Source organism: Zootermopsis nevadensis, unplaced genomic scaffold (genome assembly GCF_977971745.1).
Source record: "Zootermopsis nevadensis isolate Lab colony 2312 unplaced genomic scaffold, Znev_1.0 Znev_ptg000016l, whole genome shotgun sequence".
Lineage (NCBI taxonomy): Eukaryota > Metazoa > Arthropoda > Insecta > Blattodea > Termopsidae > Zootermopsis > Zootermopsis nevadensis.
Window position 1 is genome coordinate 11,802,176 of NW_028259148.1, and position 51,680 is coordinate 11,853,855.

At 36.6% G+C, this 51,680-nt stretch overlaps 2 protein-coding genes across 10 annotated transcripts; both read left to right on the forward strand.

Moving 5' to 3' along the window:
- Nucleotides 1-1,696: 1,696 nt before the first annotated feature.
- Nucleotides 1,697-34,371, forward strand: ThrRS (threonine--tRNA ligase). 9 transcript variants are annotated; one of them, XM_022075434.2, is made up of 17 exons: nt 1,885-2,007; nt 6,884-7,259; nt 11,313-11,393; nt 12,458-12,612; nt 15,286-15,401; nt 16,434-16,567; nt 18,494-18,607; nt 19,757-19,900; nt 21,008-21,154; nt 21,482-21,676; nt 23,717-23,787; nt 25,663-25,825; nt 26,501-26,638; nt 26,724-26,902; nt 30,917-31,091; nt 32,360-32,474; nt 33,902-34,371. In XM_022075434.2, exons 2-17 carry the CDS (start codon nt 6,960-6,962, stop codon nt 34,048-34,050), a joined length of 2,376 nt encoding a protein of 791 aa, XP_021931126.1. In that variant the 5' UTR covers nt 1,885-2,007; nt 6,884-6,959; the 3' UTR covers nt 34,051-34,371. The 9 variants fall into 9 exon arrangements, with proteins under 9 accessions (XP_021931129.2, XP_021931131.1, XP_021931126.1 ...); XM_022075433.2 differs by having other exon boundaries at nt 1,909-2,115; XM_022075432.2 differs by lacking the exon at nt 1,885-2,007 and adding an exon at nt 6,675-6,787.
- Nucleotides 34,372-40,719: 6,348 nt separating this feature from the next.
- On the forward strand, nt 40,720-44,768 carry LOC110835336 (peptidyl-prolyl cis-trans isomerase B). Its single transcript, XM_022075461.2, has 4 exons — nt 40,720-41,201; nt 41,322-41,529; nt 43,613-43,797; nt 43,930-44,768. The coding sequence occupies exons 1-4, from the start codon at nt 41,103-41,105 to the stop codon at nt 44,062-44,064; spliced, it is 627 nt and encodes a 208-aa protein (XP_021931153.1). The 5' UTR covers nt 40,720-41,102; the 3' UTR covers nt 44,065-44,768.
- Nucleotides 44,769-51,680: the final 6,912 nt, after the last annotated feature.

Here is a 51,680-nt window from a genome sequence, read left to right on the forward strand (position 1 = left end):
CTACTTTCTACCAGACTACATAGTGCAAATCCTGGAAGACAGCCATTTTTATACTTGCCACTGGGAGGACCTTAAATATCAACCTTTACAAATCTGGTGCCTGGTACTGCAGAGGAAATTCCTCCACTTTTAAAAATTTATGTTTCTGAACTTGAGAATGTTTGTTTGCAGTTCATTTAAAAAGTACAAATTTTTCACCTAAATCAATCAATACAAAAGTCCCTTATTGAAATGTACTGGACCATTTTTTGAGTAAACTATACCACAGGTTGAAAATCTTGTTATTTATAAGCATTTTTGACAACTCCGGTTCAGTACACAGTATTAAAAATAACTCTGAGCATGATCTACATCACAATAAAAGTAGAAGGGTAGATTAAAAGGGCAACATGTATAATATAAGTGAATAAATGTTTTCCACTCAATTTCAACACAGTGGCATATTCAAATACCGACTCTTACACTACACTATATTTTGTGAATCAAAGGAACTATAAAACATGAACACTGCACATGCCGCTTCTACAGCCTAAATATAAAAACATATCCAACAGCACAAGGAATTACAGAACTCTCACTTTCTATGTGCATTCACTTAGTTGTCTTCCTCCCATATGAGTATCTCTAACAGTCAATGAAGGTCAGAGTTATCTGGAGTCAACTGTGGACTTATGAAAAATGTTTTTTATTACAGATATTATGTTCAAGAAATTTAACATGGACAAAGCTAAATTTCATTACATTTTCGGATTATAGATTTTCAATATATAAATATGATAGCAAAACCAAAATATGTGTAGGACCTGCAGTCTAAAAAAGGTAAGCTGGATTTATATGTTGTACACAATATTTCATTAGTGCTCTCTTGTTTTGGCTGATTAATGTTGGGAAACTGGGACTAAATTACTACAATCATCACAGGAATTGAATTTCATACATAATTATTATGCAACATTACTTTCGTTGTGAATAACAGAAAAAACAATAGGCATGCTGCACCAGATTCCTGGGAAAACTGAAGAATGAAAGTTCTGTTTTCCTGTGGCTTGATATGGGCCTACAAGCAAAGCATTTCTGAAACTGTGCCGGGTACTTATAAGCAATCCACGAATCAGAAAACATTTTATTCCTTACAGTAGACTAGAAACTCACGATATAAAATTAACCTGAATTATCAGCTTATAACATGTTTCCACCTGTTGTACGTAACTACATTATGTTTGCTACACGATTGTACTTCGTTCAAATAACTACACTTTCATGTACAAGGGTATGGTGAATGCATGTTCTCCCTCCCGATACATCATTTACAGTTTTCTGATGTAAGTATTTATTGTGCTGTGTATTCTTGTAGACGTTTCTATCTCCCACTCAATCTCCAAACGGGATTTTAAAATAACATTGGCTTGAACCCATGTATACATATTAATGGCACCGAGGCGGTAGATGGCGCTGCCAGAGATGCCACAATTCGGGGTAGTTTATAGTGTCGGCGTCAGCTAGGACTTTAACACTGCACTCTATTAGCGCATCCTAGCAAAATGGAAGCAGGACTGGGACTACACAAGGGAACAAATTACGAGAAAAACCAGTGACACTCCCGTGGAGGTATTCTAGTTGCCTCAATCGCTGTGATGAGGTTATGGTAACCCATCTCGAAGATTGCTCTCTTGGATGCCCTGCTGTCATCGCCCGTAACATAGCATTTCTTATGATTGATGTACTGAGTTTTTTGTGTCTAGCATATATTTAAACTATCCCTGTTTTCCTCCAATGAGGAAGACAAAAGCATTAAAATGTTGTCTATGGCACTGTCTAACGTCCATGAATCTTGTAGGTTTTATACTCTGTGACTTTGTACGATTGATTTTTTTTATCTGTGAAAATCCTCCGGTATTTTTATGAATCTGTAGTCGCTGTGGGTGGTGTGAAGTGTAGTACTTTTTAATTGCAATGGAAGTAAACGTGATTGATGGTATCAAGGAAATCAACTTAAGTAACGAAAAGGCATGGAAGTTCTTCATGTAATTTGTAATTCATCGCAGTATGTTTGAAGTTTCTGTGATTAAGTATTCCAGAATACTGGGGTCCGGTCTATACAGGACCTATGCCTCGGTTGGTAGGCCAGATCCTGGTTCTCGACACGTTGCATGCAATGAGTTAATAGTAAACACATGGTTGTCCTGAATAAGTATTATTTTAAGTGTTTTGTACGCTTCTTTCTTTTTACAACAAGCAGTTGTGCTTTTTAGATCGACGGACGTTTAAATTAAATTTGAACTTCTGTGTAATGCAGCAGAAATTAGCATGTTTGTGTATATTGCGTCATACACTTTGGCTCAGAGAAACATTTTTGATCATTTTTATTCGAGTTCAATTTATTTACATTTCTTAGATCTTCCACCAACACTGTCAGTTCAAAAATGAATATATAATTGTTACAGCAGTTTACACAAATGCAGGATATAAGTTTTTTCTATTGAAGTAAATTATTCTGCATTTTATTTTATAATTTTAAGTTTTAGCCTTATATGGAAGAGTATTGAATAATTTGATTCTTGTATAGTGAACAAATTTCTGACAGCTGCTAAGGTTAGCATTCAACATATGGAGGTCAAGTTTATGCCTTGTGTTACATACTGTGTATGTTAGAATTTGAAAGTCCTTGCTGTCTATACTGAATGACAGTAATGAAAGTAAGATTTCACTCTTTTGCTGTCTGTTGAATTTTCCGTATGACACAATGTGATGAAATCAAAATAAGAGGTATAATTTTGTCATAAGTTTGTTTTGTCAAAATTTAGTGTATGTCGATGCCTTTAAATCATTTGTTCAGACTAGTAAAGACATCTTTAATGGAATTTTGAAAGTTGTCACTTTCAGCTTGATAAACAATAGTACTGGTATCATCATTGAATTGTTCAGGCTTGGATTGAGAATTAATGATTCAGGGTAGACCATTTATGTATAAGAGGAGAAGCAGAGGACAGTATTGAACCATGAGGATTGCCATGTTTTACAGTGCTCCAATTTGAATTGGAAATTTAATTTCTATTCTTTTTTCTGACATTAAGGTATGATTTCAACCGTTGTTCAGCTTTACCTTGAATTCCTTAAAAAAAATAGTTTTGATGGTAATGTGACATGAGTCACAATCAAATTCTGTAGAGCAAGGCCACAAAATGTTCCACTGATGTGGATTTTATTATTAAGGGCACATAAGATTTCGTTTTGAAATTGTACAGGACTTTATCTTTTCAGAGACTTTTTCTAGATTCAGGCTGTTAGAGTTTAAGAAATTAGTTACTGTCTTGTATAAAACTCTCAAAAATTATTTAGAATGATATCAATGATGACAATGGCTTGTAGTTGGAGATTCAACGTTTTTACCCCTTTTTAACTTGAATATTGAGATCATTTTGGACAAGCTCCATTGATAAGTGATTGATCAGAGAGGTAACTTTGAGGATCACACATAAGAGAATAAATTATATTTGTTTAATTTGCTGTTGTAGGAATATATGTTTGGGAAGGTTGTAGGGATTGCTTCTGTCACATCCTCTATTTCCTTTTTCTTTGTTGGGCATCTAGGACTGTCATTCATTGTTTCTGAATCATGAAGAAATAAGTACTGAGTAAGTTTAGGAGTTTTATATTATTGTTTATCTTTATTGATGGGTTTTCTTCTACTGTGGAATGTTTACCGGTTGTGCCTTCTACAATTTTCCAGTGAATATTATCAGACTTTAATCTCTGTTCATTATAATGCATACATTTGACCTCTTTAATGACATGAGTGAAATCTTTCAGTATTTTGTGTGATAAATCTTCATTATATTGTAAAAGAAATATCCTACATCTTATTACATTTTTTAATCATTACTTTGTTTTAACTATATTCTTTTTCAATTCTCTGACTGTGTAAGATTTGAAACTTTTATGGTGACTGAATGCAGTGAAGTGTTCTTGGGCAATGAGGCATGTGGTGATGAAGGTAGGAACAGTCTCCAAAATATCAAATTACAGCTCCATTCTCACACAGCTGAATGCCCAAAGAGACTTCATTGTAACAGTGTATTATAAAAATAGATGGAATATGCTAGGATTAAGCTTATATGTGGTATAGTTATAACTGTACATATCATTCAGTTTTGACATTTTAAATGGTCCGAGTAGCTTTGATTTTAATGTACCAATTCTTCCTCTTAGAAAATCTTACTGTTTTCTTAAATTAGCAGAGTTTAGGATTGCTAACAAGTTAATATGGGTTGTGTGTTAATACTGGTTTAGATTTTAAGCTCTCATGGTATCAAATCTGAAGAAGACTTTCCACTTGGTACTGGTGTTTCATTGCATAATTTGACAAATTACAGTGCACAGGTTTATTTAGACAACTGAAACACTGGTATATCAGTTTTAATGTGATATGTTCTATATTGTTGATCATGGACGTAAAAGGAAACATAGATAACAAGCAAGCACAGATAATCCAAAATTATTACCATTAACTTACATGTAGCTGCCATGCTTGCGTAAACAAAATGGTAGTGGGCTGGTTTTAGCAAGCCCACTGGTGGCTTCTTTTGTATGGGGCTGTATAAGCTGTATAATTTCCATCCTGTTGGCTCTGTCCCAGCCCCTGCTTTGCATAGTCTACGAGACTGACATGATTAATGTTTTTGTAGCAATTTTAAATGGTTTTAGGGTTTGTAGTGGTTTTAATTGGTTTGTGGTCTTTTAGAATAATGCAGTTAACACCAAACATGAATTTCTGATATCCCTGAACTAAAATATTTGCACAAATATTAAATGTTTAAGTTGATTCTCTTATCAGTTACTCTCCAAAATATTGGTCTTTTTTCAGAAATACCTGATCTTGACAAGCATCTTCTGCATTTTATGTGCAGAATAAAGGGTGGCATGTGCACTTGTAGAATATGTCCTATTTCTAATTAACTTGCTACTTGAGCAGTTGACACCAATAAATCTAGCAATGGACAATTTGAGTTTGCACTGTGATTGTGCTACATACATAATATGTTGTTTCATACGTCTTTATTGTTATTTGACATAAAGTTTTTTTTATTACCATATTCCTGGCCAGAACCTTCCACCCAGTCACTAATTTTAGTCCTTGGGTCATTATTGGCACAAATTTACCTATGCTGTTGTTTAAAGAACATCATCATAAACCATTGTTTGTAATTATCAGCCAGTTATATGTCTCAGTTTTTTTCTGCTATTGATTCTTTATCCAGAAATTTGAAAAAAAAAGTTCTTTCTCTATTTTAGATTGATTTGAGATGTACTTAAACTCTGTTGGCCCGCTGGTTTATGGTCTGCTTAAAATTAAAAATTAAACTGTACTATTTATTTGACTGTTCACAAATATTCCATATTTGGTGGGTCCCTGTCACTACGGCATGGCACATCCTTAGGTTGTGGATTGAGGAATAGCCTCCATTTATGAGGTTAGTTGTGAATATATTGAATAAGCAGTCGCAGACAGCCAAAGGCAATTGGATTAGTTAGTTAGTTCACAAACATGAGCTGTAGGCACTGTGCAGCTAGTGATAGATACTGCAAGACTAGAAGCAGGCAATGGAAGATGTATAGGAGGTACAAATGGATTTGAGGTTTTCACGGTTGTGAGTCTGAAGATGGCTGTCTTCTGGGTCGTTGCGCCATGTAGTCTGGCAGATGTGTATCGACGTTTCAGAAACCCTTGCTGCCCTGATGATGGAGGCAGCAAGGACCTCTGAAACGTTGGTAAACGTCTACCAGACTACATGGCTCAATAACCCAGAATACAGCCATTTTCAGGTACAAATGGCAGTGATAAAATTTGCAAGAGTGGGAGTCAATTTCAGCATTACACTCAAAGTGAATTTAACGCCCTGCTGTTGAGCAGTGGCATGTGCACATTCAGCTCTCAACAGTTTTCTTGTTTTATTTTCTTGCTTCAAACAGTGGGCCACATCTGGTGCACTTTGAAATATAATTTAAGTATTATATTTTAGGGGAATGCATTACACAGTACCAAATTTAGTGGATGTTTTTATAAAATTCTTAAAGTATTTCAATGCAGAGGGTGATATTGTACTTTTCTCAGCTAGTTTGCATTATCTTTCCAGTGCCTTTAGCTTCTTCTGTCTTGGAGTGACTTTCTTAGTGAAGTGCCTTTCTGTTGGGTATGGAGGCTATATTGTTGACCTGATTGTTGTGCTTCATAAGACTGATACCTACTGGAATGACTTTGTGCTTAGGTGGAGGTTTGACTTTACATACTGTAGTTACCATAGTTTAGTTTTGTTCTCTCAGTTGTAAGCTAGTTCATTTTCGGTATTATATGCTGCAGTTTTAAACTCCACTTCTTGGAACACGTCTTCATCAGACAGTAATGTAGATCGTTATGTGATTATTAGAAAGTTACTAGATGGATTTTAAGAAAAATTTTGAATTTTATACAGTAGCATGGAATTCAAACTTAATGAGCTGACAGTTCTCTTATGTATTAGATTAAATATTTGGATGGTAAGGGTGTTAAAAAATGTACTGTTCTTCACTATAATATCTGAAAAAATAAAATATGTATATATGTATGTGAAAGCTGAGCTAACTCAGTATAATTACTGACTACAGACTGGACATCAATCAGTGTTTGAATAGTTTGTCTATAGATCACCAATCTCCAAATTACATATCAGAGCTGTGCCAAAGTGGCATGTGTGTGTGTAAAAATACTTTTAAATTGGGCAAATCAAAGGAAGTCTCTCATGAAACAGAGGTGAGCAGAATTTGTGCTGTTCAAAAGTTAGGAAATGGTAAATATTGGAATAATGTATGTTGAGGAAACTGTACTGTAATTGCATTCTTGTTCCAGATTGAACTTTTAGTCAAAATGCATTCAAGTGAATATTATTAATGTTATTGTTTCTACATCTGAGAATCACTGTAAAATGTTCAGTGGTAATCTTCAGACACCAGAAGGCCTTGAAGACCTCAACAATTTCTTGTCAGATCAAAGCTATGTGAACGGGTTTAGACCAAGCCAGACTGATACATATTTATTTGAAACACTTGACAGTTGCCCATCAAACATCTTTCCTCATGTGTGTCGTTGGTATCGACATATAGCAAGTTTTGGAATGGAGCGGAAGAATTTTCCTTTACAAATTAATACCATACAGGATATAAATAGAAATATCAAAGAAAGTTTGGTGCCCCTGATGGCGAATAACAGAATTGTTCCATCAAAGGTGAGAATTTAACCAGATGACAGTTATATTCAGGTCAGAACACAGTAATGAATCATGGGTTCCATAAAGACAAGGGGATTTCTAGCCTCTCAGAAAAGGTCCTGCCTGCATGAAGTTTGTTAATATAAAAGAAAATCTGCTAAACCATTTAGATCCTATAAGAATGTACAAAGACTTGTACATGGCAGTCTGTCAGACCAAGTACACCTGTTATTTGTTGCACATATTTCTTTCTTTAGATTGTATTTTATTAAATAAATTCACAACAAGTAACTTCCCACTCTTTCCAATTTGCTGTCATCATCATTGTGTCTGCTTATTTCTCACTGTTGGCAGTGTGCTTTATCATCATTGCATCGTCCTTTCACCTTGTCATTTCTAGCTTAGTGTATTGGAGTTTATCATTGCTTCATCTGCTCATTTATGGCTGGTTGTAGCAGATTTAATAATTTCTTTGTTTGCTCATAACTCTGTAGCTGCAGTGGAATCTGTGACAGTGCATGATTATTTTATCTGTAAAGCTGCCCGCTTGTTCTCTTCTAATGCTGAGATTAATAATGCATGGCCATGACTTGAAGCTTTTGAATAAAGCTAGCTTTGTTTTGCTGTAGAGGAATACATTGTGTCAGCCTGTACACTTAAATGTAGCTTGTAGTTATGGTTTGTTTTTCAAGTTCTCTGGTGATGTTGGCACAGTAAGAGAGTATGATTTGAGGTTTTCATGGCAGTGAGTCAGAAGATGGCTGTCTTCTTGGTTGTTATGCATTGAAGTCTGGAGGTCCTTGCTGCCTCCATTATCAGGGCGATAAGTAGGAGACTTTAGCAGTAGCAAGGGCAAGAGAGATTTTCCCTTACATTTTAGGAATATGTGATGAAAGAATTACATGTAAGATTTGAGGTTCTCACAGCGGTGAGTATGAAGATTTCCGTCTTCTGGGTTGTTGCGCTGTGTAGTCGGGTCGATGTTAACCAACGTTTTCTTGTAGTATTCATCGCCCTGATGACGGAGGCAGTATGACCTCTGAAACGTTGGTTAACATCGACCAGACTACACAGCGCAACAACCCAGAAGACGGAAATCTTCAAAGAATTACATATTTGTTTGCGGGTGTATCAACATTCATAGTGTCTTGCAGCCATGCTGTAAATTTTAGTCATTGGCAGTAGTTAACAAAACAACTAATTAATTAACACTATGTATATACATGTATTTATTATTTTTATTTTTGTTGTTTTGACAGCACTGTCAGTACCTCAGATTACGTAGTATAGCAAATGATGGGATAATTAGTGAACAATTAATTTTGAATGATGCTAAAGGAAGTGACCATTACCTTACTTAAGGTGCTGTCTTGGAATTGCCTGGAGGGACTGCAGAAAACCATGAAAATCTTTGGGCTGAGATTTGAACCTGGAACTTCCTGAATACGCAGCAGGAAGGCTAGCCACTTGGCTTTGTTGTTCAATCTGTGTGTGTGTGCGCATGCAGAACACACGCACACAAGGATCTCTAGCTTTAGAATACCTGGTAGCTGCAATTTAAATCAAGTGCCACCAAATTGTGAGGGTTGAAGCTAAGGTAGTATCTTTTGTAACTAGTCGGAAAATGAAAAAAGCAATTGCTGTCTGCATATTATTAACTTTGTGCAGCCTCGTAGAAGTTGACCAAGATTTAGAGGTCTGTTGCTGCCAAGCCTGATTCACGGTACAGTATTCCAGAAGGCTGTCATCTGTAATATGCATGGCTACAAAGACTCATTTTCTTACCATTATACCTCACAGTTCCCTTCCTTCACATGGAGTTCCTTTATGCTGGAAAGACGGAAAAGTTGTCCTGCTAGACTCATGATTTAAAGTAACCACTGCTCATATCAGGTCTGATACTACTGTGTGGGATTGTTATGAGATCAAGAATAGAGCAGTCTAAATAAATTTGTTTCTAAATTTATGAAACAAGCAAGTAATATACTTTCTCTCTTATGATTGTACAAAATGAGCCATGTTCAAAGATATCAACAACACCGATATAAGATTCATGGAAATGTTCATTCATAGATACCATGAAAGCTGATACAATATTGACTTGTGCCCAAAATGAATTAATTTAGTGGGCCACTACTGTGAAGGAAGGCAATAATTTATTAATATTGTTAAGCCATGTGAACTTTAAAAGGAGTAAATGGGTGATTGCATTGTTTTCAGGAGTGTTGAGGGACAAGTTAGAATGGTGTAATGCGGTGATAAAGCATTTCCCTCTCCTGATGGAGGCATGTGTTTGTGCAGAAGTGAGATATTGCAGTAGAATATTCCAGAGATGCTGTTATATATTTCAGTACCATAGGGTATTTCACAGACTGGACATTTGTGATAGTGGTAGAAGAGGGTTTTTTTTCCCGTTAGTAACTGATGGATGGAGACAATGGCACAGTGCTGACTGGAATTTTAATTTTACTTAATTTCTCAAAAGTTCTTATGCATGATATAAAATGGGTCTGATTTAAGGTCTGTAACTTTTACAACATTGTAAGGTTTGGTATGACTTACATACCAGAAAATCTTTATTTATAGCTCTTCATAAAAAGGGAGGTCTTAAAGAACTAATCTGAACCAAATGAAATATGACTTACAACATACAGTGTAAATCCTGCATACCATACATAATTGAAATTCATTAAGTGGTTTGAGGGGTTGAATATATGGAGAGACAGTTAATAACATCCTGTTCATCATCTCAGAGCCATGCCACCCTATGGGTCCAGCGGGTTTATTGCGCCCAGGCGGCAGCATATTAGTGGCAGCAACATTAGAGTGGCGGCTACTTGCTATGGGGGAACAGAATTTTGAAGCACTGCATTTGAACAGTTAAAAATGCACAATGCCAATTTCACTTTTCTGTGTGATATCTTATCTAGAAAAGATTATGATATAAAATTAAAGTTTGCAAAAATTTGCAGGAAAAACTAACGGATAGTGCTAGAGGAGAAAGGGATATTTGTGCAGTAGATTTATTTGAGAAATTGGAATCAAAGATTTTCTGGAACCAAGAATGACCCCTTTTCAGGTTTTAGAATATATATTCACTAGAGATTTGATAGGAGTTTTTCCAAATGTTTGTATAGCTTTGCGCATTTTATTGACACTTCTGATAATGGTTGCTGCTGGAGAATGATCATTCTCGAAACCCAAATTGATAAAGAGCCATTTGCTTTCATTGATGAGCCAAGACAGGTTAAACAGTCTGGCTTTTATCAGCATAGAGAATTACATTTCTGATGAACTTGCTTTAGATATTATGAATGAGTTTTTAATTATGAAATCTCACAAAGTAAATTTATCAAATTAAAAGATTTTTTTTATTACGTCCTTTCCCTTAAAATTCCAATTATTATTATGTAACATGATTCCCAGTAGAAACTTTTTCCTTAAGTTATGAAAATTTAGATAATATATATCATATTAAAATTTTGTAAATTACAATGATAAGGATACTTTGTAAAAGATATGTGAACAATTAACTCATAATGACGATTTAAAATGTCAGCATATGGAATATTTATAATTAACTATCTGTAATATTTAGTAACAAATCTAAGTTGGTGAAGGTAGTCGCAAACTCCTGGTTTTTCAAGGCCTTCTAAAATTAATTAAACTTGGTAATCTAAAAATATAAAAATTTAGTACTTATACATAGGGGTGGCAGAATGTGCTTGCACCCGGGCGGCAGATATAATCGGCTCAGCTCTGCATCATCTTACTCATCCCATATAAAAGTGCATGTCGTATGCAAATGCGGTATGTGTAGACAGTATGTTTTTAAATGTATTCTGGTTTCTGCAGATATATATTTAAATAAATATTTGAGAACCTATAAAGTGCATTCTGTATTGTGTTGTACATATATCCCATGAATATATCCTTTAAATTGGCTAGGTGTACGTATTTTTATCAATTTCATTTATAGTCATAAGTTTAAAATTTGTGTAAGTTTTTCAGTGCCACTCTTGTTTTCTGATAATCAGAATTTATTGTACAATTTGCTGTTGTTTATTTCAGGTGGCAAAAATGAAGGATAAAAAGGGGCCGGGTGATAAAACTGGTATTTCAGAGCTCAATCCTTGGCCAACATACATTGAGGTATGCATATTAAATTATAGTGGGATGTTAACACACAGTATGATAATTATTTTTGTGCTATATTATTGGCATTACACACTTTGGTATTGGGTCAAATGGTATATATGAGCTGGTTATTAAATCTGACTTATATTTAGAAGATGCCAATTGCAATTCTCAGTCCAATTTTCCTTACTTAAAACTTTTATGATTTTCTTCAGTTTCTACAAACAAATACTGGGGCTGTGCCTTAAAAGGAACCGCACATGCTTGCTTCACATCCTTCCCCTTTTTAATTTACAGTTGATTGAATTGTTGCTCATTGCTGTGTTAACATATGAGATCTGTAGGATTTGAGTTCTTTGCAGCAGTGTGAATGTTGATGTTGGTCTTCCTTGTTGTTACACTATAGTATTTCAACATTTTGGAGGAACGTCCTGCATCTGTCAGGAGGGTAGTGAGTAATTTCATTAAAGATAGAGGCAGCAAGCACCTCTGAAATGCCAGTAAACTTTTACCAGACTGCATGGTACAACAACCCATAAGACAGTTATCTTCATACTCGCTGCTGCGAGAATCTCAAAACTCAGATGATCACTTTCCGCGTGAGACCTGAATGAAGGTATTGAGACTGAATTTATGAAAACTAATTTTATGATATTACAGGGATGGGAGATTATCCACTTCAGAGTAGGTGCTTTCAGTATGTAAAAGTGTTACGCTGTTTCTGCAAGTGCTAAAGAGATCTGTCAGGTCCACTTTTTGTAGCTTTTAATAGCTGCTCTATTGTATTATGTTAAGTTGACTGTGCATCACCTTTGAATGCATTTTAATTGAAAGGAAAGTCACAAAGGTCCATATTTGATGAGCTCAGAATGAATATTACTTGGGGAATATTGTGTTTGGGTAAAAGTTGGCTGCTTGGGTAGATACATTCTTATGGTGAGTTTTCCATTGTCCAGATTCCCACTTCTGCAGGCATTGTGACACAATGAATCATGGAAGTATATCAGTGCTTTTTTTCCCCCAAGTCTTCTTTTTAAATGTAACCATAAATGTCATATCTATTTTTCTTATGCCTTCAGGAGAGGATTAATTTATGGGATAAGTTAAAGTTGCAGTATGAAACAGAACTGGCAGCTAAAACATCAGTTCCTATAAAGATTACATTGCCAGATGGAAAAGTGACTGAAGGACAGTCATGGCGCACAACTCCTTATGAGGTTGCTAGAGGAATCAGGTATGGCAAAGATTGAATATTTTAAAATACTTTTCTGTGTGCGCTCATATATCCCGATCAAATTTTGTTCCTCTCAACACATTTACTGCCAGAATTGAAATTTACATTTTTTTGGAGGCAGTTAAAACTGCCAGCTTTGAAGTTCCTTGACTAATAATTAATTCTTCACTATCAGGTTTAGTGTCTATTTCTGTAATTTGCATGCATCCCTCCAAGTGTTCATCAGCAATATGCTTCCTACTTTGTGATTTGTTGTTCTTAACAGTTGCTCACAGCTGTGGTTACTCTGCGAAGGACTGACACCAACAGTATGTGTTGTTTTATATCATTTAACTATTGTCATGATACAAAATGTCACATATTACAAAAAAAAATTGGGTTGCACAAGACAAATTAGGAGGCAATGGGATGAAAACCCTGTTCATGGGAGTATATCATTGTATACAGGTCAGCTCCTGCGGTGGAGAAGCTTTGATTTGCCTAGTGTTATTTTGTTATGGGACCAAATAATTCTGGAAGTGATCAGTTGTAAATACTCTTAAGCAGCGATTTAAGCTGGGCTGATCAAGTAAATTATACGGTTAAGAAAGCCTGGAAGGCACTTTATTTTACAATGCGTGTTCTCAAAAAGCGGAATAGTAGCACTAAAAGTCTAGCCTACACATCACTTGTGCGTCCGATTCTGGAATATGGGGCGGTGTGCTGGGATTCATACAGGGAGGGGCAGATAAATGCGTTAGAACGGGTGCAAAAGAAAGCATGTAAATTTGCATATCATAGGAGCGACTCAAACTGGGAAACCCTGGCACAGCGTAGAAAGATAATATGTGCTCTCTTCAAAGCGTACACGGGAGAACGGGCATGGAAGACTATAGGTGACAGATTGCAAAGGCCATACTATCTGAGCAGGGTCGATCATATTCAGAAAATTAGGAGCAGAAAGCAAAGAACAGATATCGGGAAATATTCCTTTGTAAATAGGACCATCCAACTCTGGAACCAGCTACCTGCTCATGTTTTAGGGACTCTCTCATGTAAACCAAGTGCTTTTAGGAAGAAGGTTAGAAAAGTGATAAATGAGGTGAAGTGAAGGGAATACATGGGTGGGTGCAGTGAAGGGGGGTAAATTGGGGTGAGGATGGAAAAGTTTCATAAGTGTAGTGAAGTGTAGAGAAGGTCCTGATGAAATGTGAGTGCAACAGTTCATGACGTATGTAATTCATTACTGTTACTGTCTTATGTCTAGTTGGTATTAATTTTTAAGTTATGTACTTTAGGTTATATGGTTTTGTAATATTATTAGTTGTTTTATTTTGAGTATGGTGTGTTGTTTTGTTGTGTCTCATTGTTTTGTTGTGTCTTATTGTTTTGTTCTGGCTCATTGTTTTGTTGTGTCTCATTGTTCTGTTGTGTCTTATTGTTTTGTTCTGGCTCATTGTTTTGTTGTGTCTTATTGTTTTTGTTGTGTCTTATTGTTTTGTTGTGTCTCATTGTTCTGTTGTGTCTTATTGTAGGACCACTGCCACCGGGTAAAAACCCATTTGCAGTCAAAATAAATAGTAATAAATAATAAAAATAGGTAGTGATCGGTGTAACAGGGTGTACAATGCGGTATAAAGCTTCTTCTGTTGCTGACTTTTATTTACCAGCCCTTTTTCTGTTCGAATATTTTAATTGTAACATGTAATACCTGTCATTAAAAAGACCATTATGTGGCACATGATTTTCCTTATATGAGTCAAGTATTATTGCTCCATAAAAATAAAAAATCAACATAACTTTTTCTCAAGAGATGCAGAAAATGCTATTCCTATACACACACCCTCTATATCTGGGATAACATTTAAACATGTTGGCCTTAAACCACAATTTTCAATCACCAAACCCCTTCCAAAGCCATCCGAGAAATGTGTGTGATGTAGGCACTTCCTGAATCCTGCTGAAACTGTGCATGTGATTGTTCCTCTTCTTTGAGCTGCACAAAAAATCCCATCAATATCAGTCTCACATAGGTGTCAGAATTAATTGTTTATGTGCTGAATATGGGCCCATTAATTTGTTTAGAATTTATTATACACCACATGCTGAATTTTATGTCATGAAGGGGAACTTAAGTTCAGAAATAATCCTGCTACCCAAGTCACATGGTTATAAAGTATGAGCTACAAGTCTCCTTGTGTGGCTAAGTTTAAGCAGTTTCATTGTTTTGGCTGCTGACGATTTTGAGATCCTGGTTTCTTGTGCTAGGCATCTCATTGATTTCTGGTGTGTTCTAATGTAGCCCGTTTTATCTTTTCTTTTTTATACGCACAGTATTTTTTAGGTTTCTTGTGCAGAAGTGGCCAGGTAAACCTGATCTTCTTAATAAGTTTTTGAATGTCTGTTGTGCTTGGAACTGTGATCCCAGGAAATTTATGACCAAATTTCCTCAGACACTTTCTAGCATAACCACATTTCACATACAGTTCATACAGATAAACATGCTGTTCAGCGGTTCATCAAACCATATCCACACACCATAATGAGTACTTTATGCAATGTTAGATACAGTTGTACTGTTGTGTGAATAATTTTAGCGGCAATTGACTACACTTACACACACTGAAGGTGGCCAAAGTCTGAGAATCAGAATATCATGAGTTACACCAGTCATTAAAAGCTGTTGTGTTGCAGCCAGGGACTGGCAGATAATTCAGTGGTCGCCAAAGTAAATGGAGAACTATGGGATTTAGGCAGACCTTTAGAAAAGGATTCTGAACTTCAGTTACTGAAATTTGATGATAATGAAGGTAAGTGTCAATGAAATTTAGATATATAAACATTTGTTGTAAGGGTATTTTTGTTACTACCTTGTGCTTTGAGTGTGTTCTTATGTGAGACCAAAAACCACAAGTCCTTCAGATTGGAAGTAAATGAGAAGAAATTAATCTAATGTTTACACTGCTGATGAGCATTGTATTTATCTGTTGTCTGAAGAAATATTTTCAAAAATCAAGATAAAATCTGTCATTATTTCTGAGGAAAAATTGTTGCTATATTGCAATGGTTTTAGAGTGGTAACAGAAAATGAACGGTCAGATAATAGAACCACCATATTGGTATTTCCCAGTATATAATAAAAAGTTTATGCGTCTTGAATTTTAACATGTTACAGCCTTCCATTATACCATATTTATATTCCTGAACCATATAATTAAAAGAAATTTGCCGGTGATGTTAGAAAGTCAGACACTGCCTTGAAATACAGTGAAACCAACATGACACCTCTAGAGCAGCTAAAGGAAGTTATAAAACCAACTATGGAAGTTTATAAAAATAATAATTAAAATTCTGTGATGCTGTGTACAGAATGTTAACACATTGCATTATAATATTGTTAAATGTAGGTGCAAGTTGGGTCTTTCTTGATAGTCTGACATCTTATTTGCCACTTACCTCTGTTTTTCACATGTGAATCGAACATGTTAAGCAACATTTTAAATTTGAGATTCAAATTATGCAAAAAGGAGGAAGATTTGTCCTTGCTGTGGTAGAGTGTCATTCAAGTAGTAGTTTTTGAGAAAGTGTAATTACAGTGTCTGTTTTTAGTAATATGGCTGTGTGTGCAGAAATTTATTTTAAGATTTGAAGGTTAGCAGAAAAGTAGGGTACTTTTTTATATATATATAACAATAATGAAATTTTTGTATTTCAAAACAGATTTTGTAGTTGAGTACATTAAAAGGGCACATTATGTATTTGTGCTTTCAGTTCAAATGTTTTATAAATTCAAGTAAATATTCTAACTTCTCGTTACTGATGGTAAGTTTTATTTCTATCAGGGCAGCAAGTATTCTGGCATTCAACAGCGCATATACTGGGTGAAGCTATGGAGAGAGTGTATGGAGGCTGCTTGTGCTATGGACCCCCGATAGAGAATGGATTTTACTATGATATGTTCATAGATGATAAACAAGTAAGGTTATCTTGATACCTTCAGCCTCTTGATTCCAAGGACTGTGTTTAATGTTGTGATGTAATCAGTTATTACACAGTGGGTTCTTTATATGAGATGGCTTTATTACACCCTTTTATGAGTACATTTTATTAATTCCATGGTTTAATACCTGATACTATGCAAATCACAATCCTGATTATGTGGATAGAAAAGTTCTGTGCTCAGGTTCTGTCACTCAGCTCTCCACTTACTTCTTGCGCCTTGCTGCATCACTTATCATTTAAACACTGGGCCCTCGGCACCACACGACTCCATGCTTTTATGACCCACAACTGTTCCAGCATGGCATAGAGGACTGGAGTTGCTTCTAGAACAGTCTGCCATGTTCTGTAAGCTGCGGACCAACGCTTTCTGGTGATGCAATTCTGAAGCTTGGAGAACACTGCATATTGATGTCACTGTAAGGGGGTTCTGCCAAGGCTCTTGTCACAATATGTTTGATTTTTTGGCATGAGATTATGTCTGTGCAGCATGGATTTTCTTATAATTTTTAAGTGGGGGCAGGTTCTGAAGTACAGTGATTCCCAAACATAACTATCTTCTGACCTGTGTCAATTCAGAATTAATTCTGAAACAATGAATCTATAAGGCATTTGGTAGGATTGTTTGCATAGAAACTGTACCATTGCAAGACCTCTCCTTACACAGGGCAACACAGCATATACAAATATATCTCCTGAGTGGGATTTGAAAACACAATGCTGTAATGTGCACAGTATGCAGAAAGCAAACTCTCACGATTCTACAGAAAGCAACAGTTGTTCACCAGTTCCAGGTACACAATATATATAGAGACGTAACCCAGTCCTGACAGGTAGTCGGTGCCATGATGTATTCTGGCAGTGTTTTAATTTTGTAACCTGGAAAGTCTGACCAAGAAATTAATTGTTATTTCGTACTCACTCATTTTTGTGCATTTGAAAACCAAGTTTTTGTCTTGTCAACAGAATGCAGTTTAAAATCATAAATGTGTTTTAATAAAGATGATGACAAATTCTTCAATTTTGTAGGAAAGTTTAAATATTTCTGAAGAACAAGAGCAAATCAAAGAGCTTAGGAATATATTTAGTGTAGGAATATATTTTGCCATTTTGTTTAGAATCTTTGGTGTTCTCATTTCCAGTCTAACATTATAAATTGTAAATATACAAACTTTAAATTTATCAAGGAGGATGAAATTGACTGGTTGTGTAGCATGCATAGGAGAGGTAATAAATGCATACAAAATTTATTGGAAAAGCTGATGGGAGGAAACCATTTGGGAGACCTAATCATAGGTGGGAGGATAATATTAAAAGTAGGTTTTAAATAAATTTGATATATGGATTGAATTTATCTGGTGTATGGTAGGCTCTGGTGACAGGCTCTTGTGAACACAGTAATCACTGGTGATTAACATGACTGATCATTGGTTTCTCGAAGATGCTGCTGCTTGGAAGTATTTATTTATTTTTTGCAAGAATTGAATAGTAGGATTTGAGGTTTCATGGTGGTGAGTCTGAAGATGGCCGTCTTGTGTAACGTTGGTAAACTTCTGCCAGACTACACAGTGAAACATCCCAGAAGACAGCCATCTTAAGAGTCGAATATTTCATTACAGCCAGTCCTTAGAAATTTTTTATAAATACTTGTATATTTTTACCATGAACTCCTTTCCCTTATTCAGTGTCTGATATTCTGTAGCTACTATCAGTAAGTAGAATTGATATCTATCTGCTCTAATTTGGAAACAGGTCTGAATTCTGAAGGAAACTTTTGATGATCATGATGATAAACATGTTAGAATTGATTTGTGTGTGTGTGCATGTGCACACACTTTTATATAATATAAACATAAGTTGTTTTATTGACTTGTCATTGTTTGTGTATTTTTGCTGTTTTTAGGTATCTAACTTAGACTTCCCAGTTGTGGAAAATATAATGAAGCTCATTGTTAAAGAGAAGCAAAATTTTGAACGTCTTGAACTGAGAAAGGAGGATTTGCTAGAGATGTTCAAGGTAAATTATAAAGCTAGAAATTTCCTTTATGTAAATTAAATGTAATAGGTGATGGATGAAGTTAGCGTATTTAGACCAAATATTTGTTGTGTCTTTGAAAAACTGGGCTCCATGATTTGTAAGCAGAGGCTGTGAGGATGGTGCCTCTTATCTTTATGTGAACTTCACCTTATCACAAGGGAGGTTCTTGCAGCTGCCATGCACTATAACCATTATTTCTGGTGCAAAGGAAATTCCACTACCTAAAGTTAGGTTACTTTGGATTTAATTATACTTCGAAGGTTTTCAATTTTATTTGGTATTTGGTGTGTTGGTGGTCATGTATAACTTTTGTGGCTGAGTCAACAAACTCTCTAACTTGAAATCATGTTCTAAAAGTGTTAATCATATAATGTGATTAAATAATTACATGTAATCAGAAGTGCTCAGCAAATGATTACCGTGTCTTTCAGTTTTGGTTTGTAGTTGTCATTTTTGGAGGCCAAACAGTTTCTTCATACAAAAGAGTTTTGGAAACACTATCATATATTTGAATTTACATGTTATTTCCTTAAAAATCTAATTCCTCTTTTGACATCAGATATTTCCTTGCTGAATAAAGTCCTGCTTGATGTACTACACAACTTTGTGATTAATGTAGTTCTTGCAGCATACTGTAGCACCTCTACTGATTTGTAATATACTTTCTTTTAAACTAACAATAGTGTATGGCCTGTCAAAGTTGGCAATAACAAAAACTTTTTTGTGTTGAACTGTAATACGATTTATTGCAACATTATTTTTGCAAATTACTTTGAAACTACAAGATTTATAATATTTCATTTTAAATTAAATTAAATTAAATGTTAAAACATTTCACAATTACTGAAGCCAGATTCCTGCGAAATGCACCAACACAACAGTGCCTGCTTGTCTCTTAGACTCAAAGTCCCCTTCCAAATGCAGGTTCTGCTGGACCCCACCATAGCCTCTTTTGCATTTCTTGCTACCAAAGTCACCACCATCAGAACATAATTTTAATATTTTCCTCATCATGCAAATAGTGCACTTTTGCAGTGATGACACTGGCTATTATATGAGTAGAAGATTGATTTAATTTTGGGTGAAAAGAAAAAAATTATTGCTCTTATTTTCTGTGCATGTTTTCAGTACAATCAATTCAAAGTACGCATACTCAATGAGAAAGTGAACACTCCGACAACAACTGTATATCGGTGTGGGCCACTTATTGATCTCTGCAGAGGGCCACATGTGCGGCACACTGGGAGAGTTAAGTCCTTTAAAATTACCAAGGTGAGCAATTTATGTCCCCAGCTTCCATGCTACTTTAGCTGTACGAGGTGTTTCAGTTCAGTGTCATTGTATTCCCCTCAAACTCTTTCATTCCATTTTTCTCCCTCATTTTTTTTAAAATTCATTCTCTTTTATTTATATGATATAATTTCTTAACGTTATCTTGCATATTTATTTACTATCTGTCCATATTTGAAATCTGATCATATCTCATATTTTTTGTTACCCGTTATGTATCTGGGTTACTGAGTTTTTGGACTTGTCCATCATCTGATATTAAAATAAATACAAAACATTTAGAGAACCAGCTCTGTACTTGTCCTCAGATCTAGGGAAGAGGAGCACCTATTCTGTTGGGTCCATTAGAAAGATCTAACCTCAGTGACTAGACCAAGAACCCAGTAATCCAGATTTCAATATACCATTGTCAAAACCCTTTGGAATCGATTTGCCAGTAATGAAGTTTAACTTTCATACCGATTTACAAAGGATAGAGTTTTCTGTGTGTTTTTTAGTGTATGAAACACATATTCTTTAAGCAAATTGCAGCAGCACTGCCAGTTTTGTTGGGGCAGACTGATGGAGCCTTGCGTGTGGATGCTACAATACACAATTTAAAAAGTATTTTACTTTTAAAATATTGCATTGTCTCAGAATTGGTCATATTCTTTGTTATAACCAAAGTAATGAAGGAGTGGAATGTTAGAACTGGATTAAACTTGCCCAAGATAGTTTGCAGGGGAAACTTCTGTGATGGTTATGAACTTTCATGTTCCATAATAAACTATTTCTTAGTGTGCTGTTTAACTGTTTACTGTTCAGGAAAGACTGTCCGCCATGCTATTGGTGAGTAGTTATGTACAATGATCAAATTTAACCCAGAACTTTGATCATAGCATGTCGGTAACATTTCTTGCCTATTTCATATTGAACATTTTTCTCAGGGTACTCTCCCTGTACATGTACATACTTGTTATTGGCCTGTGTCAAGTTTGAACATCCCTTATAATTGGATTTACTACACTTTAATTTGTATTCTGAATTTTTAATCTTCAGTACCTTATGGTATAAGAATACTTGAGTTGTAATAGGCAATTTTTATTACAGAATTCTGCTACATATTGGGAAGGTAAGAGTGATGCTGAGTCTCTCCAGCGAGTTTATGGGATATCATTTCCAGATAACAAGCAATTAAAGGAATGGGAGAAATTCCAGGAGGAGGCTGCAAAGCGGGACCATCGGAAAATTGGCAGGGTTAGTAGATGTGTTCTTGATTTGAAACAATGAGTTCTAAACTTTGGTAGTTTTACAAATTGTAGTAAAAGTCTTTCATGATACAAGTTTCTAAAATCCAAAAATATGCTTTGTTAATGAAGTATGGAGTTCGTGAAAGTGTATAATATGGGTTGTATTGAGTATTAAATCATAGATTTTTTTTATTCGTGTTACTTCACTGCTGTTCAGCATGGCAGCTGCCTGTAACTGTTGACTTTGTCGTGGATGAATTTGACTCTGTAGTCACTTGTTTTTCAGAACTATTTTATAAATATTACTGGTGTTTTGAGCATGCTTTTTTTACAGGAACAAGAATTGTTCTTCTTTCATGAATTGAGTCCTGGATCGTGTTTCTTCTTACCTCGTGGTGCACATGTGTACAACGCCCTTGTGGATTTCATTAAGTCTGAATATCGGAAACGGGGTTTCCAAGAAGTTGTCTCACCCAATATCTACAATTCCAAATTATGGCAGACTTCAGGACATTGGGCACATTATGCAGTGAGTTTTAGAGATCATGCTATAAGATTTAATTTGTAAACGTTTTTATAGTTGATCTTCTGGTTTCTTTAGCCAAATGTTTATTCCAAAAATAGGAATGTTTATCTTTTTACTACTCCCATCTGTAAAGTGTATAATGCATACACATACTTTTTCACACACTTTATCTGTTAATTTGTATGATCATTACTAGAACTATAATCAGTATTTTGGAAATTTGATGGTTAAATAAAAATATGAACTTTCAGATTGTAATGTTTTTTAAAGTGTGTAAATTAAGTAATTAATTCAAGTGCAATTTATTTTAAGAACAAACCATTTCACGTATACATGCAACTAGTAAAAGGTAATTGACACAATAAACTGTCTTGAAATAGATATAAGAAACTAAATACAGTATTATTTTTCTAAGACATTCCTGCCTCATTGTCAAACATTTTAAAGATAAATAGTTTTATTACTTCTTCAGATAAAATTCATAGATACAGTTATTCAACTCAGACATAAACTTTTCCCAATCCTTCATATTGGCCCAGTTTAGGTCCACACAATGCATTTATGATAAAACTTGCATTGTTAATCTTTGTCTTTCCTCCATCTTGGAACATTGAGACCAGAAACTTAACTGTCGAAGTGCGTAAAATCAGTTACATGTAACTGTTCAATATTAACAGTAATGCTGTATGCCATACCTTACATTACTTACTAATAATCGCTGGCAAAGTTTCATCGTGCTAAGGAAATGTGACACCTGTGGCATACTTCTTACTTACACTTCAGGCAAAACTTTCTTTGCTTGATTGGTACCAGCAATGTTGGACTTAGATTCATTCTTGATCGATATATTGTCATTACTAAATGAGCATTAAAAGCAGAGCTGTGTGCAAGTACAGCAGTAAAGGCAAGCGAAATTTGATCCGACTTGCTTTCAGAATATTTTGAAAACATTGTGGTGCTCTGTGGATTTACAAGTTTCTAGATGCAGGACTTCTCAAATACATCTGTTTTCATAAATATTTTCCTGTTTATTATTGTTATTTAATTTCACTGATGAAATCTTTTGTGGTCTAGTGGTAAATAACTTGTCCATGAATTTGGTGTTTCATTTTGTTGTAAACTTATGTTTGTACAACACTCAATGAAGGTTTTTTACAAAATAGAACAAATTAATAAATTTTAGAGTGTAAATAGAACATTCTGCCTTTTGCTAACAATATGGTCCCTTTAGGGCCTTCCCATTCTGTTGGAAATAAAAAAAAAGCTTCAATTAATGTTGAAATCTCTTGAGGAACAGTAGTATGAAGGAAAAGAAGTTCATTGTTGTGCCATCTCATCTTCTAAGAAGCAGCTTTAGTGTATAAGTGAAATATTTGTGTGCCTTTTGTGCCTCTATGAGTTCTGTTTTAGTAAGTTTGTGATTTTTTACATAAAGTACTGTGACGCGGCACCGTAAGAGCTGAAGGCTCGCACTGGAGGGGAGGGGCCGCCTGATTCCCCATCCTGGCTAGTGGACACAGACTGTAGGTGTGGCCGCCGCATAATGTTCCAGACAGTGCATTCCCGTCCTTACCAGAACCTTCCAGTAACCTAATCTGCTAGATCCTTGATCTGGAATATTCTGCGACTGGGCTGGCGAATATAAGGATAATTGCCTGTATGTGTATTACGAAATAAATCAGGGTTGACATAATGCCCATAGCAATAGTCGAGGCGTCGACATCACAGTATTTTAGAGAAGAAGGGCAGTTATGTCAAAATTAAGATCATACCATCTGGAAGTATGTGACTGTATCATCTCTTTGTCTACTGAACAACTATTTCCTATGTTGATTTAAAACTGCAGAACCATCACTGTTGTAAAATGTTTATATTACATTATTTATTTGACAAAATAATTTTAATTCTTAATAATAAAACAAGTTTATGTATATCAGTGTTTTGTTTTGGTCACATGAGCAGTTTCTTCATTGCTGCATCCAGCCATTGCAGAAATTTGATATTACACTTGCATACCAAAAATGAAAATGTTTTTGCTTGCAGGACAACATGTTCTTATTTGATGTGGAGAAAGAAACATTTGCTTTGAAACCTATGAACTGCCCAGGTCACTGGTAAGTGCAGTCAGGTGTTCTTGACACTAGTCAAACAATTAATTTGAATTACTTTTATGAAACTCTCATTAACCATTTGATATTTGAGGTTCTCCTGACAGTAAAGGTGTCCATCGTGGTCTCCTGGGATCGGATGGTGCTTGGCTGTGGTTCCTCCTATAATAACAAATGGCATCAACCCAGAAAACCGTAGTCGATGTTTACTGCTTGAACTGCAATGTTGCCTCTCACTCTGTGAGAATATAACTGATAAGTGTTTATAGATAAAGTGCTTGCAAAACTCTTTTACCTAAGAGGGTTGAGGTGATTGGATAATTAATGAGGAATTTCCGTATTTTTGCAAATCACCTTGTATTAGGATATCCGTCTTCTGGGTTATTGCGCTGTGTAGTCTGGTCGATGTTAACCAACGTTTCAGAGGTCATACTGCCTCCGTCATCAGGGCGATGAATATGCCAATAGGGTGTGAGGAGCTGGATTTATAGGCCGGGAAGTGAAAGGTGTAGCCTGCCCCGCCCTGATGACGGAGGCAGTATGACCTCTGAAACGTTGGTTAACATCGACCAGACTACACAGCGCAATAACCCAGAAGACGGATATCTTCATACTCACCGCTGTGAGAACCTCAAGTCTTACACCTTGTATTAATGTAGCAGATTCCTTTCCTCATGAAGGTTAGGTAAAAACTAGTGAGAAGAAGTGGGTTGACAGTATTTGTGTTCTTCTTACCTGCTTTAGTTGGGTTGCTCAGTACAGAGCAAAACTTAACAATTGTTGCCAAGTATAGCTTACAGCTGAGTGAGCTGGTTTAGGTTATACAATGACTAACTTGTAGTATGTGACAACACTGAATTGCTGCTGGCAGTACAAACATCTCACGCTGCTACCAAGCTGCAACGGAAGGCTGTTCCCACCTTGCTGTTTTGATTGACTTCATGTCCAAGTGAAGGTCAAGCTTCATAAGAAAAGAATCAAAGTGTAACATGGTGAAATCAATGTTATATTGGGTTGAGTAGGAAGGTTAAATGGGGATTTGCCTCAAAGCTGTAGGCACTTGGGAGTAGAGGAGGTATAGCTCCGACTCATTCTTAACCTCAACACTAAATGGGGGTGAGTGATCAGCATCATGCCCTGGCTGCACTTTACCCTCGGGATTGGGCCCCGGTACCCATTGGATAGGAGGCCGGTGGTCCCCAGAACTGGTCTGGATGCAGAGGCTAAAGGAAAAATCCTCTGCACCCGTCGGGGATTGAATCCCGTTCGTCCAGTCACTATACTGATTGAGCTACCCCAGCTCCAATAGGCTTTGTTAGTAGCAGAGTTGAATTTTCAGGTTATATACCAATGGATTGTTATACTTTTAATGTAATAAACACTTCGTACATGGAGTTGTGTCATATTCAGTAAATTAAAATGTTTAATTATAGTCACATAGGTCTTTTATTGTTCTTAAATGTACAGGTAAACAGTGTCGTAGAGATGGGCTGCAAAATATGAACCTTAAGTGCCTCTCCTTGTGGAACATCAAAGTGACAGAAGGAAGTCTGTATTGTGGTTTTCTTGGTTTTGACACCATGAAGTCTTGTAAGTGGTTACCAGTGTTTCAGATGAAGACTGTGGTAAGTTCTTCTGAGATGCTGGTGATAACCTGCAAGACTATACGTGACAACCAGAAGATTGCAGTTGACATTTTCACTGCTGTGAGAAGCTAAAATCTCTAAGAATACTGTTTCTGTTGTGGATTGTATGAACATTAAGATTTTAGAGGAACCAAAATATATTTAATATTTGTGTGTTGTGTTACATAAAGTGCTCCTTAGGGTTAAATTTTTATTTCTTTGGTTATGAAACAATTTCGGTTAATTTTGTTTTTAGTTTGATATTTGATCAGGGAATTCGCTCTTGGCGAGAGCTTCCACTGCGCCTGGCAGATTTTGGTGTGTTGCACCGTAATGAACTCTCAGGAGCATTGACTGGGCTGACAAGGGTTCGTCGATTTCAGCAAGACGACGCGCACATCTTTTGTGCTGTGGAGCAGGTAATAAAACTAATACATGGACATTAGTCCTTCAAGGACTACAAGATTCTGTGGAAGTGTACCCACTTGTGTGCGACATTGTTATTTACTAATATTGTTGTGATGGGATGCGATTGTGTGTCTGTGTAACTGTGGCTGCTAATGGGCCCCATTGCCCATCTCCCAGAAGATACATGAGCAAATGTGGATCATCATCGGAATGATATTGGTGGGAAAAATGGACTGGTAGATAAACCTGTCCCAGTGCTACTGTGTCTGGCATGATTGAGTAAACCAAATACCATGCAAGGGAGTTGAAAAATGTTTATCCTTGTGAACTTTATACAGTATGCGTATTTGAAATGTATACAATTTTTCTGTAATGTTGCTTGTGAATCGAAAGGCAAAGGAATGAAAACTTAGGTTATATTGGTTTATTCACTGTACCCAATGCTTCATCTCTGCCTTACAGACATCTTCGAGGGTTCAGGCAACATGTCTACCAACGTAATCAAGATAACTATTGTCAAGATGTTTTAAAAAGCTTCTGAATATTTGTGCATTTAAAACATTTATGATAAAGTGAATAAATTATAATTTTTGAACATTTAGTATGTAAGTCATATTTGGCAGTGTATATTTTTGAATTGAATTTGTGTGCTGGTGAATATGAAAAAATACTATTCTTCCTTTCAGATCCGACAAGAGATGCTAGGTGCTCTGAACTTTTTGAAGCATGTGTACTCTGTGTTTGGGTTTAGCTTCCAGTTGGTGTTGTCTACAAGACCAGAGAAATTCCTGGGTGAGGTAAACATGTGGAATGAAGCTGAAAAGGTAAATGTACTGATCCAGAAACACTGCAACAATTTTAAGTGTATAGATGGCTTGAATGTAATTTTTAACAAAAATGTTTTTATAGCAACTTGAAGATAGTTTGAATGAATTTGGAGACCCATGGAAAGAAAACCCTGGAGATGGTGCTTTTTATGGGCCAAAAATTGACATCACAATATTGGATGCACTTAAGAGACCTCACCAGTGTGCAACAATTCAGCTGGATTTTCAGCTGCCCATTCGGTTTAATCTGGGATATGTGAGGTATGTTAAATCCAGACAATAATTTTACATTAATCAACAATGTGTACCGTGTATGACTTTCTGGGAGTACCGGTATTCTGTTTGTTAATCATTTAATTTGTAAGTTTACTATATGATATACAGTGAAACCTCGATGCATCGTTTTCGGCGGGGGTGGGAAATAAAAACGATGAATGCGGGAAAACGATAGATGCGGGAAAGCATTAAAAATTTTAAAAAAAAAACAATGTTTCTCTTTCAAAGTTACTTCTTTTTACCAAAAAAGTCTTTAATGGACAACTGGTTTGTCGAAACTTTACGCTTTAGACCAAACAGAGCACTTTCCACGTTCAAAATGTTTTCCTCGTCACGTTCACTAATATTAAGCGCATAAAAGAACGTCTTCACTTTTGCCAATGCAGGGTGTGCTTCGGCAAAACTCGGCAAAGCTTCGGGCTCGCATTCGTCGTCTTACTCTTCCTCACCACTCCCACCCTCTTCGCGAACAACAACAGGAAGAATGGAAATACTATTACTGCCGAACTCAACGAAACGTAGCTGTAGAAGACCCTGAACCGCTGGAAACGAGATGAACCAGAAGAATGAAAAGTGCCGCCAGCCTTTCCTTTGTACTTGTAATAAAAGCATTTGTGAAGAAATTCACACTGCACATGCCATCTGGCATCGCTGGAACGAAATATGAGTGCACCCTAATTAAAATCGTAAAATTTCTGACAATGAGCACCGCCATTCACTCCAACTATCACCCCTGCACCGCTGACCCCTCATTCCAAAAGAATCTGTGCTGGTTGGGCGACATGACAGGTTACCGCTACTGTGTATTCCAAAAACATTATGCGTCTTTCGGTATTAATTTATCTCTAAACCCAGCATTTTAAATTCTCAGAAACGATCATTGCAGGAAAATTGTGGGCCGGGACTAAGATTTTTGAACGATCGATGCGATAAAACGATAGTTCGAGGAACGATAGAAGCGGGAAAATGTAACATTATTTTATATGGGATGTATTCGGGAACGAACAAAACGGACGATGCATCCGGGAAAACGATAGTTCCGGGAACGATGGATAGAGGTTTCACTGTATCTAGTTTTCCATCAGTTACAAAGCATCTCCATTACATGATTTGATGCTACAGTATACATAAGCATGCTGTGGACATGATAGAATCTTTTCAGATCATCCAATGTGTCAGTTTGCAGCAGGTGTCCAGTGCTTTGGAGACCATCGATGTTTCCATTGTTAAGGAATTGTGACATTATTTTCTGATGATGAAGGCAGATGGTTTCCTGAATGTTTGACTGCTGCTCTGAAATAATGTGACTTGTAGCTGTGGCGATGGCTTCAAATCTTATGTGATGTACACATGTTTCAATGCCATTAGTTTTATGGTCTCTTTTAAGTATCCATTCACAAGGTGTTAAACTTCATGCACTGAGCAAATTGGTGCAGTGGTAACATCCTTAGACTTGTTATGTGGATGAACTCCCTGTCTTTGGGACTTTTTTTATGAATTCCTTCAGCCTCACTAGGTGAAAGGCCACAAGAATATCTCCAAAATTCTTAGCAACTCATCTTTTGTGGGAAGGTGGTCATGAATTGTGCATACGAGGTGCGATCAAAAGGTTTCCAGACTGCGCGTATAAAAACCCGTACACTTATCTCACGTATTAAATTCATCCATCACCCTCGAAGTAGTTCCCCTGGGAGTGAACACGACGATCCCAGCGCCGCTGCCAAGCCTGGAAGCATCCCTGGAAATCTTTCTTTGTCAGCCTGTCAAGCACCAACTGCGATTCTGCCTGAATCTCTTCTACCGTCTCAAATCTCCTTCCCTTTAGCTGAATTTTCATCTTTGGGAAGAGGAAGAAGTCACACGGCGAATAAGGAGGGTGCAGGATGACGGCCATGGTGTTTGAGGCCAAAAACTGCCGAACTTTGAGGGCGGTGTGCGCTGGCGCGTTGTCATGATGCAGCAGCCAGTTGTGGTTGCGCCACTTTGCCGGCCGCTTCCATCCTTTAGAATCAGCTGACAGGTCCCATAGCCTATCCCAACAATGTCGCACAAGTCGTTGATGGTACGACGTCGATCTTCGTTAATGGCCTGCCGAATCTTCGTAACATGTTCGGGCGTTGTGCTCGAAGATGGTCGTCCAGAACGCTCGTCATCATCGACAGAGGTTCGGCCATTTTTAAAACGTGAATGCCACACAAAAGTTTGTGCACGACCCATTGCGGACTCCCCAAATGCTTGCTTTAGCATTTCATAGGTTTCCGTAGCCGTTTTGGCAAAATTTGATGCACACGCCATTCCGAAATCGCAGGAGGGTCGGTGTAATGCACTACCAAAACGCCCGTAACTAAGAAACAAATGCCAATTCGATGATGCCGGCTGGCACACTGATTCACTATGAATGTAGGCCGCACCCCCTAGCGGCAGAAGCTCGTACTACATCCGGTTCGCCCTCTATTGACACAGTCTGGAAACTTTCCGATCGCACCTCGTAGATAAGAATTTAGTTGACACTTGTTACCTGTTTTGAAGGCGCAGTTACGAAATTTTTTGGAGGTGCTGAGTAAAACCATTAAAAATCTTAGTTGGGATAGGTGATAGTCCTTATACCGAATTTTATCAAAGTTCTTAGTAGTTATGGACTCACAAAATACAGGCAGATGAACACAGCCTCCCTTGTATGAATTCATTTCATGCACTTTATTCAAAATACACAGAAAGTGGTGTAATGAATGTTTTTCCGAATGTTAGCTGCCGGTCATGCATTGAAAATTTTCAGTTCTGTGAAAGATAGAATAAGTCACACTGTACAGTTCCAAGCAAACTTGGTCGTAAATATTATAAAGGATTAGCACTTGCAACTAACTACATGTGCATATCACTCTTTGTGATCTCCGACCCTTTCTCTCTTGTTTCTGTAGGGGTTCAGCTGGGTCATGTGATCAGTATTCTGTTGGTAATTTAACAGGAAGTTACATTCTGTGGTTGCTCTTATCAGCTGTCATCTGGTCTTACCAGCTGTAAATTTTAGTATAATGCAGTGGAACCTCCTTATTTACATGTATCCAGGGATTGGTGGATGGTGTAAATTGCAGGAAATGCAAGTCATAAGCTTTAATCCTTACATTAACCTTTTCCCTATATTGAAATATAAGTCAATTACTAAGCATTATATGAACTTTCTGGTACATATAACTGCTAAAAACTAAAAATGTACAAAGATGGCTGTCTTCTAGGTTGTAGCATCATGTAGGCTGGTAGTAGTTTACCACTGTTTCAGAGATCATTGCTGCCTCCAACATCAGTTATTGCCCTGATGATGGATGCAGGGACATCTGTAATGTTGGTAAACTTGTATGGGGCTACATGGTACTACAACCTAGAAGACAGCAATCTTCTTACTCACCACTGTGAGAACCTCAAATCCTACTTAAAAATATACATCAAGTCAAAATAATTTGTAAAATGATATGAAAGTTTTTGCACAGAATAATCATTGTATTGTACTTCATAAAAAAATAATTGGACATCTTCTGCGCTAATTTACATTTTCTTCAAAGACCTGATGATTTTTGATTATTAAGTTCAGAGATGATCCAAGCTGTTTTATGAAGGAAATACGAGTTCCTGTACGTTATGAACATATTGAGATGTCTCACACACACAGAGTATGTCAAGACATTCTCAAGTGCCCAGTGTAATTATAGTGAAATGAATGAACCATTATTATGTGTATATAAAAGTTGCTCAGATCCCAGAAATGTACTTCAGCTAAGATGCAGTGAACAGCAAGCATAATCATATTGTGTGCTGTGGTTGATGTTGAAAGGATAACTGAACATTTTAATTTACAAGAGCCTCTTGTGACACAAGTAGTATGTTTTAGTTCATTGTGTGTTTGCGTGCATGCGTGTAATTTTGTTCAGAATGCTGGCTACTCAGCAGTACAGACTGAATATAATTTACATGTGCATAAGATCAATGACTGTTCTGTAATTTCAGTGAGAGTGGAGAAAAGAAAAGACCAGTGATTATTCATCGAGCTATTTTGGGCTCAGTTGAGAGAATGATAGCAATTCTCACGGAATCTTACGCTGGAAAATGGCCATTTTGGCTGTCTCCTAGACAGTGCATTGTAATTCCTGTTGGGGCTCCATTTCATGACTATGCCTTCAAGGTATGTAAAGGCAGAAATATGAAGTAAACTTTAGCCTTTAGTTTTATTTGTGTGTACAATACGATTTTTCACTCTAAGGTAAGAATTACATAGAAGATATTTGAGAACAGAGTTCTGAGTAGAATATTTGGCATACAATATAAACCTTTCACAGCAATGAACATTAATAAAATCTTCTCAGGCTATTAGTCATTTGTCACTTGGTTAAATATCACAAATATTTAAGGGACTGTAAAATAAGCAAACAAACAAACAAACAAACTATTAACAATATAAAAAATCACTAGTGCCATACGCATTTCAACCTCAAGAGGTCATCATCAGTGGCAACAGGGAAATTAATTAATTTAATCAAAATGGTTTAAAATTTGTCTAAATATGGTTTAGGAAACAAATCATGAAGTGGAGTTATTTTACAAAAGCATATCAAGCAATACCACACTAGATGTTGGTTTCACGGGAGTTTAACTCAAGTGTTTTTCCATACATCATACAGAGAAGAAATACCGTTAGGTGTGTAGCTATCATATTTACTTAGAATAGAAATATTTTATATCTGATAAAGTTATGAAATGAATATCCCATCTTTCTAATAGGAAATTCTATTTTTCAATTATTTTTGACGCATAGAGCAATCGACCACTGATACATGCACATTCATTCATCTCCTTATCAAGCATTCTTTATGTGTGGTGACTTCATCATTTACACTTTGCCTTCTGTTTCGCTTTTATGTTGCTGAACTTGGTCTTGAAGTTACAAACACAAACATCTCGAAAGGACGCATAGCTCTAATACTATGAAATCCAGTGCTTATACATCATATATCTGCATGTAATATGAGGTGTTTAGTTGTTGCCAAAGTCATATCTGTCAACTTGGTGTTGCTTTATTATCTACTGAACGACAGCATCCAGAAAGGCACCATTTAATAATACACATCTTACTAGCGACAGTAGTACAGTCCGTGAAAAATATTTCACATAGTCAGTATTCAAACAGTATGAACTGTGATCCTTTTTTCACCATATTTAGCAAAGTTTCTTCCATTTTATGCAAGTTATAAAAGAAAATCAAACCAGTTCATAAGAGTAGTTGAATTTATACAGCTTATTTGTATTTAAATAGACCAGCAGAGAGTTGCAGTGGTATTAAAAGGGGCCGCAAAGGGTTAAAAGAACTATTTTACATATATTTTTTTACACCTGGTTTCAAAAAAATGTCTTCCGATGTTATCAAATTGTAATTTTTCTATTGCTTTATTGCAGGTGAAAGATCAGTTGTATTCTGCTGGTTTTATGTGTGATGTAGATGTTGATCCAGGAGACACAATGAATAAGAAGATTCGCAATGCTCAGTTAGATCAGTACAATTTTATTTTGGGTAAGTTGAGGCATATAATATGAACTGTGTGGTATGACATTTCAACATTCACTACTAAGTTTGAACCTTTGAACTCTTCATTAATTAACTACCAGAGCTACAAATAAAGAAAATATCTAAATAATATTTATGAATTCAGTTTATACTTCAAATAAAATGCAACACTTCTCCATTACTTACATCAAGTGATTAATACTGTTTGAGAAATTAGTTGACTCGATGTCCAGCCTAAACAGTCAGTGATATTCAAGTTCTAATCAGATTTTTTAGTCAGTAATTTGAAGAGCTGAAGTATTTCATCATGTATTGGTGATGTGATACTTTTATTTTCAGTCGTATTTAGTCGAGCGTCATTTTTAGGGATGTAGTAGGGGCTTGGAGAGGTTCATTTATATTATTACTAATTTTGTGTAACTTCATTTATCTTAAGCTTTTGAAATGTGTGATCCCAGAAGTGCGGATGAACCACGTAGATGGTGAGACAGACAGACGTATCATTATATTGCACTCCTGTACCTGATTTGATAGTGTTTGAGAGACAAAGTAAACAATACAACAATATGGAGGATCACTCAGTGGAGTAGGAAAGGGTAGTTACTGGAACAGAACCCATACACTGTGCTTTCATTATCTTCAATATATTATAGTAAGGAATCTGTTTTTATATAGGTTGTTTCGGTGAGGTATGGAACTAACAGCTTCTAACCACAGCCGTTAGTCTTGAGCTTAGTAGTATTCATTTTGGGGTGTGTCTGTATTTTGAAGTATCTGGCGGTGCAGTTGTTTGTTGGAATGGTGAAGGCTCCCGCTGATTGAGTCACATCTGTGGTATTCACTCTTCCATGCACATTGGTTTGAATCATTCCGACCAAAATGTGTTGTGTGCTGTGGTGTTAACACATTGTTCTCCTGTTAATTTTTTTATAAGTTTGGAAGTCAGAATTTAATACGTTCACTCTCTGGTACTCTTCTGCTGGCTTAGCTCTTAGCTCAGCCCAGCCATGTTTCATCAGTACATTCATTTTGCAATATTACTTGGTAAAGAAATGAATGGAGGACTGGCTGTATATGCCATCTAGCAATCGAAGATAAGACCACATGCTCAGACTGCTTTCTGAAAGAGATTGGTTTTTCTCCACTCAGAGCGTTGCAATCTGACCAAGATGAGATTGGTAGTCTGGACAAAGCGCCATTTAATGACCAAATTCATACAATGAAATAAAATATCTCCAGTTTCCCTCTGAAAAGCTAGGTGCCAGTTCTTGCAAGAATCTAGTTTTTTTGTGCACAGAACAAAACTTCAAACTGTTCCCTTTGTAGAATTGTAGTTGTTGTTGTTCCTGTTCTGGGTATTATGAAATAATGGAGATAATTCACAAAAGCTGACATATATTGCCAGCATCCATACTAATAATGTTTATTTGCAGTGGTCGGTGAAAAGGAACAGAGCGGAGGAACGGTGAATGTGCGTACGAGAGACAATATTGTTCATGGAGAGTTCTCAATTGAAGCAGTGACGCAGAAGTTTCAAGCCCTGAAAGACAAGCGGTCACTGGACAGTGAAGTGGACTTCTGAGCACAGTAAATAAGAAAACATGTAAAGCTGTTTTGCCTATATAAATTCAGAGTGAAGGACCATCTATTTGATAGCATTACTGATACATTTTTCAAGTAATAATTTCACATTATGCTAATTTATCTTTTATATGGCGAAGAAATTATGCTTCAGAGCAGTTAAAAATGTAAAAATTGTAAATACATCATAGCAGTGCTGATGTACAGTTGACTCACAGACGTGATGATGCACAGACGAGTGTTTGGATTATAATATTTTGGGTGTTGTAGAAATTTACATTTAGTCACAAAAGAATAAAATAAAAATTCGCTTCACCATTTATGTAATGTGGTTTTTTATTTGTAGTAATAATTGATGGCTCCATTGTGCAACTGAATGCAAAGGTGAAGTTCAGTTTTGAAATAGTAAATGTGCTTAATACTGGAAAGAAGTCTGAAATTTGGTGTAGCAGATCTGTGTGAATGTATTTAAACAGTTGTATGGCAGTTCTAGAACAGCTTCTTTAGATTTCATTGAATACATTTCTGTGGTGTTCTTTCATATCAGTTACTGCCGTGTATTACCATCAACACTTCATCACTAATTTATATTTTGTTTTATGTACATGGTTCAACTTGTAAACTATGTTTAGTGCTTCCCTTGTATATTAGTGTTGTGCAAATCAGCCTCTACTATACATGCATGTGCACCTTTCCATAGTATATATAATTACTAGAAATTTTAAGTTAAAATTTAGAACTTAATTTCATATAACATTGGTTGGTATCTAATATTTCTGTCCACCTAGGCAGTAGTGTAGATCTTCCATTCCAGAGGTGGGAGCATGTGTACGGCGGATTCTGTGATCATGAGAGTGATGATCAGCAGCGGGGCCTACAGCTTAATATGCACTGAAACACGTCACATTTAGTTTGAATATTATGTAAAGGTTGCAGTTAATTTTCATGTATTTTTTAAGTTGTCAAATGTGTGAATGTTAATGCTGTCTTGGCTACCAATTAAAATGAAGGCTCATGGTTTCCTTTAAATTATGGATATTTTATCCTGAAATTATTCTATCTATTGCCCTCTTTCTTTCCATTATTCCACAGTTTTAAATATCTTATATTCTTACAACCCAAGTGAAGTAATTATAGTTTTTACAGATGCTATGTTCACCAGCTGTCGCCCTCGGTGGACTAGTTAGCTTACTCGCTACTGGACACAAGGTTCACGGGTTCAATCCCGGCCGAGGTCGGTGGATTTTTAAGGGTGATAAAAATCCGTAGCATAACTTTCTTCAGAGGGGAAGTAAAGCCGGCGGTCCCACGTCATAGATTTATGGCATGTAAAAGAACCTTGCGAGCATGATACGAGATGTTTCGTAAGCAAAATTCAGCTGCCCTTTCTCACCCAAGTATCTCCTGATTCACTGCTAGGTGGCTCTGGCAGTCAAATAAGGAGTGAGTAGAAATTGTGCAGAGTCAGTGGGCTGGTCACTCACTACTCGTAATGCACGCTTTAAAGACTATGAAACCTCCGAAAGGAGGCCATGTGCTCCATTTAGGAGTTACAGGAACTAAGTTAAGTTATGTTCACCAGCTATCATAATACTGCTGTTAGGATGTGTATTTCAGTATGGTGGAGCAGATAAAGATGCATAACTTTTTTTATGAAGTATGTAGGTACCAGCATGGAATAGAATGGTCACTCCAGCCAGCAAAATTTTGCTCATCCAAGCGCAATTGCCAAACATTCATTTACTAAATCAAAGGAAGAACTATGCCATGCAGCAATCTGTATCCTCTAAATCTGTCACTGAATTTGAGTTTTTACCTTATACAGGGAAGTTTCTTAACCAGTTGAGACATTTTGTAAGATTCCTTGGAAAGTGATGAGCCCTTCCAACACAGGACAGCACAATGGAGAAAGATGCAGTCAAACATTTGTGCCTCAGTGGGATTTTAACCCACAGTCCCCATGTCGGAGCAATCACAGCCCATGCCTCCCTCAATCTGCATGTCCACTGTGACCAGCCAGCCAGCCATTACTTTACCTAACATAAATACAGAGAAACTTTTGGATGGGAAACATAGTTATCGGAGAGGGATAGTCCTCCTGTCTGCCATTACTTCTAAACATGGATTCCATGATAAAAATCTAGGGGTACTGACAGTTCTGCATGAAGTCTTTTCATTGTGACTTCTACACACCAGCCTTTATCATCATGCGATTTGAAACACAATGAGGTAGTAGAGAGTGAGAATGGGGAAGAAGAAATTATTAATGGAGAAAACTCCAGAAGTGAGGTCATTTTAGTGATGGCAGTACTGCTAGTGAGAAAGTAGTGAGCTTATGACGAGGCCTGTCAAGGATATTCCACACTTTCTAGCTCCCTGTTTTGTCAGAAACTGTCCTGAAACCTACTTCAAGCAAAGTTATATTTACAATTCCTGCTATCTTTGTTGCCGGAAATTTGGGTGTTACATATTGTACATGTGACTGCGTGGATCATGGTGGTGATCCCAGTGTAGTATATGAATTGTCCTTGGTCACACTGATCCATTTCAAGATATTGTTCCTTGTACGTGCAAGAGAAAGACATTGAAAAGATCTGAAGAGAAGAATTCCATGTATCAAGGAAAATGTTTGTAGGATTTCAGGTTTTCACAGAACTAGTTTGACGATGGCTGCACTTCAACAACGCAGAAGACAGTGATGTCTGGATGTATGCTGTTTATCAAACTTGGTATACGGCACATATTACAACATGGTTTTAAAAACAGGGTTTTAATTTCCTGCATTAGAATATTTCTATCTATTTTTTATTATAAATATGATACCCCTCCATGATACTGATAAATTGGCCTTTCTTCGTGGTTCACAGTACATTCGTTGTATCTTGTATGGGTCCATATGCATGTTTGCTATCTAATATGTGCTGGGCAAATTTTGAATTAGGTTTTTTATACGTAATTGCCTTCATGCATTCATATCTTCCTTTAAATGTGCACCCAGCCTGAACTATACATTCTATTTGCAATCTGTGCATATTAACTGGTATATTCTACTATTTTTGGTATAGTCTGTTTGATGATACTGTTTTGTGTGTATTACAAGCTGTTTTTACTTGGTTATTTTAAACATTTTAGTTATAACTCTCATTTAATTGCTTATGAATAAATGTGTCCCATGTTTTAGACCCTTTTCAGTAATATTTTTGTTCCATGGTTTTTGCTTTTGAAATATTTGTTCTCTGTGTACTGATTTGCCTTGCATTTAAGATATAAATGTTGGTGAGTTATACTTGTTAAGATATAGGTTGGCCTGAGGACAGTACATAAAAGAATGAGATGGGCAGGGCATGTGGCACACATGTATCACCGGGTTTTGGTTGGGAAGCCTGAAGGTAAGAGACTGCTGGGGAGATCTAGACCGTATTTTAGCAATTGTATCGGTTCCTCTTGTTTTATATTCATGGGTTTCATACAATACAATACTTTATTTTTCCTGTAGATCAAAAATACATTGATATATGATATGTCAATCTATATTATACATTATCAAAATATAATAATGATTATGATATAATCCCATTGGAGATATAGCATTATATACATTAGATTATCAGTAGGCAATATTCGAAAATTCTTCATTAAGATAGTCTTCTAGTGAATAGTAACACCCCTTAATAAGAAAGTCCTTCAATACCTTCTTAAACTTATTGTTATTTTGTATTTGTTTTATTATGGTAGGCATTTTAATAGAAGACACAACCTGCAACTGAAGGTTTACTGTTGTAAAGTTCTAACTTGTGTACATATTTATGATAGTCATTATTATTTCTTATGTTATATGTATATACTTGTTTGTTTACAGTGCAGACACTTTTCTTTTGCATATAAAATGGTTTCTTGAATGTATAATGAGTATACTGTTAATGCCTTCTCTAATTGATGCATTGATCAATTCTAATAATGGTCTTATCATGTAAGGTACGCATTTCTTTAATAAATAGGGAGAGATATCATCAAGTCCTGCCGATTTCTTATTCTTCAAACTCTGGATTACTTTAATCAATTCAGTCTCTGTTATTTCTAATAAGACCAATGAATCTTTTAGGCTTATTGTACTATTACTAGTTTGGGGAGGCATCAAATTTTTATCAAGTATGAGTTTATTTACAGTTTCTAAGAAAGTATCATTAAAAATATTACATATTCTGCTCAGACTTGTAACTGTTTCATTTCCTGCTTTCAGGTGAATATTGCAAGTCAATGTATTATTTAAGGAGCCTCTTTCTCTATTCACAAATTTCCACAATACTCTAGGAGTGTTATTTGAACTAGTTATAATGTGCTGGATGTAGTTTGCTTTTGCAGTTTTCATTACTACATTATATTTGTTTTTATATATTTTATACTTGTCTCTATGTTCCTGAATCTTACTTTGCATGTAAAGATCATGAAAGTTTTTTTAATTTTGTTCTTGCTGTAATAACATCATTATTTATCCAAGGAACATTTAAAGCACTTACAATATTTCTTCTAACTTTGGACAGGCTATATTAAAATACTATAAAAAGAATCCCATTTTTTCTCTACATCATTATACCAGAACAATTCAGTCCAAGTTTCATTTTATATTAAGGAGCAAAGGCCTAATATATTGGCTTCTGATACATTCCTGCCCTCTCTATAGCATCTAATTTGTTGTGGTATAGTCATATTAATAGTTATACATTGAACATAGTGATATGAAAGTAGGCTGTTTATTACACAGTGGAATAGCAGTGTGAGGCCTTTTTGGTAATGATTTGGTCTATAATTGTTGCCGTACTTTCAGTTACTCGAGTGGGTATGTTTATTGTCATGGATTAAAAGCATTTATAACCTCTAGTAACTGTTTGTGGTCACACCCATCTTCTTGAGTATTTATGTTAAAATCACCTACTATTATAATATAACAATCTTTCTGTACTAATTGCTCAAGAATACCTGTTAACTGTATAAAAAAATTCATGTAATACGCCACTTGGTGATCGATATAATGCAATAATTATTATTTTTTTCCTTTCACCTGTTAGTTCTATACCAGCAACCTCAAAAGTTTTTTCTGAAATCCATTTCACAGTTTTATATTGTAATATATTCTTAGAGCTATAAATAGCTATCCCACCCCCTTAATGTTCTTTTCCACAGAAGTGTGAAACTACAGTATTACCTTCTAATGTACATTGCATTATTTCATCATTTATAAGACCCTGTTCAGAAATGGCCAAGATATATGGTGTGGTAGTTTGGAGGAATGCTGTAAATAGCTCAGTTTCATTTTTGAGATATTGTTCATTTTGATGTATTATTTTAAATTATTGCCTGGAGCCATTGAGGTCCAGTCTTTTTTTATTAGTTTCCCTGACTTAAAAACCTAATGCTATCACATCAGAATTGATTTCTCTATTTTTACCTATTATTTTACTTATTTCTTAAGTGACATACTCTTTACCTACTCTATTTAAATGCTGTCCATGCCTTATATGATAAGCTCTACTTATGTTGCTTAAGTCCAGCACTTTTACATTTCTAAATCTTTTACATGCCTTGTTTATGTCCATATTTGCTTTCCTAATTTCCTTACTGACTACTGATTCTTTTATTAAATCATGCCTAATTGGTATATTAAAAACCACAACATTCGTAGTGCAGCAAGTGTTCTCTTTATAGTATTTATACAATTTTTTGTCTCATTTCTAGCAATGTCATTGGCACCTCCCATAATTACTACATGGTCCCGAGAGCCTAATGATGAACAATCTCTTTCACAATTCTTCAATACACCTTTTATCTTAGCACTAGGCCTCACTTCACCATACACTGAGACATCAACATTGTTTTTATACTGAGCGACGTAGGTATATCACGATCGTAGAACATCAGTTTATTTTTATTTTTCAGAGCATTTACCTTTGGGCAACTTGAAGCTTTCCTTGATTGAGTCTCATCAACAACTAAGTTTGTTTCTCGCTGGAACTAGAAACGGTTGAGTAACCTGTTTCTATTTCCTTTAGCTGCATAGCACCAGATAATTTTGTTTACTTGCTTTACTTGAAGACGCGTATCTTGTATTCTTTCATTCTGTAGAACAGATATTATTTGACGCAAAGACGATATTTCCTCGAGCAACTTACGTAGAACATCGTTGTTAATGTGCTGTGTGGTTAAGTTCTCAATTACCAAGTCATCGCGTGATGAGCATAAAAAATAGAGTCATTCATTCGTATGATAACATGTAAACATGGATTAACCAGTTAATGTTTGAAATGGTGAAGTGTGTTTTATTCGACTTATGGACTGACATCTTAAATGTTATGTAGCCAATCCTCGTCTTCAAAGTGCTAATAGCATAGTCTCTGCCATAAATTACTACCAACATCGATCACAGCTGTTAATAATCCCTGTACCTGATTTGCTTCAGGAATAAATTAAAGTAAAGTACGTGTGAAAAGCATTTTGAGAATTGGAGTACTCCTTTAATATGACAGTCGTAAATAATCAGTGGTTATAAGTCGACTATAAGCCTAATAAAGACATATTTTATAATTAGGAAGTTAGGCCAATATAATATAATGCCGTGAATTAATGCTGTGTAATATTAATTCGTCGTTCAAGCTCCGTTGCTGCAAATACCGTAACAAACGTGTTATATTTTAAATTGGTGTGAACAGCGATCTATGTTTATGTTTTCACAGATGTTGTGCTTGTAAATGAACACTAAAATAAAAAATGTGTTATCGGAATTTATCCGGTTTACGTCCACAATAAAGCACTGATTGGAGGAAAGTAAAATTTGGGTTGTGATTGTGGTAACAGATGCCAGATGAGCTGGTGTGCTGGCGCCTTATGACTGGTCGTCTACTATATAGTTTTGTTTCATTATGCTTAGGTCGAGTTAAAACGTAGACGACATACTCAAGACAGCTGTAGATGAAGCTGCGTGGCATTTTGTCCTGAGGAGTGGTAGAAGACGCTAGTTTCCGTTTCGTAGAAGTTGTTCATCATACATTTTTTTACAACATGAGACTGTTACATTATTTAGTATTTTTGATTCTCTACCTCACTGTTGACGCTAGTTCAAGTGAGGCTGGTAAGAAAGGCCCAAAAGTTACAGATAAGGTAAGTCTGGTTTCTCTACAGCTGTACTGTTTCCGCCACTAGAGAGTTCATTTTATATTAAGAGAACGTTAACCCCAAATGTGGGTGTACCTTCGTTATGTATATATTTTATTTTTTAAGGTATGGTTCGATATTACATTTGGAAATGAAGAGAAGCAGAGAATAGAAATTGGTTTATTTGGTAAAACCGTACCCAGAACTGTAAACAATTTTGTTGAACTAGCGAAGAAACCGGAAGGAGAAGGCTATAAGGGCAGCAAGTTTCATAGAGTCATAAAAGACTTTATGATACAAGGTGGTGATTTCACTAAAGGAGATGGCACTGGAGGTGAGTAAATTGGTTGGTAGAAGCATGGTAAGATGGTAAGTTGTTAAATAGACAGACTGAGATCCCTCATTTTTTGACTGTATAGCATTATTGTGATTTCGTCTAGTAGTGAATACTGATGTCAAAATAATTTTGTTCCTATTATAGAAATATGTCAAATAGCCTCATTTACACACTACAGAGATTGCTGTTTTATTGTAACAGTGTAAAGACAAATGTATATTGATGTTTATACCATATATTTTGTTAATTGTAATTTTATTACAAAGTAATCTTTGTCCTGAGGTATTGGCACTTATTCCCTTCCAAGAGCAAAGATTCCATTTATCCTTCTCATTCTTCCTTGGTCTTCCATGGCCTCTTGACCTATAAAGTCTTTATGTAATAACTGCTGTAGTTATACATCATCGTGGCATTGGTAGCATGTGTTTCTGGTGGTACTTAACCAGTTTTGTGAATTACCTACCCTAGTTTTTTCCAAACTTTTACTGTTTTAGAATCTTGAAAAAACTTGTTGGAGGCCCAGGCTAATAAAAACAAAATACATATATTGGACTTAAATGTGGTGAATCAAAACCCAAGGATATTAAGGAAACAAGTCAACTCATAATGTAATCAAACTGGATTTTGTAAAGCAAAGTTTAGGGCCACTTGCTTGGTAATATCAGTAATTCTACTACTTTGAAATAGTATTATGGAGATGGAGTTATTTTCTGCTTGACTGCGTGTCATTAGTTGAAACTGAATTCTCATGCCAGGTACAAGATCCAGTGTTGGAATGTTTTGGTTTTGTGGCCACATACCTTGAAAATCCTACTTCACACAGATACGTTGTTGAAGAAGGGAGAAATTTATTCATTGCAGATGTAGACCATTGAGAATGTTTTTGGAGGAGATCATACTAGAATTCATCCAACGGTACCTGATCTAATTTCTGTTTCAGTGTCAAATCAGAAGTAATGTCTGTGAAACTCTTGCAATTCTGAACTGACATGTATTGTTTATCCAGAACCAAAAACAGGTTTCTGACCCATAACAGTCGTGAATTTTTCTGAACATCAGTTTGTTATAATTCTTGATACTTGTGTTGTAAGTCTACTTTTGGAAACATATAATTGATATAGCGTGCCATTCATTTTCAGCGATTTTCATAACCAAAGGAATAATGTGGAGAATGCAGGTTAAAATGGTGAATATGATAGTTGGAAGGCAAACTTTCATAAACATTGGACCAGTAGACAGAGCTGAATACATTTATATTACATAGACCACTAATGTATGTAGAATTTAATTTAACCCTTTAAACTTCATCATATGTGTATTGTCTTTTGTGCAGTTTTGACTGGCTGTGCATCACACTAGCATTCTGCTAAAATGTCCCCCCCCCCCCAATTTAAACTGGTCATCAGCCCCATAGTATGGGGAGTTTGAATTGCCTTTTCCTTTGTGGTAAAGGTTAAAGCATATTGGAAACTATATATACCACCTGTTTTAACATTATGCAACTGCACTTTGCCTACAAAGTGTATTCATGGATTCTCTATCATTCTCAGAAGAAACAGTGATTATTTTCTTAAATACCAGTAACCGGTTTATGTTTGATTTTTTTTATCTTTAATGTAGGAACTAAATTTTGATACACTGTTTAGATAAACTTGTGTTTCAAAGGATAAAGGGACCATAACAACCATGATCCATGTGTGATTCATGCATGATCCATTTTTAGAAGAATATATGGCAGTTTGATTAAAGTATCAAGAACATGTATGTGGGCACTTAAAGTTTAAATCTTTCCACAAATTTAAGTGGTGGGTCAGGATAGCTCAATCACTTAATGACTAGGCTAATGGAATTTGATTCTGAGCAGTTTAAGGCTAATATGAATACACATAATATCCTTTTTTTTGTGTCAGAACTCTTTTCTGAGATTGAAGTTCTTACATGAGTGGAGATGTCAGTGGAGATCTTGGTTGTGATACTGTTTGAATGTGGTTACCAGTGTTTAGGAGGAACTCATTACCTTAATCTGTAAGGTAAAATGTGTAAAATCACTTTATCAGGTTTGGGCATTTTTATTTTGCAGGCCGAAGCATTTATGGAGAACGTTTTGCAGATGAGAATTTTAAGCTGAAGCACTATGGTGCAGGATGGCTTTCCATGGCGAATGCTGGCAAAGATACAAATGGATCACAGTTTTTTATAACAACTAAACAGACACCTTGGCTAGATGGAAGACATGTTGTTTTTGGGAAGATTCTGAAAGGAATGGTTAGTATTAGACTTGCGTATTTATGTCGTGAAGCGTCGTCAAACTGGATGAAGCATAAACATTTGTATGAACAATTATTTAATTAAAGTTTTTTTTTCTGTATATGGATTTTCGTAAACTTGATATTTCAGGATTTGATCAGAAGAATTGAGAGCTCCAAGACCGATAGCCGCGATCGTCCCGTTAATGATGTGGTTATTGTAGATTGTGGAGCCGAAGAAGTGAGCGAGCCATTCTCTGTCTCAAAAGAGGATGCCACAGAATAAAATCCTTTTGACAACAGCTGAGAGGAATTATACGTGCGACCATTAATTGAATTGAATTGAATTTAATTGAATCAGTTAAACTTGCATGGAGTTACCTTGGATTCCATGTCACTGATAACAGACTTCATAGCTATAATTTTAAATTAAACTGCTTCTTTTTTTCCCCCTGTCAGAATTTGACGCTCTCTTGCAGCCATCGACTAGAGGTGTGCATATGCAGGATCCACATGAGAGTTTTCATAACCTGTAAAATCTTTACCAAAATTTAAGCAGTATTTAAGATCTTACCACACTTTTGTAATGGGTTGTAACATTTATTTTTTCTAATTTTTGATGTTTGCATCATACAGAAATTAAGTAGTTTCGTTTTAAAATAAAATCATATTCCTGAACTAACAGTTTTGTTACAAATTTCTTATAGAATAGTTTCACATTGAAATGTTAATGTTGCTGATTGTCCTAGTTTTAAATGGTGTGTGAGCAATATTGTAAATCATTTATATTGTGGTTACAGTAATACATAAGTCAATTCATTGATAAGCCTACACGAAATGAATGTGGAGCAAACAAAGAAAATTAAGGTAAGATAAATATTTTGTACTTGGTTTTGTGATTGCATATGCAGTATGTGTATGTTACTATTAAGCTTAACAAAAGGGTGCATGGTAAAATGTGAAGCAATAAAACATTATTGATGAAGAAAATTGTGTTCTTAAGTAACCCTGTAAATATTTCTAAATTGTGGCATTGTTTTTGATTTAAAATGTTCACGGAGGTGAGGGTTCGGATTATTGCCTTCTGACGCTCGCGTTGTTTTTCAAAATGTTGGTAACCGCCATAGTGACTGAGTCTTCGCACTCTTGCAACCCAGAAGACCACACTCATGTTAATGATTGTTATTTCATATACTGGCAAAACATTCACGGATTTCGTTACGGGTGATGTTTACATTTGCTGGAAGTTACAGTTAAGTGCAAAACACTCCTGTCATGTCTTATATAATATTTTTGTAAACTGAGCAATTTCAAGAAGATCATAGGAAGAGATTTGAACATTACATTATTGTATATGTAACTTTCCAGTACCATGTGGAACAGGTCTTGTGTTGTTTATTGCAACTGAGTATGTATATTACTACACAAGCTCAACTGAGAGGGCCTCCACAATTTTCTCAATTTGGCTCTCCTAGACATCAGTTTGCGGTCAGAACACTAGGCTTGTAATCCTAGGGTCCCAGGTTTGATTCCTGGTGGTGCTTGGATTTATAACTTGTGTTGGGCAAGGTCATGGTCCAGGTATCACAGAGTTTTCTTTCAGGGCTTCCCCGATTTCTCCATGGCATCCCAATAATTACTCCATTTTCATCATCATTTGATATTAAGCACACGGAAGAAGGCAGTGGCAAACCACTTCTGGATAATTTGCTAAGGAAACATATGAACAGGTCCCTGTCAGAGGGAACTTGTTCATAATGTCACCAGGGGTCGGATCCGATCCGATGGTAGTTTGTTTTTTTAAAAAAAACACATCAGTTCAGCCACAGCCACAGATGAACAAGCCGTACTATCACTCCCCAAGTTTCATTTATAGTGCTTTTCTCATAGTAGATCTGAAGGTATCGTTTGTTATTTAACCCATGTTCTTCAAAAGCTTCTTCCTCATTCACAGACAAGCCCAACCCCCAACCTCTAGGACCAGACCTCCACATTTACAGCCCCCCAGATATAGGGTGGCCCAGCTATACCCCCAGGCACTGGGTACCTTGGGGGTGCCAATCCCTGTACCCACTGATGTGGGTCCCTGAGGGGATGCAGGAAGTTGGAAGGGGAAAAGGCACAGCAGACAGCATGGATCAGCAACTACTACCAAAGCAAAAACATTTACTCATTACTTTACAGTGGCACACTACACAAGCATTTCTGAACTGATGCTATGCTACTGTGTTAAACAGCAGACACCTTTCCTCCTCCACCCTGAAAGTCTTAAGATTACAGTCGTGAACAAGGACATCCATATCTTTTTACTGGTTCCTTCAGACTACTTCAGATCATTTCTGATATAAAAGATGCCAATACCATTTTATTTGAATTGTTAGAAAACTGAGTTGTGTCACGTGAATCCTGTACAATTTTCTGAGCTGTTACAAGCTGTTTCTGTGAAATTTTTAGTATATTAGTACAGCAATAAAGTTTCAGGTGCATAGTCACGCTGCATTTTACATTTCCATCTGCTGTAATTAACAATTTCTGTTTGTTCTACCACATGGCCCAGTACAGTAGGCAGTTTAGAGGTTATGTTGGGAACTCCTCACAGCACCTGAGGGAATCAATGGAGTTCACCCCATCAAGTCCCTCCATGCTGGTTCTGATGACATCCTTATCAGTTTGAAGGTGTCTTGCTCTTTAACTTGATGCCCTTACAGATAGAAATTGAAGTGCATATATAGCCATTACCAGTCAGTTATGGAGGACACTACACAGCCATTATAAGTCAGATTTTGAGGCCCCTCTGTACTGATTACACCAGGCAAGTATCAAGGCCTCTATACAGCCCTATATATGCATGAAACCCATCAGCTATGCTGGTGTCTCTATAGCCATAACAGAACTCAGGTGCATAGGGCCCAATACATCCCTTGTAACAGTCAAGTACTGAGGGCAATATAAAGGCATTATAAAGTCAGGTGTGGAGGCCACTATATAGCCATTGTGCCAGTCCAGAATAGAGGCCTCTGACTATCCATTATAACAGTCAATTATGGATATGTGTATAGATAATACACAAGTCATATAGAGTTTATAACACTTATCGATGGTCCTATATATTCATTATAAAAGTAAAGCATTGAGTCCTCTGACCATTTTAGCAGTGAGATATGTAGGCCCTTATGCAGCCCTTAAATCAGTCGGCTATGAGGACGTCTTGATAGGTATCGTGGCCCCTCTATACCCATTATAGAATTTGAGTATTCAGGTCTCTATACACTATAGCCAAAGACCAGTAATGTTTGGCGGCATCTGTAGTCATTATACCATTCATGTGTTGGGGTGGATTTGTTCATATTACCTTTATACCAGTTGGACACGGAGGTCCATATTAGACATTACACTAACCGGGTAATGAGGCCTTTCATTATAACAGACATCAGGTCCCTTCTTCGCCAATACACCAGTAAGTTATGGAGGCATCTTTAATGCTACTGGAACAGCCAATTATGGAGGCCCATTCTTATAGCCATTGTGCTAGTCAAGTGGAGGGGGGCGGGGGCAAAAATAATCATCATGAAAGTCTGGTGTGGAGGCCTCCATATCACCATTATGTAATTCAGTTATGCAGACCCCGACATATCCATTTTCAAGTAGGTTATGGAGGCATTTTTAGTCATTTTAAGAGTCAAGCATGAATGCCCTTAAATAGCAGTTACATCAGTCTTATATGGAGGCATCTATATAATATAAAGTCTCTAACACCTCACTGTGCTCATACCAGCCAGTTATTGAGGCACCTATGTACTATTATGACAGCCATGTGTGATCATTACACCAGTCATATGTGGAGTGAGATTTTTTGCCAGTCAAGTATTGAGGCTTCTGTTTATCAATTATGTATTGGTCTCTGTACAACCAGTGTTCACAGTGAGGTTTCTAGATCACTATGGCCATTGTGCCAGTCCGATATTGTGGTCTCTATGTAAGCGTTATTACAGTCAGGTATGGGAGCCCCTAAGTGAACATTATAGAATGCCATTATAGCAGTCAGATATACGGGCATCCTTGTCTATCATACCAGTCCGCTGTGATGGCTTTTGTATACAAATAAAGTATAAATTCTAAAGGCCCCCGTGCAGGCGTTATATCAGTCAGCTGCGTTGGTGTCTTTACAGGAATTATACAAGTCAATTACGAATGCGTCTATTTAGCCGTATGCTATTCAGGTATGAAGGCCGCACATGGGCATTGTACCGGACAGGTGTGGAGGCCGTAGAAACCCACTGCATCACGTAAGTTTATAGGCCTCTGTGTAGCTATTATAACAGTTGGATATCGAGACGTCTTTATTGTCAAATAAGCAGTTATTAATTGAAGCCCCTATATATCCATCCTACCAGAAATTAATTCATGCCTCAGAATAACGAATAGAATAATGACTAATGGAAGTCGCTGTACAGTTATAATAAGACTAAGTTCTGATAGTGCGTTTTGAGCTGTTGAGCCTGCCATATATGAAGGTGTTTATAAAGCCATTGCTCCGCTTATGTGAAGAGACATATTTTTACTATTGAAGGCGTCAAGGTAGCCCTGAGACTAATCAGGTGAAAAGGCCCCTACATGACCATTATAGGTGTCGGCTATGGACGTCCCTAAGTATCCATTACAGCAGTCAGGTATCGAGATACCTTCCCTGCCATTATGGAACTCGGGTGTTGAGGCTCCTATATAGGCATTATACTAACTAATCAGGTATTATGGCTGCCATATGTCAATTTTCCCAGTCATGTTTGGAAGTCTCTTTATAGTTACGAAACTAGACATCGAGGCATCTATATAAGGTAGAGACCTCTTTATCCGTTCTAGCATTAATGTGTGGAGGACTGTATATAGCCATTGCACAAGACGATTATCAAGAAATCTGTGTAGCCATTTTACAGTACGTAAGGAGGACCCTACGTAGCCATTGCACCCTTCATGTAGATCTCGTTCAAGAACCAATGTGCCAATTTTCACCAAACATGGCATACATATTTATATCAGGAAGAGATCATATCGGGATCAAAATTACGGGGAAAGTGTCCTGAATTCGATTCCCTTTGACGGTGCTTTCCGTAGCTTGGAAACTAAGCATGATAGAATAATGGATCCAGGACAGAAGTAATTTATTTCCAAGAAGTGATTGCAGAAAAAAGTTCGGAACTCCGAAAAATTATTCTGGGTTTGATTCCCAGTGAGGATATTTTCTGTCGCTCGGATAATAAGCATGACAGATGAACGGCGTCGGGACCAAAATTATTTCGAAGAGAAGATTATAGAAACAGACGCCACACCACCGAGAAGTCCTGGGTTTGAGTCACAGCCAGGAAGTTTTATGTAGTTCAAAAATTAAGCACGAGACAAGAAGGGCGCTGAGGCAAAATCTGTTCTTTTCGGAGAGTAGATTAGAGGATGTAAGGAACAAACCCGAAATCTCTCTTGTATTCGGGTCTTGGTGAAGTTTTAGAATTTCAGTCTCTGGGTGGCGTAAGGCACGTTGTTGACAAACCGACGCAAAGTTTAGTGACGCCGTAAAAGACGCCAAAAATATCGCGTATGAATCTAGGGATGACATTTGACACTAAGCTGGAAAACAGACGCCAAGCACCGCGTCACAGACTCCGAAACGCAAATAAATCCAACAGAAATCTTCGAACGCGAAGTGCAGTGATTGTGACGAACGGCGGACGTCTTGACGATAGGCGTTGAGACGTCGATTACGAAAAAGGAAAAGAAGCCAATGAAGGCCTCCGAACACATTTTGACGGATGCTAACAAACAGAAGCCGAGCGTGACGACGCCTCCAAAGAGCCAGCGTGAGGTTCAGAATTACACTGAAAACAGAGTCGATATTCTCGATCCAAATCGTTGCTACACTGACACGAAACGACATATTTAGCACAGATGAACATGAGTGCCTTCGAAAATATGGAAAACGGACGACAACCGTTGCTTTGCCTCAAGTAGCGTCTACGGAAAAATACGTTCTAGCCGCGGGAGGGCATCGGAATTACATTGGACATGTTAACCACCTACATAATGCAGAAGATCACAATCCACGGTATTTGTTTAGTACGTTCCTTGCTTTATAAGGACACATTCGAATAGGTTATGTAAAAGAATAAAGAAAAGTAAAAATATGTTTGCAAATGCAAGAGGCCATTAATAGTTTATTTATATGAAATTTGAGTGGGTAATAAATTGTAAGGGGTAGGACTCGTATCTTATAACCTCTTGTACCCAAATGTCAACTTCACCTTCCTGTGGTATGCCCCGTTCCTACTAAAGAGGCTCTGGCAACAGAGTCATGGCTGCATAACCGTTTCAGCTGGTATTGAGGAAATGACGATAAAGCAGCCGAAAGATGGCAGCCCCATCACTGGACTGCTCATCGGAAGGCTAGAACCTACCATGGGGAAGTCGACTGATACTTGCAAGCCACACAAAGAAACAGTCGGGAACATCTGCTGTTGACGACGTGGACTGAGAGAGGAATTTGTTCTGAAGAGAAGGAACTACGTCACTTATTAACGGGAAGTGAAATTAAAATTGCTGTGATAACAGAAAGCAAGAAAAAGTTAAAAGGAACTAAAGACACCAACAATTATTCTGTTATTTACAGTGGAGTAAGGACAAGTGTCCGTGTCTAATCCGAAGTCATGATTTGGATCCATAAATCATAGTCAGAATCAAGAGGATTTTACGAATATTGAAATGACAGAATTGCAGAAATAAGATTTGAAAATAAAAAGGGGCTACGTCACTATTTCAGGACTGCATGCACGGGCTCAATGACGAATTTTATGAAGAACTACAATCAATTTTAAACTAAATTAATGAAAATTACGATCTCTTATCGATGGTTGAACTAAATGCAAAGACTGTAAACATGAAAGTAAATAACATTATTGGAGCGAACGTGGAAGCTACGGTTAATAAAAATGGATTTCTGTCAATTTAATGAACACTTTCTTCAAGCTAAAGAAATATCCAAATTTGCGTGGAGCTCAAAAAGAACGAAATAAATAATTGATAAAAACATTGCAAATCAGAAAAGCTAAAAAATGATGCACAAAATCATCACTCCCTCTAAGATGGAAAAAAACAAGAAAAACTACAAAGGTCCGGGAGAAGATAATTTAAATTGAGAATTTTACAAATTCTCAACAGACAAGGTCCTTCAGATTTAGTCAGTCACTTTTGAGTCTTGTAATTCAACCTTCTTCAACTCCAGGTTCAGCCTCTGAAGATGAAGACAGAATGTTCCACTAAAACGCTGTAAGTCCACATAGTGTTACGTACCAGAGGACCATAATCGAAACCTCAACCTTGTCTTGAAAGCACGTTCTTCTGTTTGTTAAAATGATTCACAATGGAAAAAAAAAATTTTGAAGTATTTTTACCACGCCCCTACAGTAGAATCTTTCCTCTGCTTTTATTTTGAATTTGTGTTGTTGTTACAAATTATATTATGAGCTATAGTTGGTAATTGAATCTATCAAGCGGGAATAGTGGGAGAGCATGGAACTAACTAGTAGACGCAACATAACTCCGAGCTTGGACGATCGTTACAAAAACACACATAAGAGTGAGAGGGAGAGAGCGAAGCGATAGCACGTAAGGAGAGACAAGCCACCTCTTCCTTCTACTATCATTGTTTGTTTGGTTATGTCACTAAATACAGTGTTTGAAATCGGTGTATCAAAATGCTACAAACAAAATCGAAGTTAATATGTGGGACAAAATGCTCGCAGTTGAACTGCACATGCGCAGACAGACTCTTTGTCGTCTCGCTCCCTCCTTCTTCCCGTCGCAGAAGCTTCTGCGCCCAGTTGTACTTTCACTGCTTTGCTACAGCAGAGAGGTGAC

Coding starts and splice junctions, on each gene's coding strand:
- LOC110835336 (XM_022075461.2), top strand. CDS start 41,103: ATGAGACTGTTACATTATTTAGTATTTTTGATTCTCTACCTCACTGTT. Junction 41,530..43,612: donor TAAAGGAGATGGCACTGGAG/GTGAGTAAATTG, acceptor TTTATTTTGCAG/GCCGAAGCATTTATGGAGAA. Junction 43,798..43,929: donor GGAAGATTCTGAAAGGAATG/GTTAGTATTAGA, acceptor TTGATATTTCAG/GATTTGATCAGAAGAATTGA.
- ThrRS (XM_022075434.2), top strand. CDS start 6,960: ATGTTCAGTGGTAATCTTCAGACACCAGAAGGCCTTGAAGACCTCAAC. Junction 12,613..15,285: donor GAGGTTGCTAGAGGAATCAG/GTATGGCAAAGA, acceptor GTTGTGTTGCAG/CCAGGGACTGGCAGATAATT. Junction 21,677..23,716: donor GACATTGGGCACATTATGCA/GTGAGTTTTAGA, acceptor TTTTGCTTGCAG/GACAACATGTTCTTATTTGA.